This window comes from Rattus norvegicus, chromosome 18 (genome assembly GCF_036323735.1).
Source record: "Rattus norvegicus strain BN/NHsdMcwi chromosome 18, GRCr8, whole genome shotgun sequence".
Taxonomy (NCBI): Eukaryota; Metazoa; Chordata; class Mammalia; order Rodentia; family Muridae; genus Rattus; species Rattus norvegicus.
This window is the reverse complement of record NC_086036.1, coordinates 63,703-126,685: the sequence shown is the minus strand read 5'-3', so window position 1 is coordinate 126,685 and position 62,983 is coordinate 63,703. Positions and strand designations below refer to the sequence as shown.

At 37.2% G+C, this 62,983-nt stretch overlaps 1 protein-coding gene across 2 annotated transcripts; it reads left to right on the top strand.

The window, feature by feature from the left end:
* The first annotated feature begins 12,489 nt into the window (after window positions 1-12,489).
* Window positions 12,490-42,133, top strand: Vom2r75 (vomeronasal 2 receptor, 75). Of its 2 annotated transcripts, none has more exons than NM_001419486.1 (6): window positions 12,490-15,930; window positions 18,710-19,001; window positions 20,780-21,592; window positions 31,329-31,556; window positions 34,005-34,128; window positions 40,322-42,133. In NM_001419486.1, exons 1-6 carry the CDS (start codon window positions 15,734-15,736, stop codon window positions 41,224-41,226), a joined length of 2,559 nt encoding a protein of 852 aa, NP_001406415.1. In that variant the 5' UTR covers window positions 12,490-15,733; the 3' UTR covers window positions 41,227-42,133. The 2 variants fall into 2 exon arrangements, with proteins under 2 accessions (NP_001406415.1, NP_775442.2); NM_173320.2 differs by having other exon boundaries at window positions 15,697-15,930; window positions 40,472-42,128.
* Window positions 42,134-62,983: the final 20,850 nt, after the last annotated feature.

The following is a 62,983-nucleotide window of genomic DNA, read 5'->3' as shown; positions in this document are numbered from 1 at the left end:
ATGTGAGATTATGTTTGTGTGTTTTTCTTCTCTTTGTTTCGTTGCCAAGATGATTAGTTTCTTGCTTTTTCTAGGGTGTAGCTTGCCTCCTTGTCTTGGGCTTTACCGTTTATTATCCTTTGTAGGGCTGGATTTGTAGAAAGATATTGTGTAAATTTGGTGTTGTCATGGAATATCTTGGTTTCTCCATCTATGTTAATTGAGAGTTTTGCAGGATACAATAACCTGGGCTGGCATTTGTGTACTCTTAGGGTCTGTATGACATCTGTCCAGGATATTCTGGCTTTCATAGTCTCTGGTGAGAAGTCTGGTGTGATTCTGATAAGTCTGCCTTTATATGTTACTTGACCTTTTTCCCTTACTGCTTTTAATATTCTTTATTTTGTGCATTTGGTGTTTCGACTATTATGTGATGGGAGGCGTTTCTTTTCTGGTCCAATCTATTTGGAGTTCTGTAGGCTTCTTGTATGCTTATGGGCATCTCTTTCTTTAGGTTAGGGAAGTTTTCTTCTATGATTTTGTTGAAGATACTTACTGGTCCTTTGAGCTGGGAGTCTTCACTCTCTTCTATACTTACTATCCTGAGGTTTGATCTTCTCATTGAGTTCTGGATTTCCTGTATGTTTTGGGCCAGTAGCTTTTTCTGTTTTACATTATCTTTGACTCTTGTGTCGATGATTTCTATGGAATCTTCTGCTCCTGAGATTCTCTCTTCTATCTCTTGTATTCTGTTGGTGATGCTTGTATCTACGGCTCCTTGTCTCTTCTTTTGGTTTTCTATATCCAGGGTTGTCTCCCTTTGTGCTTTCTTTATTGCTTCTATTTTCATTTTTAATTCCTTCACCTGTTTGATTGTGTTTTCCTGGAATTCTTTCAGGAATTTTTGTGATTCCTCTCTATGGGCTTCTACTAGTGTATTTATGTTTTCCTGAGTTTCTCTAAGGGAGTTCTTCATGTCTTTCTTGAAGTCCTCCAGCATCATGATCAAATGTGATTTTAAATTTAGATCTTGCTTTTCTGGTGTGTTTGGATATTCAGTGTTTGCTTTGGTGGGAGAATTGGGCTCCGATGATGCCATGTAGTTTTGGTTTCTATTACTTGGGTTCCTGCGCTTGCTTCTCGCCATCAGGTTGTCTCTGGTGTTACCTTGTTCTGCTATTTCTGACAGTGGCTAGACTGTCCTATAGTCCTGTGTGTCAGGAGTGCTGTAGACCTGTTTTCCTGTTTCCTTTCAGCCAGTTATGGAACAGAGTGTTCTGCTTTCGGGTGTGTAGTCTTTCCTGTCTACTGGTCTTCAGCTGTTCCTGTGGGCCTGTGTCCTGAGTCCACCAGGCAGGTCTTTTGGAGCAGAAAAGTTGGTCTTACCTGTGGTCCGGTGACTGAAGTTGCTTGTGGTGGACTGCTTTTAAGCCTCTGTGAGGGCGGCAACCAGGAGGGCCTGCGCCGCCTTTTCCCGGGGTCCCCGTGCACCGGGGTTCCAGATGGCATTAGGTATTTTCCTCTGGAGTCAGAAATGTAGCCAGGGTCAACAGGTCCCATTTTCATTAGTTTGAGTTCACTCCTCTGCAAAATTTCCTTCATTTAAAATAATTTCCTCTAATACCTATAATTTAATTTTGATACTGAGATGTATTACAGACTGATAAACTGCACAGCACACACACACACACACACACACACACACACACACACACACACACACACACACACACTGATCATTTCTAATGACAATGGAGGAACAAAACTGTGCATGTGGGTATACTGTCTGCCCATATCACACCTGGAGTGACTGAATCTCTGGAATACACATTAAGATAAAGAGGATCTGGAGAATACCAACATTTTAAGTTAAGAAAATGTTTTAAGAGTTTTTTGGACCAGTTTAATTTCTTTTACATTTTATATTCTGAATAATATTTATAAGAGAATGATATCTGGGTGTTAATCTCTCTGTAGTAGGCAGAGGTTTGTCAGATTAGTTTTTATCAACAAGATTGCAATTTTCATTTCAGCCCCAATGCAAATGACAGAATTAGCTTCAGGATTCAAGGTTATTTATGAATGTTTTCCAGTTGCTAAATAACAAAAGTTCATAAGACATTCTTGTGAACATTAACAAGCATATAAGGATATTTGAGAAGGCATTAGTTTTCATTATCTCTGAAAGTTGATCAGGTGTCCTGTAGAATATTCTATAAACTTTGAGGAAGATATGTGAGAAAGTGAAAAAAGCCTCAATGTCTCTCTGGTACCAAGTTTTATTGAGCACTTCCATCAAAAACAAACTACCTTGTTAAAAAAAACACTTAGAACACTTAAAAATATTTCTTAAAAGATTTTATTTTTGTGCATGTGTTTCAGTCATTAGCATAAAATTGTTACTTATTCATTCACACTGTTCCAACAGGCATAATATTGCTAAACATCTCAGAGCACACAATTGGGTAATATTTCTGGCTATGTTTAGGACTATAAAAATATCTAGTATAGTTAAAGCTTCCAGCTTGATTTCTTTGACCTACCAATAGGATAGCTTTTATAATGGGTACTTACCTTATGAATACCATTACTGCTAAACATTATAGATCCTAAGCATCATCCTAGGTTGTCCTCAATTTGTTTCTTTACTTTGAAATATCCAACCTGCCCCATTTTTGAATATTCATCAAAGAATTCCTAAAGGATTAAAAGTAAAAGGAAAAACTTAATATCACATGAAGCATTTGAGGACACTAGAACACTTAGTATAATCTAATAAAAATATTTGTATAATAATGACATGAAGATATTCTGGAAAATGTTCTTTTGTAACATGTTAAATGTTTAGATGTATGCTTAATTTTTAAATTTTAAATATAATTCCATCATTGTCCCTTTGCATTCAACTCTTCAATCCTTCACATGTACACTCCTCAAATTCCCTAGTACTCATAGTGTCCATTTTTGAATGTTATAAATATACAAATAAAACTTGCATAGTACACACAGCATAACATATATGTATAATTTCAGGACTGAAATCCTGGTATTGGTTTACTTACTGGAAATCTCTTTGCTAGGGTGGATTATCCATTCCAAATTCAGCATTACTTGGTTGTCTGTAGTTCTCTTCATATGGTTGAGTCCTCCTGAAATTTAACAAATCCAGGTTACTATGTCTATCAATATCACCCCTTTTCCATTTTTGTTTAGTGAGCCAAATTTAGGGGACATCATGGATGCCATTTATCTAGCATTGTAAGAGAGTATTTTCACAGCAAACTTCCTATTACTCTGATTCTTGCAACATTTTGACCCTCTCTTCCATTTTCATCCCTAACCTTTATAGTTGTGTTGTAGATGAATGAGGTAGGGATAAGCACAACATGATATCTTATTCTTTGAATTTTCTTCAGTTTGGCTCTCAGTAATGGTACATATCTGCTTCAATCCATATTTTTAAGAGGAGTAAGAGCAGTAGTTTTCTCTAAGTATAGGATAAATATTTACAATGTAGTTAGTAATCATGTTGGTTCAGTAGAGTGGCAGTAGCAGATTCTCTTCAAAGATCCATGACTTCTGTATTTTTAGACAGATGCATAGATTTTTGAAAAAGAGTTGATTTCCTCCACAATGCATATGATATTCTTAAATAATTTTGTTCAGCCACTTGTAACCTAAAATCAAAACAAGATAAATATCCAACAATATTTGATATATACATGTATTTTAGGATTTGTTCACAAATACTACCTAGGACAAAGTTGCATTCCATGAATGAAAAATGCATACCAAGAAAGAACTGTATTAAGCAATTAAAGCCTGTAAAAAAATTAATTTCCATTCTGAAGTGGTGGATTCATTAGTCCCAGAAATAAGAAGGCAAGGAGGCAAATTATGTGCCCATGGCAAATCTGATTTATAGTGTGTGTTTCAGTACTGACATTTTGAGGAATGTGTAATGATGGCATGTCACATAATGCTAGTGAACACAACTCAGTTCTTCCTAATAATATAGCAAATCTTCATCAACTGAGAGAACATTCAATCCCACAACTACATTTTCAAGGCATCTATAGGACAATTGTTCATAAATTTTGGAAACCCAGACAGTAGGGGGACAGAGTATAGTTGTAAACTCATATTTGTCCCTCAGTCTATGGTTTCTACATTAAAAGATTTGTCTGATCCCCTTCTTGCTCAGCTATTAACACCACTAGAGTGAAGGATCACTACCATCCTTCTAACCTGACCCTCTGAGATGCACATTGCTCAGTTAAAGTATTTGTCTGGCTTATAGATGTGAACAAGTGGTTCTAAGACATGATTCATCTCCATCTGCAGACACCCTGTGATATGGTTCTGTCTTTGCCTAAGGGCATTGGGCCTGACATATTTTAAATGTAAAATTTTGGACTTTCATCCTCTTAGACTTGAGTTCTGCATGGTAGTAAATATGGCCTATTTGCATTCTTCCTCATGCAAACATCCAGTTAGTACAGCACCAGTTAGTGAAGATACAATGCTTTCTTCTTGGAATTATTTTGCCTTCTTTGTAAAAATCAATTGTGTGAAACTGTGCAGTTTTATTTCTGGCACTTTAATTTTAATCCATTGATCAACCTGTCTATTCCTATACCAATACCATACATTTTCATTACTCTAACTCTGTAGAACAGATTGATGTCAGACTGTGAGATTTTAATGATTGTTTCTGTTTCTGTCAAGGTAATAGGTTTATTTGAAATATAAATTTGTACTTAACCAAAATTTTCTAAGTGATATTTCTTGAGAATGTTAACACTTCTCTTGGATTTTCCAATTTAATTGTATATGCAGTTTTAATGAATGCCCTCATAATTCTTGGGGTTATTTCATGTTTTTTTGTGATGTTCCCCTCTTCAATTCTGATTTTATTAATTTGGATTTTCTCTCATGACCTTTTATTTAGATTTGCTAAGTGTTTGACTGTCTTATTAAATTTGTTTAAGGAACAAACTTGTTGATCCTTTGATTTTTTTTCTTTCCTTTATGTCTATCTTATTTATTTTTCCCCTCATGTTGATTCTTTCTTATAATTTACTCCTGTTATGTTTCCTGAGTTCTTTTTGCTCTAAAGCTTTCAAGTGTGCTGTTAAGTTGTTGTAGGCACTTAGTGTAACGAATTTTCCTCTTATCCCAGCTTTCATTTAGTCCCATAGTTTTGGGCATGTTTTACATTATTTTTAATGATTTTAATTATTTTTACATCAAAATTTCAAATTTGGAGGATTGCATGAGTATGACTGATGCATTTAGTATAAAAAATAAAATCATAATTGAGATAGGATGAGAATCTAACCTCACTTTGGGGAAGGGTATGTAACCAGGGACCAAAAAATATATTGAGCATGAAAATATGGCGAAGTCTCACAAAAATTTCCAGTATGAAAGATAGCATATGTAGGAGGATGTTATAGTTTATCCACAGCTCTGATGGATTTCCTGGAAGTAGACATGAGTGATCATACCACATATGTAATTTTCTGTCAATGTTTTTGTTTTGCGATTATAATTTATAAGATGGCATGAATCTTGATGCATTTCAACAAAAAATTAAATAAAGAAAGCATATTATATAAAATTTAGTTATTTAAGTTTCAAATCATTTATATTCATTATCACCATTTAAACTGCATTCTCAGAACTTTAACAGTGTAATTCAATGGATATCCATGCTTTAATATAAATATTTAGAATAATACTCATAAAGCAATCTTATAAATGTTTATATAAATAGACTTTATATAATGCAGAAATGTTTGAAAATGGATGAAATTAAACAATAAAATTTCTGGCTCCACCATTCTCCTAGACATATTATAATTTAGATGGCTGACATAGAATGTTTACATACACATAAGTAACTTTTCCACAACCTTCAAAAATTATATGACCTTTTTTTTTTTTTATTAACTTGAGTATTTCTTATATACATTTCGAGTGTTATTCCCTTTCCCGGTATCCTGGCAAACATCCCCCCCTCCCCTTCCTTATGGGTGTTCCCCTCCCAACCCTCCCCCCATTGCCGCCCTCCCCCCAACAGTCTAGTTCACTGGGGGTTCAGTCTTAGCAGGACCCAGGGCTTCCCCTTCCACTGGTGCTCTACTAGGATATTCATTGCTACCTATGAGGTCAGAGTCCAGGGTCAGTCCATGTATAGTCTTTAGGTAGTGGCTTAGTCCCTGGAAGCTCTGGTTGCTTGGCATTGTTGTACATATGGCGTCTCGAGCCCCTTCAAGCTCTTCCAGTTCTTTCTCTGATTCCTTCAACAGGGGTCCTATTCTCAGTTCAGTGGTTTGCTGCTGGCATTCGCCTCTGTATTTGCTGTATTCTGGCTGTGTCTCTCAGGAGCGATCTACATCCGGCTCCTGTCGGTCTGCACTTCTTTGCTTCATCCATCTTGTCTAATTGGGTGGCTGTATATGTATGGGCCACATGTGGGGCAGGATCTGAATGGGTGTTCCTTCAGTCTCTGTTTTAATCTTTGCCTCTCTCTTCCCTGCCAAGGGTATTCTTGTTCCCCTTTTAAAGAAGGAGTGAAGCATTCACATTTTGATCATCCGTCTTGAGTTTCATTTGTTCTAGGCATCTAGGGTAATTCAAGCATTTGGGCTAATAGCCACTTATCAATGAGTGCATACCATGTATGTCTTTCTGTGATTGGGTTAGCTCACTCAGGATGATATTTTCCAGTTCCAACCATTTGCCTACGAATTTCATAAAGTCGTTGTTTTTGATAGTTGAGTAATATTCCATTGTGTAGATGTACCACATTTTCTGTATCCATTCCTCTGTTGAAGGGCATCTGGGTTCTTTCCAGCTTCTGGCTATTATAAATAAGGCTGCGATGAACATAGTGGAGCACGTGTCTTTTTTATATGTTGGGGCATCTTTTGGGTATATGCCCAAGAGAGGTATAGCTGGGTCCTCAGGTAGTTCACTGTCCAATTTTCTGAGGATCCTCCAGACTGATTTCCAGAATGGTTGTACCAGTCTGCAATCCCACCAACAATGGAGGAGTGTTCATCTTTCTCCACGTCCTCACCAGCATTTGCTATCACCTGAGTTTTTGATCTTAGCCATTCTCACTGGTATGAGGTGAAATCTCTGTGTTGTTTTGATTTGCATTTCCCTTATGACTAAAGATGTTGAACATTTCTTTAGGTGTTTCTCAGCCATTCGGCATTCCTCAGCTGTGAATTCTTTGTTTAGCTCTGAACCCCATCTTTTAATAGGGTTATTTGTCCCCCTGCGGTATAAATTCTTGAGTTCTTTGTATATTTTGGATATAAGTCCTCTATCAGTTGTAGGATTGGTAAAGATCTTCCTAATCTATTGGTTGTCATTTTGTCCTAACAACAGTGTCCTTTGCCTTACAGAAACTTTGCAGTTTTATGAGATTCCATTTGTTGATTCTTGATCTTAGAGCGTAAGCCATTGGTGTTTTGTTCGGGAAATTTTCTCCAGTGCCCATGTGTTCGACATGCTTCCCCACTTTTTCTTCTATTAGTTTGAGTGTATCTGGTTTGATGTGGAGGTCCTTGATCCACTTGGACTTAAGCTTTGTACAGGGTGATAAGCGTGGATCGATATGCATTCTTCTACATGTTGACCTCCAGTTGAACCAACACGATTTGCTGAAAATGCTATCTTTTTTCCATTGGATGGTTTTGGCTCCTTTGTCAAAATTCAAGTGACCATAGGTGTGTGGATTCATTTCTGGGTCTTCAATTCTATTCCACTGGTCTATCTGTCTGTCTCTGTACCAATACCATGCAGTTTTTGTTTTGTTTTGTTTTTTTAATCACTATTGCTCTGTAATACTGCTTGAGTTCAGGGATAGTGATTCCCCCAGAAATCCTTTTCTTGTTGAGGATAGTTTTATCTATCCTGGTTTTTTGTTATTCCAGATGAATTTGCAAATTGTTCTGTCTAACTCTCTGAAGAATTGGATTGGTAGTTTGACGGGGATTGCATTGAATCTGTAGATCGCTTTTGGTAAAATGGCTATTTTTACTATGTTAATCCTGCCATTCCACGAGCATGGGAGATCTTTCCATCTTCTGAGGTCTTCTTCAATTTCTTTCTTCAGAGGCTTGAAGTTCTTATCATTCAGATCTTTTATTTGCTTGGTTAAAGTCACACCGAGGTAGTTTATATTATTTGGGACTATTATGAACAGTGTCATTTCCCTAATTTCTTTCTCGGCTTGTTTCTCTTTTGTGTAGAGGAAGGCTACTGATTTATTTGAGTTAATTTTATACCCTGACACTTTGCTGAAGGTGTTTATCAGGTTTAGTAGTTCTCTGGTGAAACTTTTGGGATTGCTTAAATATACTATCCTATCATCTGCAAATAGTGATATTTTGACTTCTTCTTTTCCAATCTGTATCCCCTTGATCTCCTTTTGTTGTCTGATTGCTCTGGCTAGAACTTCAAGAACTATATTGAATAAGTAGGGAGAGAGTGGGCAGCCTTGTCTAGCCCCTGATTTTAGTGGGATTGCTTCAAGTTTCTCTCCATTTAGTTTAATGTTACCTACTGGTTTGCTGTATATGGCTTTTACTATGTTTAGGTATGGGCCTTGAATTCCTGTTTTTTCCAGGACTTTTATCATGAAGGGGTTTTGAATTTTGTCAAATGCTTTCTCAGCATCTAATGAAATGATCATGTGGTTTTTATCTTTCAGTTTGTTTATAGAACGGATCACGTTGATGGTTTTCCGTATATTCAACCATCCCTGCATGCCTGGGATGAAGCCTTCTTGATCATAGTGGATGATTGTTTCGATGTACTCTTAGATTCGGTGTGCCAGAATTTTGTTGAGTATTTTTGTGGCAATATTCATAAGGGAAATTGGTCTGAAGTTCTCTTTCTTTGTTTTGTCTTTGTGTGGTTTAGGTATAAGAGTAATTGTGGCTTCGTAGAAGGTATTCGGTAGTGATCCATCTGTTTCAATTTTGCGGAATAGTTTGGATAATATTGGTATGAGGTCTTCTATGAAGGTTTGATAGAATTCTGCACTAAACCCGTCTGGACCTGGACTCTTTTTGGTTGGGAGACCTTTAATGACTGCTTCTATTTCCTTAGGAGTTATGGGGTTGTTTAACTGGTTTATCTGTTCCTGATTTAACTTCGATACCTGGTATCTGTCTAGGAAATTGTCCATTTCCTGAAGATTTTCAAGTTTTGTTGAATATAGGTTTTTATAGTAAGATCTGATGATTTTTTGAATTTCCTCTGAATCTGTTGTTATGTCTCCCTTTTCATTTCTGATTTTGTTAATTTGGACGCACTCTCTGTGTCCTCTCGTTAGTCTGGCTAAGGGTTTATCTATCTTGTTGATTTTCTCAAAGAACCAACTTTTGATTCTGTTGATTCTTTGTATGGTCCTTTTTATTTCTACTTGGTTGATTTCAGCTCTGAGTTTGATTATTTCCTGCCTTCTACTCCTCCTGGGTGTATTTGCTTCTTTTTGTTCTAGAGCTTTTAGGTGTGCTGTCAAGCTGCTGACATATGCTCTTTCCTGTTTCTTTCTGCAGGCACTCAGCGCTATGAGTTTTCCTCTTAGCACAGCTTTCATTGTGTCCCATAAGTTTGGGTATGTTGTACCTTCATTTTCATTAAATTCTAAAAAGTTTTTAATTTCTTTCTTTATTTCTTCCTTGACCAGGTTATCATTGAGTAGAGCATTGTTCAATTTCCAAGTATATGTGGGTATTCTTCCTTGATTGTTATTGAAGACCAGTTTTAGGCCGTGGTGGTCCGATAGCACGCATGGGATTATTTCTATCTTTCTGTACCTGTTGAGGCCCATTTTTTGACCAATTATATGGTCAATTTTGGAGAAAGTACCATGAGGAGCTGAGAAGAATGTATATCCTTTTGCTTTAGGATAGAATGTTCTATAAATATCCGTTAAGTCCATTTGGCTCATGACTTCTCTCAGTCTGTCTACATCTCTGTTTAATTTCTGTTTTCATGATCTGTCCATTGATGAGAGTGAGGTGTTGAAATCTCCCACTATTATTGTGTGAGGTGCAATGTGTGTTTTGAGCTTTAGTAAGGTTTCTTTTACATATGTAGGTGCCCTTGTATTTGGGGCATAGATATTTAGGATTGAGGGTTCATCTTGGTGGATTTTTCCTTTGATGAATATGAAGTGTCCTTCCTTATCTTTTTTGATGACTTTTAGTTGAAAATTGATTTTATTTGATATTAGAATGGCTACTCCAGCTTGCTTCTTCTGACCATTTGCTTGGAAAATTGTTTTCCAGCCTTTCACTCTGAGGTAATGTCTGTCTTTGTCTCTGAGGTGTGTTTCCTGTATGCAGCAGAATGCAGGGTCCTCGTTGCGTATCCAGTTTTTTAATCTATGTCTTTTTATTGGGGAGTTGAGGCCATTGATGTTGAGAGATATTAAGGAATAGTGATTATTGCTTCCCGTTATATTCATATTTGGATGTGAGGTTATGTTTGTGTGCTTTCATTCTCTTTTTTTTGTTGCCAAGACGATTAGTTTCTTGCTTCTTCTAGGGTATAGCTTGCCTCCTTATGTTGGGCTTTACCATTTATTATCCTTTGTAGTGCTGGATTTGTAGAAAGATATTGTGTAAATTTGGTTTTGTCATGGAATATCTTGGTTTCTCCATCTATGTTAATTGAGAGTTTTGCAGGATACAGTAACCTGGGCTGGCATTTGTGTTCTCTTAGGGTCTGTATGACATCAGTCCAGGATCTTCTGGCCTTCATAGTTTCTGGCGAGAAGTCTGGTGTGATTCTGATAGGTCTGCCTTTATATGTTACTTGACCTTTTTCCCTTACTGCTTTTAATATTCTTTCTTTATTTTGTGCGTTTGGTGTTTTGACTATTATGTGACGGGAGGTGTTTCTTTTCTGGTCCAATCTATTTGGAGTTCTGTAGGCTTCTTGTATGCCTATGGGTATCTCTTTTTTTTAGGTTAGGGAAGTTTTCTTCTATGATTTTGTTGATTATATTTACTGGTCCTTTGAGCTGGGAGTCTTCACTCTCTTCTTTACCTATTATCCTTAGGTTTGATCTTCTCATTGAGTCCTGGATTTCCTGTATATTTTGGACCAGTCGCTTTTTCTGCTTTACATTATCTTTGACAGTTGAGTCAATGATTTCTATGGAATCTTCTGCTCCTGAGATTCTCTCTTCCATCTCTTGTATTCTGTTGGTGAAGCTTGTATCTACAGCTCCTTGTCTCTTCTTTTGGTTTTCTATATCCAGGTTTGTTTCCATGTGTTCTTTCTTGATTGCTTCTACTTCCATTTTTAATTCCTTTAACTGTTTGATTGTGTTTTCTTTGAATTCTTTCAGGGATTTTTGTGACTCCTCTCTATGGGCTTCTACTTGTTTATTTATGTTTTCCTGGAATTCTTTCAGGCATTTTTGCGATTCCTCTCTGTAGGCTTCTACTTGTTTATTAATGTTTTCCTGTGTTTCTCTAAGGGAGTTCTTCACTTCTTTCTTGAAGTCCTCCAGCATCATGATCAAATATGATTTTGAAACTAGATCTTGCTTTTCTGGCGTGTTTGGACATTCCATGTTTGTTTTGGTGGGAGAATTGGGCTCCAATGATGCCATGTAGTCTTGGTTTCTGTTGCTTGGGTTCCTTCACTTGCCTCTCGCCATCAGATTACCTCTAGTGTTACTTTGTTCTGCTATTATTGACAGTGGCTAGACTGTCCCTATAAGCCTGTGTGTCAGGAGTGCTGTAGACCTGTTTTACTGTTTTCTTTCAGCCAGTTATGGGGACAGAGTGTTCTGCTTTCGTGCGTGTAGTTTTTCCTCTGTACAGGTCTTCAGCTGTTCCTGTGGGCCTGTGTCTTGAGTTCACCAGGCAGGTCACTTGCAGCATACAAGTTGGTCTTACCTGTGCTCCCGAGGCTCAAGTTTGCTCGCGGGGTGCTGCCCACGGGCTCTCTGTGGCGGCAGCAACCAGGAAGACCTGTGCTGCCCCTTCCGGGAGCTTCAGTGCACCAGGGTTCCAGATGGCCTTTGGTGTTTTCCTCTGGCGTCCGAGATGTATGTACAGAGAGCAGTCTCTTCTGGTTTCCCAGGCTTGTCTGCCTCTCTGAAGGTTTAGCTCTCCCTCCCACGGGATTTGGGTGCAGAGAACTGTTTATCCGGTCTGTTTCCTTCAGGTTCCGGCAGTGTCTCAGGCGGAGGGGTCCTGCCACTCCTGGGCCCTCCCCCACGGGAGCCCAGAGGCCTTATACAGTTTCCTCTTGGGCCAGGGATGTGGGCAGGGGTGGGCAGTGTTGGTGGTCTCTTCCGCTCTGCAGCCTCAGGAGTGCCCACCTGACCAGGCGGTGAGGTCTCTTTCCCACGAGGTCTGGGAGCAGAGAGCTGCTGCGGGCCGGGATCCGCAGGTGTGGGACTTCCGGTAAACACAGGACGTGCCCGGTCCTAGAGGAATTCTGCCTCTGTGTGTCCCGATTTCACCAGGCAGCTTTCTTGCAGCATACAAGTTGGTCTTACCTGTGGTCCCGAGGCTCAAGTTTGCTCGCGGGGTGCTGCCCACGGGCTCTCTGCGGCGGCAGCAACCAGGAAGACCTTATATGACCTTTTTAACAAGAATTGAGGATAAAGGGGTTGGGGATTTAGCTCAGTGGTGGAGTGCTTGCCTAGGAAGCGCAAGGCCCTGAGTTCGGTCCCCAGCTCCGAAAAAAAAAACAAAAAAAACCAAACAAACAAAAAAAAAAGAATTGAGGATAAAACAGGAGGTCATCGTTTCAAACTAAAGACTGACTGAGGAAACTGAGTCTGGGTGTAACAGTATGTGTGTCTTTTTATCTGTGTGTGTGTGTGTGTGTGTGTGTGTGTGTGCGCGCGCGCGCGCGCGCACGTGTATGTGTGTCTTTGCACATCATTGCAAAAAGAAAGTAGGAGCGTTATTATTTGAAAACTGGAAAGGCATGAAGCAATTAAGAATTGGCATAGTTTGATGCTGGTAAAAAAATAAAGATGAAAATATCATTCTTAATTTGGAAATTGAGCATGCACACAGAATGTCATGAAAGGAAAAGAAGGTTGATTGAACTGAGAAACGAGTTACTAGCAAATTCAGCAACAGGTAATGGTGATGGAGGTGCTGATACCAGCAAAGTACATGCTACATTTGTGTCAGTGTGCCATAATGAAACCCAAATTAAAAGAAATAATAACTATTAACCACAAAATCATGGATACTAAATCTGGAGTACTGGAAATTTCATTTGCACCTATTTTTTTGGTTATTTAATTTATTTAAATTTCATTGTTATCCCTCTCCCAGGTTTCCCCTCCACAAACCCCTATGCCATTCCCCCTCCCCACTGCTTCAGTGGTGGTGTGCCCCCACCTACCTACTCACTACTGCCTCACAGCCCTAGCATTACCCTATACTGGGGCATTGAGCCTTCACAAGACCAAGGTCCTCCCCTCCCACTGATTTGAGATAAGGTTATCTTCCACTACATACACAGACAAAGCAATTGGTCCCTCCATGCGTACGCTTTGGTTGGCTGTTTAGTTCGTGGGAGCTCTGGTATGTCTGGCTGGTTGATATCGTTGTTATTCCTGTGGAGTTGCAAACACCTTCAGCTCCTTCCTCCTTTCCCTAACTCCTCCATTGGGGTCTCTGTTCTGTCTGATGGATGGCTGCAAACATTCATATATGTGTTGGTTGAGCACTGACACAGCCTCTCAGGGAACAGCTATATTAGGCTCTTGTCAGCAAGTACTTCTAGGCATCAGCAATAGTGGCTGCCTATGAGAAGGATCCCCAGGAGGGGCAGTTTCTGGATGGCCTTTCCTTCCTTCTCTACTCCATTCTTCTTCCTGCATTTCCTTTAGACAGGAGCAATTCTGGGTTAAAATTTTTGACATGAGTGGGTGGTCCCATCCCTCACTCTTGAAAGACAACTTTACTCTCTATTCTTATGAAAGAATTCTTTATTTACATTTCTGTAGATACAAGTCTCAGCACTCTAGGACAGCCTATGACAAACAGAAATCATGTATATGAAAAACATTGACTTTGAAGTGTTCAGCAATATCCAGTGCAAAACACTAAAATTATATGTGTCTTTAAAACACATAATGGGGCATATCATAATCCAAACCAATGAGTTGCCTACATATGCACTGCTTTCTTACAGTCCAAATCCACTGAAAGAGGTTCATGAGTATATAATCCTCAGGAAACTCTCCAATGGTCAATGTTGATTCTAGAATGGTAGCAAAAATAGATGGTTAGAAAGATTTTATAATCAAAGTTTACATATTAGAACACAATACTGCTTTATAGTTACTATTTAATTCTAAGATACTAAGAAGATATTTCTAAACAACACTTCCTCACCACCAGTAATGTAGTGTAAAATGAGAAAAACAAAAATAATATAGAATATTTGGGTCAGCACAAGTTATTAAATTGAAAAAATTTGAGGATCAAGGAGGAAGATGATCATTTGAAATTCAAATATTAAGACACCTTTCACATTATTATTGATTGTTTAAAAGGTAGGGTCCCAGCAACTTAACCACCAACCAGTGAGCACACACAGGGGCCTTGTGGCTCCTGCTGGATATGTAGCAGAGTTCTTTCTTAAATAGCATCACGGAAAGGGGTGCCCATAGGTATTATAGAGGTTGGATGACCCAGGATAGGGGAATGATAGGGTGCTGAGCAGGAATGGGTGGGTGAATGGGGGAGCACCCTCATAGAGGAATAGGGACGGTGGAGAGATAATGATATCAACCAACCAGACCCCCCAGAGTCCCATGGACTAAACAGCCAACCAAAGATTACACCTGGAGGAACCAATTGCTTTGTTCGTAATGGAAGAAACTGGGAAGGAGAATAAAATGTGAAATGTAAATAAATAAAATAACTAATAAAAAGAAAGAAAAATGAAAAAGAAAGAAAGCACACAGCATGGCATTCTCTCTGGATCTTGTTGAACCTTTAAAACTCCATCTTTATCATAGAAATTAATTGTGGATATGTGAAGAACTGTATAATTTTGGATAGAACTGGATTAAATATGTTTCTGATTTGGTCTGTTTCTTGATTCTCAAGACAATGGAAGCATAGACTTTGTTTAGATAATCTGTTCATATCACTGCTGTGACATAGTCCACACTGTGCATGGTCTGTGGATCTCAGTGAGTATATACATGAGACTGCCTTTCTCTGACTTGGACTTTGTAATACAATGTCTTGTGTTTTACTAGTAGCTCTGATTGTTGTATTACTGGATGTCTCACTGTGAAACATCTAATAAAATCCAGTAACATCATTTCAATTTGTGCTCACATAATCACGTTGTTAAAAATGGCTAAGAACCAAATTTGAACACAAGGGCTTTTGTCCAGGTGCTCCTAAACATGAATGAGATCATGGAGTCTGAGAATAAATTATCCTCCTAAGTATTTACTTACCTGTGTTTATTACATGTGCTGTGGACACCTGTGGCAGAGCTCCAGGGGAAAAATGTTTAAGTTTCCTCCAGAGCTCAGGAGCAATCTGAAAAACAAAAAAGCCAAAAAGAAAAGAAAAAGAAAAACAATACAATGAATCATGAATAGGCAACAAACCGCTCCTTTGCTCAGTGAAATAAAAGCTGATACAAATCTGATGTGCTGATATATGCATGGCACTTCACAGTCCACTCTGTCAGGGTTTAAGGCAGGAAAAACATGCTCATTTTGATGGTAATATTCTTCCTTCTCAACATTCCATTTCTCCTGGCAAATTTCATGGATCCCAGATGCTTTTGGAAAATAAATTTGAATGAAATCAAGGATGAAGTCCTTGGGATGACTTGTTCCTTCATCCTTGAAACAGTTCAGAAGACTATGGACAAAGATTATTTCAACCAGACTCTGAATGTCCTGTAAGTGCATTTGTATTTTCCATGTAAATGACAACTTGAATATTTGTGAAGTGCTCTGAGGATGAAGATTAGGCAAATCCTTGAGTCTTCTGTCCTGTTGCTAAGTCTGAACACCAAGAAACATTGATTCTTTTACAAATTCAATCCTATTTTCTCCTTTTAATTAATCCAGTGAAGACTGTTTTTCTTCCAGGTGGCTTCTTACATAAAGCCTGGAAGCTGAGAAATAAAGGACTATTTACATTGATCCTTCACATAAAGCCCTCCTAATAACAGTTTATATTGCACTCTAGACAGAGATGACTTATTGCATTTGATCCCATAATATTTCATTGTGTTTTATCTCAAGTACATGCAAATAAATGGTCATAAACTTTGCTGACAGTCCTATCAGTGTGCTGTTCCAAGATCATATGCTGGTTTCAGTAATATTTCTGGCACACATAGTAGTCAAGAACTTATATACACACAAACTTACTCTCTCAAAATCATTGCATACAGTCACTTATTGCCTTCTAAACTTCAAGTTTGCAATGAGAAGATCTTTACACTGAGAAATTCATACTTCCTATGAATGCTTAAATAGATATTTTTGTATGTATATGAGCAAGGAATATTTAGGCCATTAGAGGTCAAGACATCCAAGTGTTTTAAAAGATAATATCCAAAAGTATGTGGATTCATACTTCACACTGTTCATGTACAATCACTGGCTTTTATGTTTTATAAAGTTCAGTTTGGCACTTTTTAGAGAAAAACATTATTTAAACATATGGAATCAAATGATATGTTTACATTCTTTGATTAGTGAGACTATCAATAACAGTAGTGTATGTACCTTGTCACTGGCATGGATGACAGTTGTGGTGTAGAATAATCAGAATATTGGAGAACAATGGTACAGGAGTTGTCCATTATTTTTGTCAATATTTAAGAAACATGTCTTCCCTTTTCATGTCTAAGTTGGTTAATCTCTGACCATTTTGTGATATTTATATCTTGTGGGCCTTTTTTCCATAATTTTAGCAAATATAGGTGCAAATGTTACCAATATGATATCAATATGAATTTTGGGGTTTGCTGGTAGGTATTTTAAAACAGCCCTTTTGGGGCTGGGGATTTAGCTCAGTGGTAGAGCGTTTGCCTAGGAAGCGCAAGGCCCTGGGTTCGGTCCCCAGCTCCAAAAAAAAAAAAAAAAAAAAAAAGAACCATAAAACAGCCCTTTTGACTTCTAGACTACACAGACAGCGTAACTGATGTTTCTTAAAGTTTATTTGTAGAAAGTAGTTTGAGCATTGCACAATGCTTATTCTCAAATTTCTTTTGTGTATTAGTAAAAGTTTTGAGATTTCTGTGTGTGGTAATAAAGAATAGTGTAATATGGTCTACTTTATAGAGTATAGAATGACAAATCATAGGTACAATGTTTGATGAAAATCTGATTGTATTTACCTCAAATTTAATCATTAACTATAAGAGTATGCTAGTGTTTATTGATCAGATTTTGTGAAATGACAAGAATGAGACAGGAGACAATATTCTTTATAGAAACATAAATACATTATGGTATTATTCTAGCCCTACTGTTCTGTGGCCCACTTTTACTATAAAAATGAGTATATTCTAGACAATTTACACCAAAAATGTCTTTTATAAACATATAATACTGGCACACACAAATATCACTACATTTTCCTTATTTTCCTAGTTCCCAGTAGGATGCTAGTATTTGTGTGTGTGTGTGTGTGTGTGTGTGTGTGTGTGTGTGTGTGTGTGTGTAACTGCAAAGGATCAAAGGTGTTTCCTAGAAACTAATTTATAATGATGAGAAATACCGAAAGTGAATATATCGCATTCCTTTGTAAATAGAAAGTAGGTGAATGATATTTGGGGGGGGGCAAGCCTTTAATCTGTGCACTGAGTACCTAGTACAAGTATATATAGGGTAGTCTACATCAAAGTATCTTATAAAAAATTTGGACTTATTGCCCTCTTATGACCTAAATGATTCTTGCTCAAATAATGCAAATATATGTATAGACATGTATCATTTACCAAATGAATATTGGATATTTAAATTTATTTAAAAAAATAAACCTTTAGAAAAGATTTTCCTCCAGCAAAAGATTGAAAGAAAAAATTAACAAGATGAGAATAGATATGAGGGGAAATGTTAAGAATATTGGCCACGAAATATAAGTGATTGTAAGTACAGGAACCAAATGTTGCTTCAGAAAGTCGATTGTGCACTGATAAATCATGTTTACACTTCCTTAACCAAGTAAGTTAACTTCCCCCCAAAATATCATGAACTCAATGACTCTCGTGTATTTTTTTTCTTTTTTTCAGAGCTGGGGACCGAACCCAGGGCCTTGCGCTTGCTAGGCAAACGCTCTACCACTGAGCTAAATCTCCAACCCCAACTCTCGTGTATTTTTATATTGCTCAATAACTTCAAAATGAAGACATGATCAAAATTACTGTTTTGTCAATATATGTGGTTTTCTCTTTACCTTCTGATCAAGCACTCAAAAACAGACATAGAAATGCTCTCTGTGAATGAGATCAATACCATACCTTATTTATGGGAGTCATAGTCATGAACTTTTAAAGTGTTGGTATTTTCCAGATTCTCATGTCAATCCAATTTCACAAAAAAGTCATTTGTTTCCATCAAATGATGTCAGATGCAGAAATTTCCAGTGTAGAATAGTGCTTCTATTGAGTACTAATGATTATATAGACATCTGTCCATAATAAACACTGTACTTTTTTACAGAAATACAACTACAAACCACAAATATGCCTTGGCATTGGCCTTTACAGTGGATGAAATCAACAGGAATCCTGATCTTTTACCAAATATGTCTCTGATTATAAAATACAATTTGGGTCATTGTGATGGAAAAACTGTAACAACTCTATCCGATTTATTTAATCCAAATAATCATCTCCATTTCCCCAATTATTTATGTAATGAAGGGATTATGTGTTTGGTTCTGCTTACAGGACCACATTGGAGAGCATCTTTATATCTCTGGATATCCGTGTATGTCTACCTATCTCCACATGTGAGTTATCAGAGTCCAGAGATTCTTAACATCATGTTTCTCTGGGGGACTTTGATAGATATAAAGAAAGTTAATGAATGAGATTTGACCTATGTTTATGCCAACCTATGTAGTTCCAGGGCACTTACTAATCATAGATATTATAGGCCTTCTGCTAGGAGCCACCACCAGAAGCTGACAGTTTCTAGAATGGAGAAATAGAGGAAGGAGGTTATGAAGAATTGAGTCTGGCATGGTGGTAGATAAAATCTTGAAGCCTTGATTAACTGAAACTCAGTGTATCTCTTTATAAAAATCTCAGTAAGCATAGACTAATTCATGTTGTTCCACATCATAGAAAATATTATTTTTGTCCTCATATATGTTTTATCTTCATCTTGGTCATAAATTTGGATTATCAAGGGTTGGGGATTTAGCTCAGTGGTAGAGCACTTGCCTAGAAAGCACAAGGCCCTGGGTTCGGTCCCCGGCTCCAAAAAAAAAAAATTGGATTATCATTGGTAAACTGTGAAATAAAAGAGCTATCATTTACAATCATGGAGGTGTTTAGTCATCAGTGATGAACTGTGATGGAACAGAAGAATATTTTACAAACATTTTTATCTATGACCCAATTTTAAATATCTGGAGTATTTTTTGCAAAGGTATGAAGACCATTCTTAGTCTGGCAGCTTGTGATATTTCAGTGGCATTAGACAGAAAGAAAACCTCCAATCCAGTCTGTGGAGTTAGCCATTTTACTACCAGTGAGTGTATGACCAACCATAAAGGTCAGTGTGTCAATTGCTATTAGATCCTGTAGCAAAAATTTTAGCAACATACTGCTATAGTTATTATAAGTCATTTTCTTTAATAATATAATGATTATGTCATATTTTTGTGGAACTTATACATATATCTTGTTTTCCTTTTGATTCCTTGTCTAAAACACAAGAGGGGATCTTCACAAGTGCACTTTTCTAACAAAGAGGGATTACGAGGTTCTGATTACTTGTTCTTTCATATTTTTCAATATGATTATTTTTCTACCAGTATAAGACACTTTGTATGAAGGAGATACTTCCATACAATCTAACTTTGTTTCTGTATATTTTCTTCAAGAGGTACAACTTATGAGTCCTATATATTTTGCACAATAATTGCCTAGGTTTTAGTTTTATGAATTTTTAAACATAATCTGGTGCTAACATTTTTATACTGCCAAATCTTGCTTATATTTTTAAATTTACTTTTTCTGATTAACTGTTTCCTGGGGAAGCACAGAGGTATATATTCCCAGAGTATTTTGGAGCCTTTTCCTAAAAAGTTGATCTCTGGAATCTTTACGTGAGTCATAACCCCTAGTATACAAGGAATAGCTTCAAGTAGTTCAAGATATATATATTTCTGAACGCTAAAGCAATATTAAGTATAGGAATTTCCTGTCAAATCATAGAAGTATTTCTGGACTAGGTCATAAATGCCTTTTCTAAAATTAAAATTACTCAAATATCCACAAGTTGTATGTATATTAAAATCCCTAAAAACATTGAAAACAAAAATATTGAGACTAAAACTGAAAGACAGAATGGAAGTCATTATAACATGCGAATACATTTTATTATATCTTTGTCAAACAGCTATTCCTGCTGTTCCCATTAGATGTGCATGTACCAGGCTTCCACATTTGCTCATTTGAATCAGAGGTGAGAGGAAAAATGATAGGTAATCAACTGTTTGCAGGCAAAGTTGATTACAAGTTTTTTAATGCACTTTTCCTCATGCTCTTTGTGTTGCAGTTCCTTCAGCTTTCCTATGGACCTTTCTACTCCATCTTCAGTGATAATGAACAATATCCTTATCTCTATCAGATGGGCCCAAAGGACTCATCACTAGCATTGGCAATGGTCTCCTTCATAATTTACTTCAAGTGGAACTGGGTTGGGCTATTTATCTCAGATGATGATCAAGGCAATCAATTTCTCTCAGAGTTGAAAAAAGAGAGCCAAACCAAGGATATTTGCTTTGCCTTTGTGAACATGGTATCAGTCAGTGATGTTTCATACTATCATAAAACTGAAATGTACTACAACCAAATTGTGATGTCATCCACAAAGGTTATTATCATTTATGGGGAAACAAACAGTATTATTGAATTGAGCTTCAGAATGTGGTCATCTCCAGTTAAACAGAGAATATGGGTCACCACAAAACAATTTGATTGCCCTACCAGTAAGAGAGACTTAACTCATGGCACATTCTATGGGACCCTTACATTTCTACACCACTATGGTGAGATTTCTGGCTTTAAAAATTTTGTACAGACACGGTACAATCTCAGAAGCACAGATTTATATCTAGTAACGCCAGAGTGGAAATATTTTAACTATGAAGCCTCAGCATCTAACTGTAAAATACTGAGAAACTATTTATCCAATATCTCACTGGAATGGCTAATGGAACAGAAATTTGACATGTCATTTAGTGATTATAGTCACAACATATACAATGCTGTATATGCCATTGCTCATGCACTCCATGAGAAGAATCTGCAAGAAGTTGAAAATCAGGCAATAAACAATGCGAAAGGAGAAAATACTCACTGCTTGAAGGTAGAGTTTCTTCTTTATTTTTATTGGATATTTTACATATTTTCATTTCCCCCCAACTTTGAGCACCCTTCCCTTGCTTTTATGAGGATGCTCTTACTACCACCCACCCACTCTCACATCAACATCCTGGCATTGCCTTACTTGTCTATCTCATTCAGATTTTCTAGTTTTGTTGAGTATAGGCTTCTGCAGTAGGATCTGATAGGTTTTTTTTTTAAATTTCTTCAGTTTCCGTTATGTCTTTCTTTTCATTTCTGATTTTAATTTGGATACTGCCTCTGTGTCCTCTGTCTGGCTACGGGTTTATCTATCTTGCTGATTTTCTCAAAGAACAGACTCCTTGTCTTGTTGACTCTTTGTATAGCTCTCCTTGTTTCTTCCTGGTTGATTTCAGTTGTGTGTTTATTTCCTGCCATCTTCTCCTCTTGGGTGTTTATGCTCCTTTTTATTCTAGATCTTTAATGTGTGCTGTCAATCTGCTAGGATATGCTTTCTCATTTCTTCTTGGAAGTATTCAGAGCTATGAGTATTCCTCCCAGTACTGCTGTTATAGTGTCACATAAGTTTGGGTATGTTGTGCTTCATTTTCATTGAATTCTTAAGAGTCCTTAATTTCTTTCTTTATTTCTTCCTTGACCAAGTTATCATTGAATATGGCATTGTACAACTTGTTCACCTTGGTAGATTTTTCCTTTGATGAGTATGAAATGTTCTTCCTTAACTTTTCTGATAATTTTTGCTTGAAAGTCTATTATATTCAATATTAGAATGGTTACTCCAGCTTGTTTCATGGGAACATTTGCTTGGAGAAAAATTTCCAGCCTAGTATTCTGAGGCAATGTCTGTCTTTGTCACTGAGGTATGGTTCTGGTATGCATCAAAATGCTGGGTCTTTTTCATATATTCATTCTCTTAGTCTAGGTCTTTTTACTGGGGAATTAAGTCCAATGATGTTAAGAGATATTAAGGGATATTGGCTGTTGCTTTGCGTTATTTTTGTTGTTTGTGGTGGAACTATGTTTCTGTGGCTGCTATCTTTTTGGGGGTTTTTGAAAGAAGATTACTTTCCAGCTTTTTCTAGTATGTAGTTCCCTGTCTTTTATTGGAGTTTTTTTTTATCTATTTTCCTTTGTAGGGCCAGATTCGTGGAAAGATCTTGTGTAAATTTGGTTTTGTCATGGAATATCTTGGTTTCTCCATCTATGTTAATTGAAAGTATAGCTGGATATAGTAACCTGGGTTAGCATTTGTATTCTCTTTGGGTCTGTCTGGTATCTGCCCAGGATGTTCTTTTTTTAAATTTTTTATTAGATTTATTTCTTTACTTACATTTCAAATGCTATTCTCCTTCCCGGTTTCCTGTCGTTAAGCCCCCGTTCCCTCCCCCATACGAGTATTCCTCCTATACATCCCCCTTACTGCCCCCCCATATTGCCGTGCACTGGGGGTCCAACCTTGGCAGGACCAAGGGCTTCCTTCCCCTTCCCCTTCCCCTTCCCCTTCCCCTGGTGCCCCAATAAGGTCATTCTCTGCTACCTATGCAGTTGGAGCCCTGGGTCAGTCCATGTATAGCCTTTCAGTAGTAGTTTAGTCCCTGGAAGCTCTGGTTGGTTGACATTGTTGTTTTTATGGGGTTGTCAGCTCCTTCAACTCTTTCAATACTTCCTCTAATTCCCACCAAAGGGGGCCTTATTTTCAGTTCAGTGGTTCATTGCTAGCATTGGCCTCTGGATGTGTCTCTCAGGAGAGATTTATATCCAGTCCTTTCAGCATGCATTTTCTAACTTCATCAATCTTATCTAGTTTTGGTCGCTGTATATATATGGGCCACATGTGGGTCAGGCTCTGAATGACAATTCCTTGAGTAGCTGCTCTAAACTTTGCTTCCAGAACCCCTCCTATGGATATTTTTCCCCTTTTAAGATAGAGGGGAAGCATCCCCATTTTGGTCACACTTCTTGTTGAGCTTCCTGTTGTCTGTGGATTGCATCTTGGGTAATTCGAGGTTTTTTGGCTAATGTTCACTTATCAATGAGTGCATACCAAGTGAGTTTTTCTGTGATTGAATAACCTCACTCAGCATGATATTTTCTAGTTCATTCCATTTGCCTATGAATTTTATGAAGTCATTGTTTTTGATAGCTGAGTAGTATTCCATTGTGTAGATGTACCACATTTTTTGAATCCATTCCTCTGTTGAAGGGCAACTGGGTTCTTTCCAGCTTCTGACTATTATAAATAAGGCTGCTATGAACATGGTGGAGCATGTGTCCATGTTGTATGTTGGAGCATCTTTTGGGTATATGCCCAAGAGAGGTATAGCTGGGTCCTCAGGTAGTGTGATGTCCAATTTTCTGAGGAGCCTCCAGACTGATTTCCAGAGTGGTTGTACCAGTCTGCAATCCCACCAACAATGGAGGAGTGTTCCTCTTTCTCCAAATCTTTGCCAGCATTTGCTGTCACCTGAGTTTTTTTTTTTTTAAATCTTAGCCATTCTGACTGGTGTGAGGTAGACTCTCAGGGTTCTTTTGATTGGCATTTCCCTGATGACTAAGGATGGTGAACATTTCTTTAGGTACTTCTGAGCCATTCAATATTCCTCAGCTGCGAATTCTTTGTTTAGCTCTGTACCCCGTTTTAAATTGGGTTATTTAATTAGCCCTTTATGGGATGTAAGGTTAGTAAAGATCTTTTCCCAATCTGTTGGTTATCATTGTGTACTAATGACAGTGTCTTTTGCTTTACAGAAGCTTTGCAGTTTTATGAGATCCCATTTGTTGATTCTTGATCTTAGAGCATGAGCTATTGGTGTTTTGTTCACGAAATTTTCCCCAGTGCCCATGTGTTCGAGACACTTCCCCACTTTTTCTTCTATTAGTTTGAGTGTATCTGGTTTGATATGGAGGTCCTTGATCCTCTTGGACTTAAGCTTTGTACATGGTGATAAGCATGGATCGATCTGCATTGTTCTACATGCTGACCTCCAGTTGAACCAGCACCATTTGCTGAAAATGCTATCTTTCATCCATTGGATGGTTTTAACTCCTATGTCAAAGTTCAAGTGGCTATAGGTGTGTGGGTTCATTTCTGGGTCTTCAATTCAGTTCCACTGATCTACCTGCCTGACTCTGTACCAATACCATAAAGTTTTTATGATTATTGCTTTGTAATACTGCTTGAAGTCAGGCATGGTGATTCCTCCAGAAGTTCTTTTATTGTTGAGTATAGTTTACTCTAACCTGGGTATTTTGTTATTCCAAATGAAATTACAAATTGTTCTTTCTATATCTATAAAGAATAGAGTAAGAATTTTGATGGGGATTACATTGAATCTGTAGATTGCTTTTGGCAAAATGGCCATCTTTACTATATTAATCCTGCCAATCCATGAGCATGGAAGATTTTCCATCTTCTGAGATCTTCTTCAATTTCTTTCTTCAGAGACTTGAAGCTCTTGTCATACAGATCTTTCACTTGCTTGGTTAAAGTCACACCAAGATATTTTATATTATTTGGGACTATTGTGAAGGGTGTCATTTCCTTAATTTCTTCCTCAGCCTGTTTATCCTTTGAGTAGAGGAAGGCTACTGAATTGTTTGAGTAAATTTTATACCCCGACACTTTGCTGAAGTTGTTTATCAGGATAAGTAGTTCTCTGGTAGGACTTATGGGGTCACTTAAGTACACTAACATATCATCTGCAAATAGTGATATTTTGACTTCTTCCTTTCCAATCTGTATCCCTTTGACCTCCTTTTTGTTGTCTGATTGCTCTGGCTAGGACTTTGAGAATTATATTGAATAAGTAGGGAGAGAGTGGGCAGCCTTGTCTAGTCCCTGATTTTAGTGGGATTGCTTCAAGTTTCTCTCCATTTCATTTGATGTTAGCTACTGGTTTGCTGTATATGGCTTTTACTATGTTTAGGTATGAACCTTGAATTCCTGATCTTTCCAGGACTTTTATCATGAAGGGGTGTTGAATTTTGTAAAATGCTTTCTCAGCTTCTAATGAAATGATCATGTGGTTTTTATCTTTCAATTTGTTTATATAATAGATTATGTTGATGATTTTCTGTATATTAAACCATCCCTGCATCACTGGGATGAAGCCTACTTGATCATGATGGATGATTGTTTTGGTGTGTTCTTGGATTCGGTTTGCAAGAATTTTGAGTATTTTTGCATTGATATTCATAAGGGAAATTGGTCTGGAGTTCTCTTTCTTTGTTGGGTCTTTGTGTGGTTTAGGTATAAGAGTAATTGTGGCTTCATAGAAGGAATTTGGTAGTGCTCCATCTGTTTCTATTTTGTGGAATAGTTTGGATAGTATTGGTATGAGGTCTTCTATGAAGGTCTGATGGAATTCTGCACGGAACCCATCTGGACCTGGGATCCTTTTGGTTGTGAGACTTTTAATGACTGCTTCTATTTCTTTAGGAGTTATGGGTTTGTTTAAATGGTTTATCTGTTCCTGATTTAACTTCGGTACCTGGTATCTGTCTAGAAAATTATCCATTTCCTCCAGATTTTCCAGTTTTGTTGAATATAGGCATCTGTAGTAGGATCTGATGTTTTTTTAATTTCTTCAAATTCTGTTGTTATGTCTCCCTTTCCATTTCTAGATTTTGTTAATTTGGATACACACTCTGTGACCTCTGGTTAGTCTGGCTAAGGGTTTATCTATCTTGTTGATTTTCTCAAAGAACCAGATCCTGGTTTGTTGATTCTTTTTATAGTCCTTTTCATTTATACTTTGTTGATTTCAGTTCTGAGTTTGATTATTTCCTGCCTTCTACTCCTCTTGGGTTTATTTATTTCTTTTTGTTCTAGAGCTTTAAGGTGTGCTGTCAAGCTGCTGATGTATGCTCTCTCCTGTTTCTTTTTTGCAGGCACTCAGAGCTATGAGTTTTCCTCTTAGTACCGCTTTCATTGTGTCCCATAATTTTGGGAATATTGTATCTTCATTTTCATTAAATTCTAAGAAGTCTTTAATTTCTTTCTTTATTTCTTCCTTGACCAGTTATCCTTGAGTAGAGCATTGTTCAACTTCCATGTATATGTGGGCTTTCTGTCATTTATTTTGTTATTGAAGACCAGTCTTAGTGCATGGTGATCTGATAGGATGCATGGGATTATTTCTATCTTCCTGTGTCTGTTGAGGCCTGTTTTGTGACGGATTATATGGTCAATGTGACCGATTGTATGGTCAATTTTGGAGAAGGTTTCATGAGGTTCTGAGAAGAAGGGATATCCTTTTTTTTTAGGATGGAATGTTCTATAAATATCTGTTAAATCCATTCAGTTCATAACTACTGTTAGTTTCTCTACGTCTCTGTTTAATTCTGTTTCCATGATCTGTCCATTGATGAGAGTGAAATGTTGAAATATCCTACTATTATTGTGTGAGGTGCAAAGTGTTCTTTGAGCTTTAGTAAGGTTTCTTTTAAGTATGTAGGTGCCTTGTATTTGGAACATAGATATTTAGGATTGAGAGTTCTTCTTGGTGGATTTTTCCTTTGATGAATATGAAGAGCCATTCCTTATCTTTTTTAATGACTTTTGGTGGAAAGTCAACTTTATTTGATATTAGAATGGCAACTCCAGCTTGATTCTTCAGACCATTTGCTTGGAAAGTTGTTTTCTAGCCATTTACTCTGAGATAGTGTCTGTCTTTGTCTCTGAGGTGTGTTTCCTGCATGCAGCAAAATGCTGGGTCCTCTTTATGTATCCAGTCTATTAGTCTATGTCTTTTTATTGGGGAAGTGATACTGTTGGTGTTGAGAGATATTAAGAAATAATGATGGTCACTTCCTGCTATTTTCGTTGTTGGAGGTAGAATTATGTTTGTCTCTCTTTTGGTTTCATTGCAAGGAAATTATATTCTTGCTTTCTGTACAGTGTAGCTTGTCTCCTTGTGTTGGAGTTTTCTTTCTATTATCCTTTGTAGGGCTGGATTTGTAGAAACATATTGAATAAATTTGGTTTTGTCATGGAATATCTTGGTTTCTCCATCTATGTTAATTGAGAGTTTTGCTGGATACAGTAACCTGGGCTGGCATTTGTGTTCTCTTAGGGTCTGTATGACATCTGTCCAGGATCTTCTGGCTTTCATAGTCTGGTGAGAAGTCTGGTGTGATTCTCATAGGTCTGCCTTTATATGTCACTTGACATTTTTCCCTTACTGCTTTCAATATTCTTTGTTTTGTGCATTTGGTGTTTTGACTATTATGTGATGGGAGGAGTTTCTTTTTGGTCCAATCTATCTAAAGTTCTGTAGGCTTCTTGTATGTTTATGGGCATCTCTTTCTTTAGGTTAGGGAAGTTTTCTTCTATGACTTTGTTGAATATATTTACTGGCCATTTAAGTTGGAAGTCCTCACTTTCTTCTATACCTATTATCCTTAGGTTTGATCTTCTCATTGTGTCCTGGATTTTCTGTAGGTTTTGGGCTAGGACCTTTTCACGTTTTACATTGTCTTTGACAGTTGTGTTGATGATGTTTTTGAGATTCTCTTTTCTATCTCTTGTATTCTGTTGGTGATGCTTGTATCTATGGGTCTTTGTCTCTTCCTTTGCTTTTCTATATCCGCTGTTGTCTTCCTTTGTGATTTCTTTATTGTTTCTATTTCCATTTTCAATTCCTTCACCTGTTTGTTTGTGTTTTCCTGTAATTATTTCAGGATTTTTGTGTTTCCTCTCTAAGTGCTTCTCTTGTTTACTTGTGTTTTCCTGCATTTCTCTTAGGGAGTTCTTTTTGTCTTAAAGTTCTCCATCACTATCAGAAAATGTGAATTCAAATCTAAATCTTGCTTTTCTGGTGTGTTTGGATATCCAGTATTTTCTTTGGCGGGAGAACTGGGCTCTGATGGTATAAGTAGTCTTGGTTTCTGTTGCTTAGGTTCCTGCACTTGCCTCTAGCCATTGGGTTGTCTCTGGTGTTTGCTTGTCTTGCTGTTTCTGGGAGTGACTTGACCCTGCTGTAGACCTCTGTGTCAGCACTCCTGTAGAACTGTTTTCCTGTTTTCTTTCAGCCTTTCCTGAGAAGAGGTGCTCTGATTTCAGGTGTGTCTGTGCTCCTAGAGACTGTCTTCCAGCTGTACACGCAGGTAGGAATCAAAGGGTCCTGCCTCTGATTGCTTATGTAGGTCCTTGCACCCTGTGGGCACAGTTGGCACTATGTGATTCTCTCTTGGGTCTGGACTGTGGGCAGAGAGTAGTCTCCTCTGACTTTTCAGGAGTATCCACATTTCTCCAGGTCCAGCTCTCTCACCCATAGGATTTGTGTGTAGGGAGCTGTTTTGCCAGTTCCGTTTGGATATCAGTGGCTGTCTGTTCCTATATCCCTGTGTCCAAAGGCACTGTGCAGTTTCCCTTTTGGACCAGGGATGTGGGCAGAGGTGTGAAGACATGGCTTTCTGTCCTCCGGCCTCAGAATGTCTGCACTCCTGGGTGGTCTGCTCTCTTCCCCACGGAATTTAGGATCATCTTTCATTCATCTCACTGTTGGTAAGTCTGGTGTAATTCTGACAGGTCTGCTTTTATAAGTTACTTGACCATTTTCTTGTATTCTGTTGGTGATGCTTTCATCTGTTTCCTGATCTCTTTCCTAGGTTTCCTTTCTCCAGGATTGTCTTTCTTTGTGATTTCTTTATTGTTTCTATGTCCATTTTTAGATCCTGTAAAGTTTTGTTTAATTCCTTCACCTGTTGGATGTGTATTTTCTTTAAGGGATTCATTTGTTTGCCTGTGTTCTCCTGTACTTCTTCAAGGGAGTTCTTTATGTCCTTCTTAAAGTCCTCTATCATCATCATAAAATGTGATTTTAAATAAGAATATTGCTTTTCCCTTATGTTGGGGTATCCGGGACTTGCTCTTGTGGGAGAACTGGGTCCAGAAGATGCCAAGTAGCCTTGGTTTCTGTTGCTTCGTTTCTTGCACTAACCTCTTACATTCTAGTAATCTCTGATGTTAGTTGGTCTTGCTGTCTCTGACTGGGGATTTTCCCTGCTGTGGGTCTGTGAGCTTATGTTCTTAGGACAGCACTCCTGGGAGACCAGCTCTCTCTGGGCAGAATTTGGGTTCAGAAGGCAGAGGGATAGCTTTAGCTCTGGGTACAGATGCAGGCCAGCAATGTCCTGCCCCAGATGGCCGGGATGTTCATGTGCCCTATGTGCTCCTGGCAGGTCCCTCTTTGTACAGTTACTGCAGCAAAAGTGGAGACTCACATGTGGGTTTATGAGTGAAAGCACTCCTAGGATACCCGCTTTCTCTGGGCAAGAAGTGTTCTGGAGGCTGTGGGAGAGCCTTAGCTCTGAGGGCAGACGGAGACTGGAAGAATCTGTAGAGTTTCTTCTATTGGATGATGTATGGTGTCTTCAATTGCCTAGACATTTAGAATCTCTCAGATGCCCACACCTAATGAAATAAGAAATATTTTCCAATATAGATTGGTTTCTGGACCTTTTTTCCTAAAGAAAAGGGAAATCTTGTGACTATTTTAATTGTGAATGGAAAAAGAAGGCACAGTTCATCAACTGAAATTTTTTGTTTCATACAGAGTACTCGAATTTCCATCAGCTTACCCCTTCCAATATTTGGTATAAACAGTGCATCCTCATGAATTTTCTCCATGATGAAAAGATGAGTTTTTATTTATAGTCATCAATTATATGGAAATATTTTTAAGGAATTGTTTTCATTAGGGTCCTCCAGGGATTCTGACCCAGTGTTGGTTCTGGGTAACTTACTTTGTATTCTGAAAGTAATTTAATAGAAGTGGTAATATTCAGTTCCATCTATAAAATTTGTTCATATGTGTGAGTGCATCTTTGTTACCGTGTATAGTTATATCTTTTACACTGTGTATCTGTGTTTATATTTGTTTTGCTTTGTACATACATGTTTATCTTTCTGTATGACTATGAAAGTGAGCAACTATTTTTCTATGTGTTAATTCCCTTCTATAAGTGTGTTTTTGTATGTGTGTGTTTCTTTGTGTTTTTGTCAGAGTATGTGTCTTCATATACCATTGAATGTATTTTGTAATTTTTTGTATGTGCTTACACATATTTGTATCTGCTTTACTGTAATGGGTCTGCCCATTTCTTTGTGGTTATCTTGGACTTTGCTTACCTTTTTGTTATTATGTGTGAGTAAAAAATTCTTTGTGTGTCAATACCATTCTGGGCTGGAAAATATATTTATGCCTCTCCTTGTATGTTGCTGTCAAGCTGTCTGTGTGTGTGTGTCAGTGTGTGTAGGTGTGTGCATGTACATGTGTGTGTGAGTATGTATGTGTGTCAGTGTATGTATTTTGTGTGATTTCATATCTATGTTTTTAGTTGAGTGCATATGTATGTCTTTTTTGTACCATAATTTTTACATATGTGTCAACATATATGTATATTTCTGTGGAAATAAGTTTATGGGTGTATTTTGTATATGCTTCAGAAAAGACCTGAGTCTCTCTGTGTGTAAATGTGTGTGTGTGTGTGTGTGTGTGTGTGTGTGTGTGTTACCTATCTTTTTTTCTGGATTTTTGTCTGTTTTTGTTTGGTAGTCTTCTCTGAGAGAACTGATTTTCTTGGAATATTATCATAATTTCATTTATCCAATTGCTTTTGTCGTGATTTTCCTTTTAATTTTTTAAATGACATTGCTTTTGCTATGAAATTAGAATACATTTTATGACTTTAAGGAATGGTATATACATTACAGTGAAATGCTTGTCTTTTAGCTAAACTCATTTCTGAGAAAGACCCACTTCACTAATTCTCTTGGGAACAGAGTAATTATGAAACAGAGAGAAGTAGTGCATGGAGACTATAATATTGTTCACATGTGGAATTTCTCACAACGCCTTGGGATTAAGGTGAAGATAGGACAATTCAGCCCACATTTTCCACAGGGTCAACAGTTACACTTATATGTAGACATGACTGAGTTGGCTACAGGAAGTAGAAAGGTAGGTGTGTACTAGCTTATTGATTTATAATACAGAGTAATAAACACTTTCACGTGGATACACTGCAACATATTGAAATGAAATATTTTGTCACATCAGGAACCAACTTCTAGGTTCCTGTATTTTGTTTCTTTTTTCAGTTTTGACATATATTTACTAATTCTTTGAAGATTTTCTACATGCATAAATATACCTTTTTAATCTCAGAACAATTTTCTGAAATTTAATGAATTTAAAAATTTCTTCACCACAGTTTGATACTCTTTCCTTAAATTTGAATATTTTCTTCATACCATTGTTATTATTACACAGTTATCTCCTCCATTACTTTAAATATCTGGAATGCAAGTTGATAAGAGTGAGACTAATATTACAGTAATGAAACCCTAAGATTCATAATTGTTAACACTTGTCATTATATCCAAAAATGTTTTCCCATACCATAGGAAAACATTTACCAAGTTCACTAATGAACACAGTTACAGAAATTCTATTCAAAGAAACATCATGTTTTGAAAAACTTGAAGAAACCCTTCACACTTTTAAGTAAGATGGACAAAATTTCAAAGGAACATGTAGACAGCACTAGAACAATTGGCAAAGAAATGGCTATTAAAACTCATCAAATACAGCAATAACAGCAACCAGCCAAGTGTAAAAAATTTTCAGTTATAGTTGAATATTTTTGATAATATTTCCTAAATGTAATCAATGACAAGAAGACTTGTTTATTTTTTAAGACATTTCTTGGTTGCCTGCAGAGGCTGTGACGACTCATTCACATACAAGTGGAGAACTTTCCTTTCATTTATAAAAGTAAAGGAAACATTATAATGTGTAATAAGAGAAAAAAAGAAATTAGAGAGCAAAACCTTTGATGGATATGTATGGAATAATTCTTGACTAAAACACCTACCAAAAGAACATAACACACAATGGAAAGATCATTCTCTGAGAACAGGGAGAATTTAATCTAGGGATGCAAGTATGATTCAACATATGCAGATTCATTGAGTGTAATATACAACAAAATATAGAATTACATTACTTTCTGTAAATGTTCAGAAATGGCTGTTAATCCAGTGCAAAATTTATTCAGAGTTAAATAAACAAAACATGTTATAGAACAGACAGAATACATATTGATATGACAACATTTTCTTTCACAAACCTATTGACTGTACTATACTGCATGAAGATAAAATTAATATCCATGAAAGTCAGAAATAATGACAACAAGTTTTGTTGGCTCATGTTCTTATCAAAGCACTTTAGAGACAGATGTATAAGAATCACTGTTTGTTTCTTGATAGTCTGCCTTATATTGTGAGTCCAAACCTGCCATGTGTAATGTGGAGACACTACACTACCTTAAAGTAAATTAAAATGAAGCACACAAAAGTATGCCCATTTTCCTTACTCTAACTCTAACTGTACTAGTTATTAAAATATGACAGAGTGTTAACAACAATTTAAAGAGAATGATGGGGAAAAAACTGAAAATATGCTCTGATCTTCTTTGAGCATATTAATTCATTGATATTCCATTGTAAGAACCTATTTCAACAATATCAAAACATAGGAAGAATTCTTCAAATTTTCAATTAACTTTAAACAATCTAATTTTTATCCAGCCTTTTCCAGTATGTGCAGCCACTGTAGAGCATTTTGACCTCATGAAATATTCTATATTCAAGGTCACTACACATCATGTTATCATTTCCAACCACATTAAACCAATGTCAGCATATTCCACTGTTTTTTATATACAGTTTCTCATGCTTTGCTATGCTAATTTATTTGAGGTGATATTTGTTTCTCTGTGACTTAAGGATATATTGTACCTGTTTCAAATGTTTTCAAATACTAACTTGCTTCTCGGTTGCTTTAATTAAACTTTGACCATAAGGAAAGTGAGAAGGAAGAGATAATTTGATATATAGCTTATAGTCATAGAAAGGTAAGTGTGAATATCTAGAGACTGGAACTTAAGAACATATCTTAAAAGAACACTGCTTACTGGCTCTACTGCCCACAGTAAGATGGACACTCCTTTATTATTTATCAACTGAAAAAGTCTTCAAAGGTCAGAGGACAGGCTAGTGTTGGCTCGGAAAATAACCCCATTAAAGTTCCCTCTGTCTGTTTACAGTACTTAGTGCCAAACTGAAAATAATTACTTGAAAAACATCAGGTTGCAATCTCTGTACGTTTTACACACAGTTAACTATCAGCTCTTTTTTTCTGAATTACTAGCCATTCAGAATTTATCCAACATTTCTTCAATGTATTTTCAATATTCATTGCTGGTCATTAAAAATGGACAGAGTGAAATGTCAATCACTTAATATACATAAACTAAGCTCATTGAAATATTATTGTACTAATATAAAACATAAAATAAATAGCAAAAACCTTTATCAGTATGTTTTTATTTTTTTTTCTCAGATGCCATCCTCAGTGTGCAGTGCAGATTGCCATCCTGGATTCAGAAGAATCTGGAAGGAGGAAATGGCAGTCTGCTGTTTTGTTTGCAACCCCTGCCCTGAAAATGAAATTTCTAATGAGACGAGTGAGTTTTTGCTGCTCTGATAAATCCTGAAAATATATATTCCTCTTGAGCCCCACTGGGATTATGACGTCAATGAAAAGGCAATTGAAAATATAGAATTATTACTTATTAATTTATTACTTGTAGATATAAGAATAATTATCAAGATCCTGCCAAAATCAAACAAACAAACACATATCCCTTGTGCCTTGACTCACATATTGACTCATTGCAAATTCAGGGCACATTATATTTTCACAAGGAAATACTTTAGGAAATAAAACTGCAATATGAGCAAATTCTCCACAAGATTTTTATAATAATCTATTTTAAAACCACATACATTAGCTTTTATTCACAATTTTTAAAAGAATTAAATTAATCCTATTTTATCAATATATCAGTCCTACATATGATTATTCAAACCATGTGCATATAGGAGCCCATGAAGAAAACCACATAACATCAAATCTACTAGACTAGGTCATGAGACTGCTAGATACAAAATTCATGTTCTGTGTAAGATTAATATACAAAACAAAAGTATTTGCAAATTTATGACAAACTGTTAAGTATGTAAAATTCTGAAGGGAATGTTCAAAGACAGATGTGGTGTGAATACAGGATGTAGTGGATGAGTGTTAACCTATAATGTAGAATTTATGACAGTATTCATATTGAGTATATTTCAAACCACACCCATTATTAAGATAACTATTTAGGGCTGGCAAAATGCAAAAAGTTTATGGTTAGCTCTTCAATTATTATGACTCTCATTTTATATAATGAATTAAAGCTCATAAAAGACATATCATGTCTGTGATTTGGTTCAACAGTTAAATCATTTGTTGCTAAGGTTTACAATCTGAGTTTATTCCCATGATGCATGTAGTAGAACCAAGCAACCTATTCAGAAGATCTCTTTGAAGTCATGCATTCCAACAATACACTATGCTTGAAAATAATTATTAAAAGTATACTGAAATTGTTTTAGATGTAAAAACAAAAAAGAATTAATTAATAACTCTATCAATGAATTCCACAAAAATTCAACAAAGCATTTTATTACATTAATTGTTTATGTGTATGGGATGGGTAATACATGTACAGGTACATAAAAGAGCAAATAATACCCCTGTAGTTACATTTATGTGAACTTTTAAGACATCTGACATGGGTGCTGTGATCTGAACTTAGGTTCTCTGGTAGAGCAACATATCGTCTTTATATCTAAATCAACTTCTTAGGCTTTTAGGCAACTTATGAAGTAGTAGCTCTCCAAAAATCATTCTTCTAGATTAGAATACTGTAAACCAAGAAATACATATCAACATTCTTTGAAATGACATAAAAATTAAGTGCAATTAAAATCACAGCTAATATTGTAGACATGATGGGAATTTCAATTTAGGAATGAGATACCATTGCTTAAGATAAACCACATGGGTAACAACTCTTGCTCAAGATTTTCTCTGTTATATTGCTGGTTCTGTTTTTCAATACTTGTTTACTATGTTTGAGTATATTCACAGACACTGAGACACATAGGAATGGAGATGAGGCAAGGATGAAAGTGTTCAGCATTCCAAAAACAAAAAAGAGCCCACATACACATGGAAGCTAAACAGCTCTCTACTTAATGATAAATTGGTCAAGGAAGAAATAAAGAAATTGAAGACTTTTTAGAATTTAATGAAAATAAAAAAAAAACATACCCAAACTTATAGGACACAATGAGAGCAGTGCTAAGAGGAAAACTCATAGCTCTTAGTGCCTCTAAAAAGAAACTGGAGAAAGCATACATTAGCAGCTTGACAACACACCTAAAAGCTCTAGAACTAAAAGAAGCAAATACATATATGAGGAGTGGATGGCAGGAAATAATCAAACTCAGGGCTGAAATCAACCGAGTAGGAACAAAAAGCAGTATACAAAAAAAATCAACAAAACTGGGAGCTGGTTCTTTGAGAAAATAAAAAAGATAGATAAACCCAGACTAACCAAAGAGTGTATCAAAATTAACAACATCAGAAATTAACAGTCAGACATAACAACAGAACCTGAGGAAATTAAAAAAATCAACAGATCTTACTACAAAAGGCTATATCCAACAAAACTGGAAAAACTGGATGAAATGGACAATTTTCTAGACAGATATCAGGTCTCAAATTTAAATCAGAATCAGAGAACCATCTAAACAGTCCCATAACTCCTAAAGAAATAGAAGCAGTCATTAAAAGACTCCCAACAAAAATATGTCCAAGACCAGATGGGTTTAGTGCAGAATTCTATCAGATGTTCATAGAAGGCTTAATACCAATACTGTCCAAACTATTCCACCAAATGGAAACAGAAAGAACACTAGCCAATTCCTTCTACAAAGCCACAATTACACTTATCCCTAAAGCACACAAAGACCCAACAAAGAAAGAGAACTTCAGACCAATTTCCCTTATGAATATCAATGCAAAACTACACAATAAAATTCTTGCAAACCAAAACCAAGAACATATCAAAATGATCATGATCAAGTAGGCCTCATCCCAGGGATGCAAGTGTGTTTCAATATATGGAAATCCACCAATGCAATCCACTATATAAACAAGCTCAAATAAAATAAAATAAAATAAAATAAAATAAAATAAAACACATGATCATCTCATTAGATGCTGAGAAAGCATTTGACAAAATTAAATACCTCTTCATCATAAAAGTCTTGGAAAGGTCAGGAATTCATGGCTCACACCTAAACATATTAAAAGCAATATACACCAAACCACTAACCAACATCAAACTTCATGAAGAGAAATTTGAAGCAATGCCACTAAAATCAGGGACTAGACAAGGATGGCCACTCTCTCCTCACCTATTCAATATAGTGCTCAAAATCCTAGCCACTGAAATCAGAGAAAAAACGAGGTCGAAGGGACACAAATTGGAAAAGAAAAAGTCAAAATATCACTATCTGCAGATCATATGATAGTATAATTAAGTGATCCCAAAAATTCCACCAGAGACCTAGTAAGCACGATAAACAAGTTCAGCAAAGTGGCTGGGCATAAAATTAATTCAAACAAATCAGTAGCCTTGTTCTACTCAAAGGATAAACAGGCTGAGATAGAAATTAGGGAAACAATACCCTTCACAATAGTCCCTAATAATATAAAATACCTCTGTGTGACTCTAACCAAGCAACTGAAAGATCTGTATGATAAGAACATCAAGTCTCTGAAGAATGAAATTGAAGATCTCAGAAAATGGAAAGATCTCCCATGCTCATGGATTGGCAGATTAATATAGTAAAAACGGCCATTTTGCAAAAAGTGCTCTACGAATTTAATGTGACCCCTATCAAAACTCCAACTCGATTCTTCATAGAGTTAGATAAAGTAATTTGCAAATTAATTTGGAGTAACAAAAAAACCCCAAGAACTTGAATACTATCCTCAACAATAAAACCACGTCTGGAGGCATCACCATCTCTGACCTCAAGCTGTATTACAGAGCAATAGTAATAAAAATGGCATGGTATTGGTAAAGAGACAGGCAGGTAGATCAACAGAATATAATTGAAGACCCAGACATGAACCTACACAACTATTGTCACTTGATCTTTGACAAAGGAGCTAAAACAATCAAGTGCAAAAAGGACAGCATTTTCAGCAAATGGTTGAAACTGGTGGTCAGCATGTAGAAGAATGGAAGTGGATCCATTCTTATTGCCCTGTACAAAGCTCAAATCCAAGTGAATTTTGGACCTCCACATAAAACCAGATACACTGAAACTAATAGAAGAAAAGGTGGGGAAGAACCTTGAACACATGGGCACTGGGAAATTTTCCTTAACAGAACACCAATGGCTTATGCTCTAAGATCAAGAATCAGCAAATGGGACTTCATGAAATTGCAAAAAAGGACACTGCCATTAGGACCAAACTGCAATCAACATATTGGGAAAATCTTTGCCAATCCTAAATTCAATAAAAGACGAATATCCAAAATATTCTAAGAACTCATGAAGTTAGACTCCATAGAATCATATAACTCTAATGAAAAATGGGGTACAGAGCTAAACAAAGAATTCTCAGCTGAGGAACATTGAATGGTTGAGAAGCACCTAAAGAACTGTTCAAAATCCTTAGTCATCAGGGAAATGCAAATCAGAGCAACCCTGAGATTCCACCTCATACCAATCAGAATGGCTAAGATAAAAAACTCAGGTAACAGCAGATGCTGGTTAGGATGTGGAAAAAGAGGAACACTCCTCCATTGTTTGTGGGATTGCACACTGGTACCAACACTCTGGAAATCAGTCTAGATGTTCTTCAGAAAACTGGCCATAGTACTATCCCAGCTATACCACTCCTTGGCATATACCCAAAAGATGCTCCAAAATTTAACAAAGATACATGTTCTACTATGTTCATAGAAACCTTATTTATAATAGCCAGAAGCTGGAAGGAACCAAAATGTCCTTCAACAGAGGAATTCATACAGAAATGATGGTACATCTACACAGCAGAGTACTACTCAGCTATCAAAAATGACTTCATGAAATTCATAGGCAAATGAATGAAACTAGAAAATATCATCCTGAATGAGGTAACACAATCACAAAATAAGACACAGGGTATGCACTCACTGATAAGTGGATATTACCCCAAAAACTCGAATTACCCAAGATACAATTCACAGATCACATGAATCTCAAGAAGAAGAATGATTAAAGTGCATATGCTTCAGTCCTTCTTTGAAGGGGGATCAAAAATATTCATAGGAGAAAATATGGAGACAAAGTTTGGAGCAGAAAATGAAGAAAAGCCATCCAGAGACTGCCCCACCTGGTAATTCTAGCTCTTATACATACAGCCCCCAAACCCAGACAATATTGCTGATGCCAAGAAGTTCATGCTGACAGGAGCCTAATATAGTTGTCTCCTGAGAGTCTGTGCCAGAGCATGACCAATACAGAGGTGGACACTCACAGCCAACCATTGAACTGAGAAGTGGCCCCCATTGGAGGAGTTACAGAAAGGATTGAAGGAGCTGAAGGGGTTTGCAACACCACAGGAAGAACAACAATATCAACCAACCAGAGCTCCCAGGAATTAAACCACCATCAAAAGAGTACACATGGACAGAACCATGACTCCAGCTGCATATGTAGCAGAGGATGGCCTTGCTGGGCACCAGTGGGAGGAGAAGTTGTTGGTCTTGCCAAGGGCCGACCTCCCAATGTAGGGAAAGCTGGAAAGGGTGGGTGAATGGGCAAAGGAACAACCTCATAGAAGTGGGAGTGGAATGGGATAGGGGTTTTATGGAAGGGAAATTGAGACAGGATAACATTTAAAATGTAAATTAATTAAACAATATCCAATAAAAATGGGGAAAAGAGAAAGGATCAAGATGAAGTACTTCTTAGTACAAAGTATCTTCACAGTTTTTTTTCAGTGCTAATATTAGTGCACCTCATGAACAATAATCAGAATTTTTGTTTACTTATTGCCAGATGATGATACATCTCAGGGCTTATTTCTTTAATGTTTTCTACTTTTCAAACATTGATATTATACCACCTCTCCTTCTCCACCTTCTTCATATTTATGTCTTATAACAGGAATCACCTAAATCCAACAATGCTATTGTTACAAATACACAAATACATATTTATAAATATGTACACTTACAGACAGCTTACCTGGTCAATTTAGTGTTCTTTGTATGTCAGTGACTTTGAGATAATGAATTCTCGAGTACCTACTACAAGTATTGTCCCAGTAAAGTTAGAATCTCAATGTATTATTGGGAGCAAATTCATAAGAAGAGTCAATGATCTCAGAAAACTATGAGTGTTTGGTTTTGTATTTAAAAAATATACCCAATAACATTGGGGTTTATAAAGGTATCTTTTCTGAATTCAATACTACTTGATATTAACATAGAACCAAAAGATGGCTTTTTAAATCTTTGCTTTCTGATAACATTAAAATGATATAATCAACAAAGTAGATAAAGAAATAATTTCATGACTTTATTTTTCCATATATCTTTATGAACTGTAAGAATTGAGAGTAATGCTGAGCATCAACTTCCTTCAAATTACATTATCTGCATCAAAGGCAGCCTTACAATGCTTCTTTCAACAGCCTTACTTGAATAACTTGTCAACAAAATTTCCAAAGTAACACTAACTAAACTTTTCTTTGGACATCAGATATGGATCAGTGTGCGAATTGTCCAGAATACCAGTATGCCAACACAGAAAAGAACAAATGCATTCAGAAAGGTGTGATTGTTCTAAGCTATGAAGACCCCTTGGGGATGGCTCTTGCCTTAATAGCATTCTGTTTCTCTGCATTCACAGTGGTGGTATTTTGGGTCTTCGTGAAGCACCATGACACTCCTATTGTGAAGGCCAATAACAGAATCCTCAGCTACCTATTAATCGTGTCACTCATGTTCTGTTTTCTGTGCTCCTTTTTCTTCATTGGCTATCCTAACAGAGCAACCTGTATCTTACAGCAAATCACATTTGGAATCTTCTTTACTGTGGCTATTTCCACAGTTCTGGCCAAAACAATCACTGTGGTTCTGGCTTTCAAAGTCACAGACCCAGGAAGACAATTAAGAATCTTTTTGGTATCGGGGACACCCAACTACATTATTCCCATATGTTCCCTATTGCAATGTATTCTGTGTGCAATCTGGCTAGCAGTTTCTCCTCCCTTTGTTGATATTGATGAACACTCTGAGCATGGCCACATCATCATTGTGTGCAACAAGGGCTCCATTACTGCATTCTACTGTGTCCTGGGATACTTGGCCTGCCTGGCCTTTGGAAGCTTCACTATAGCTTTCTTGGCAAAGAACCTGCCTGACACATTCAACGAAGCCAAGTTCTTGACCTTCAGCATGCTAGTGTTCTGCGCTGTCTGGGTCACCTTCCTCCCTGTCTACCATAGCACCAAGGGCAAGGTCATGGTTGCTGTGGAGATCTTCTCCATCTTGGCATCTAGTGCAGGGATGCTGGGATGCATCTTTGCACCCAAAGTTTACATCATTTTAATGAGACCAGACAGAAATTCGATCCACAAAATCAGGGAGAAATCATATTTCTGAAAAGGTATTTCAGGAATTCTGTCAAATGTAAAGTTGATACATACACCCCAAATATTTAGTTACAGAGCATATATCTAGTTTTAGAATCACTCTCACTGGTTCCTCTAGTTATGCATAGAAGTACCATATGTACTGATCTTGCATATGTTGTCTATAAAATCTTACAATCATTCATTTGCTTAGTATCTTCTGGAAGAAGTAAAATTTTCAAATAACTAGTACAATTTTATTCATTATTTTGCTTTCATGAGGATTTCCCCCTGGTAACTTCAAATAAATTTTATAAGTCAGTTGAATATATAACCTTACATAGAAAGTGAGTTCTAGGACAGACAGGGATTATACATAGAAACAAACTAACTAAAAATCAACAAAGATGAAATCAGAACACATTTTCTTATTTCCAGTAGGAACACATACTTGACAGAATACTGTCCTTTTTTCAGCTGCTCTTTAAGATATTGGCCAATAGTCTAAGCTGAAAATGTTCTTTATCTACTCTCAAATACAAAAATATTATATCCAACAATGGACAGAATCTGAGAACTCCTGTGGTTGAGTTAGGGAATAGTTGGAAGATACTGAGAAGGAGGGTGACCCATAGGAATACAAAGCAGTCTCAACTAACCTGGACAACCAAGGTCCCTCAGACACTGAGCCACTAACAAGTCAGCCTACTCCAGCTGTTATGAGGCCCCCAAAACATATGCAACATAGGATTGCCTGGTCCAGCCTCAGCAAGAGAATACACACCTAACCACAGAGAGACTTCCCCAAGGGATTGGGGAGGTCTGGGGTTTGGAGAGTTGCGGATTGTCCCTTGATGATTGGAAGGAGGTATTGGATGAGAATGAATCAGGGGGAAGACTAGGAAGGGGATAATGATGGAACTGTAAAAAAAATTAAAGAATAAAAAAACAAAACAAAATAAAATAGGCCTGTAGATATATCAACATGATATTATATTGTAATTATGAAAAGGATTGGTAAAACTCCTGATATTGGTTTATACCTAATTTTTCTGAGTCTGTTCTTGGTGTGCAGTAATGATTTGGGTCCTGAACTCACAAAATTCTAGAAGGATCAAATGGGGGTCAGATGGTTTCATTGTGCTGCTTCCTAGAAAATGAATTTTCAGAAGAAAATTGAGTGTTTGCAGTTGCACTAAATCCTTCACATTCATCAATTCTCCTGCCACAATGGGAGGTTGAATGGGTATATAATGCATCAGAATTATCAAAAAATATGATCATTAGCAATGTCCCTTTAAAGAACACATTCTGCATTAACAGTCACATTGAAAATTCATGGAAAGTGGCATTTTCACAATGAATTTTGATATTTAAAATGTGGCTTAAGGGAATTCTACACAAATTTATTATAAAAATATATTTATATTATATTCCCATCTTGAATCTTATATTTATTTATTCTTTTTATATCTATATGTATCCCTATATATTTTCTTGTCACCATGTAAGTTCAGGAGCCAGTGGAGAAGAGAAAATATCAAAAAATCAACTGCACTGTAAATCTTGGATGCTGGTAATCAAGATTTAAGAACTCTGTTAGATTAATGAAGAGAATAAATGATTAATTGAAACATTGAAAAAACTGCTAAGGAAGAGACTAGTGACTTTATTCATGAACTAGACACCCCCATTTCAAAAATTCACATAATTTAATACCTACAATTTTGTAGATACTTTTTGATACATGATATACAGAATATGTGGAATCTTATATTTTATATTTCATAAATACCCAGCTTATTGTGCTGCATTATAATGGGTTAAAATGTTATTACACAGTTAATTCATAATTATTATTCAAAATATGTTGTCAACTACAGAACCAATACTATTCAAGAATTATTTGTTTAGTGTTGGCTACATAAAAATTGGAGACTGGTATATTTAGCCTGTAATAATTTAAAAGGAAATCAGTATCTTTAAATGACATTTGTGGGGGTTGGGGATTTAGCTCAGTGGTAGAGTGCTTGCCTAGCAAGCGCAAGGCCCTGGGTTCGGTCCTCAGCTCCGGAAAAAAAAATTAAATGACATTTGTGGCCTGTATGATGGCTAAGCAATTAAATCCCTTAACACTAAATATGATAAACTGAGTCTTCCTCGGAACAATTTAATAGCATGAGAATACCTAACCCTAGGAGGAGTCTTCTGAAATACATACATTCTTAAATAATATATATTCAGAATTATTATACAGTAATATGAAATTATTTCTAATAAAACAAATAATAAACACTAGAGAAATAAATACAACAAAATTTTAACAAAAATCGTTTTTATTATTTTACTTATGTGTATGTGTGTGCGATACGTTCACAAGTGCAGCTGCAAGTACATAGTGATCCTGGATTTAAACAGAGAGATAGATGTGAAACCCTGACATGGGTGTAGGAACATAAATCAGATATTCAGCATGGGCAGAACATTCTCTGCACAGAAGCTCCAAATGCCCAGGCTAATAATTGCTTTCCATAAATGTGTTTTATATATAAAAATAATAAATGAAACCCTGGAAGCACATCATCACTCTCTCCAAATATTCCAAGATTCAGTGCAATTGCAATTAATGTTTCTCTTATTTCCTTTCTTTTTGTAACATTTTTTATTTTGTTTAATATTTTTTAAAAATTCCCGATTTTATCCTCCTCTCAGTCTACCCTCTAACTGTTCCACATCTGATACACGATGACCTTTCTTCACTAGGATGTCCCCACCCCATCCCCTCACTTCACCAGACCTCTCCACTTCCTGGGGGCTCCAGTCTCTTGAGGGTCAGGTGCATCATTTATGACTGAGTCAGACCCAGCAGTCTCTGCTGTATATGTCTTGGGGGCCTCACATCAGATGGCTATGCTGCACGGTTGGTCGTCCAACATCTGAAAGATCTCGGGATCCAGGATAATTGAGATCCCTGGTCCCCATACAGGGTCACCTGCCTCCTCAGCTTCTTTTAAATTTTCACTAATTCAACCAGATGAGTCAGTAGCTTCTATCCATCAGTTGGGTATAAATATCTGAATCTGAATGTTTGTTGTGTCTTTCAGAGGGCAATCATGATAGACCCCTTTTTGTGAAAACGTCATAGCCTCAGTAATAGTTTCAGATCTTGGGGTTTCCCCTTGAGCTGAATCCCACTTTGGGCCTGGGGCTGGACCTTGTTTTCCTCAGGCTCCTCTTCATTTTTGTCACTGCAGTTCTTTCAGACAGGAAAAATTATGGGTCAGTTATTTGTTGCCCTGTCTTTCTGCTTAACCTGGGATCTACAATTCCCTTCTCCCTACTGTCAGGCATTTGATCTTAGGTCACTCCTTTAAGTTCCACTGAGTCTCACCTCCCAGGCCCCTGGACAATCTGGATGGTCCCCCAACCTCCTACCTGCCAATGGTGCCGGTTATCATTCTTTCTGCTGCCCCTCTGGGCTTCATTCCTTTTGCCCCACCCATTACATTATTGAGTCCCCCCCATTCTCTTCCACACCCTGGTCCTTCTCTCCCCCCCCTCCTGTGATAGTTTTATTCTTTCTACTAAGTTGGATTGAGGCATCCTAACTTGGGACCATTAGTTTGTTAATCTTTTTAAGTTATGTGAACTGTATCCTGGTTGTTCCATACTATTTTGGCTAATATACAATTATTAGTAACTACATACCATGCATGCCCTTTTTGGTCTGAGTTACCTCACTCAGGATCATATTTTCGCGTTCCATCCATTTGCTTGAAAACTCAGGATGTTAATAGCTGAGTAGTATTCCATTGTGTAAATGAACCACATTTTCTGTATTCATTCTGTTGTAGGACATGTGGGTTGTTTCCACCTTCTATCACAAAACAAAGCTGCTGTGAACACTGTGGAATAAGTATCCCACCTGTGGTATTGTGGGGCATCTTTCAGTTTTATGCCCCAGAGTCGAATCTCTGGATCATCAGGTATTTCTACTTCCAATTTTCTGAGGAATCTCCAGATTGATTTCTAGTGTGGTTGTACCAGTTTGCACTCCCGTCAGGAATGGAGGAGTGTTCCTCTTTCTCCACATCCTTGACCCCCTCCTTGACACCTGAGGTTTTGATCTTAGCTATTTTGATTGGTGTCAGATGGAATCTCAGGGTCGTTGGATTTGCATTTCTCTGATCACTTAGGACTTTGAACATTTCTTTAAGTGGTTCTCAACCATCCTCCATTTCTCTGTTGTGAATTCTCTATTTTGCTCTATACCCCATTTCTGATTGTGTTGTTTGGTTTCTTCATGGTTAGTTTCATAAATTCTTTATATATTTTGGGTATTAGTTCTCTATACCTATAGATATAGGTATATGGTTCACTAACCCTGTAGATGTGAGTTAGTAAAAATTTTGTTCCCAATCTATAGGTTACAGATTTGTCTTATTGACTATGTCCTTTGTCTTAAAGGAGCTTTCCAGTTTCATGAGGTCCCATTTATCAGCTCTTGATCTTAGAGCAAGAGCCATTGGAGTGCTGTGTATGAAATTATCCCCTGAGCCAATGAGCTCAAGGTATTTCCCCATTTTCTTTTCTATTTAGATTCAGTGTACCTGGTTTATATGGAGATCCTTGATCCACTTGGACTAGAGCTTTGTACAAGGTGACAAATATCGATCTACTTTCATTTTGCTACACAGAGACTTCCAGTTGGCCCAGCACTCTTAATTGAAGATGCTTTCTTTTTTCCATTCTTTATTTTTGGTTTCTTTGACAAAAATCCATTGTTCCTAAGTATGTGTTTTCATTTCTGGGTCTTCAATTTTATTCCGTTGATCAATGTGTCTCTCTCCAGCAATACTATGAAGTTTCTATAACTATTGCTTTTTAGTATAGCTTCAGGTTAGGGGTGGTGATTCCCCCAGAAATTTTTTTATTATAAAGAATTGTTTTCACTATTCTGTTTTTTGTTTTGTTTTGTTTTATTTTTTGTTTTATTTTTATTTTTTGCATTTCCAGATAAATTTGAAAATTGTTCTTTCCATGTCTCCGAAGAATTGTTTTAGGATTTTAATGGGGATTGTGTTGAATCTGCAGACTGCCTTTGATAGGATAGCCATTGTTACTATGCTAATTCTGCTAATCCATGAAAATGGGAGATCTCTCCAATTTCTAAGACCTTCTTTGATTTCTTTCTTGAGAGATTTGAAGTTATTATCATACAGATCTTTCACTTGTTTGTTTGAAGTAACCCAAGATACTTTATATTATTTGTGGCTATTGTAAGGGGAATTGTTTCCCTAATTTCTTTCTCAGCCTATTTTTTGTTGTTGTTGCTTGTTGGTTTTTTTTTTTTTTTTTTTTTTTTTGTAATTGAAAGCTCCTGATTTTTATCTTTGTGTTTGTTCATATAGTAGATTATGGTCATTGATTGTTGTATATGGAATCAACCTTGCATCATTTAAATGAAGCCTACTTGACTGTGGCAAATGATGGTTTTGATGTATTCTTGGTTTTGATTTGCAGGAATGTTACTGAGTATTTTTAAATTGATATTCTTAAGCAAAATTGTTCTGAAGTTCTTTTTCTCTGTTGTGTCCTTGTGTAGTTAGGGATTAGAGTAATTATGACTTCATAGAATGAATTAGATAGTGTTCCTTCTGTTGGTATTTTATGAAATAATTTGAGGAATATTAAAATTAGGTATTCTTTGAAGATCTGGTAGAATTCTGCACTTCAGATTTTTTTGTTGTTGGCTGAGGAAGTCACAGATTTATAAGTATGACACAATAATACACCTCATTTTATTGCTCTATCTTTTTTTATGATAGCAGCATTTACTTTTGCAGGTACAGAAACTATCTAATCTCTTATTCTTGGTATTCCAAATACTGTCTTGGTGTACTCAGCCCCATGTAGTGTTTACTCACACAAATCAGATATCTTTGCTTCCCTGCCCTATACAATTTGTGCCACCAATGCTCTAGCTATCCTGTAAGAAAACATCATTTTTTGTCATATTTTCAAGGAGTACAGTAGCTTCCTGTACTAGAGACACTAGAGTATTGTCAATACTCTGTGATGGCACCAGCTCAAAATCTAACATAGGTTGCCCAGTAACATAGTGCATAGACCACACTGACATCATAACTTCACAGTTCTCAATAACTTTCTTGAGATGCAGTTTTTAAGCAATTCAACTCAATGTGCATCCATTTTCTTCACTGTAATCCTATACAATTATTTATGTCTCAGCAGAACAGTAAATAAAGGGATAAAAATAATAAATGGAAAATCCAAAGTTTCCAATACATATTTCAACTTATGCTTGCATAATTTAAATAAGCGGTCACTTTGCATTTTTTATATTTTTATTAAGTATTTTATGATTTACATTTCAAATGTTATCCTCTTTCCCTCCTCTCCTATCCCCCTTCCACTGCTTCTATGAAGATGCTCCCATTACCACCCACCCACTCCCATCTCAACACATTGGCATTACCCTACACTGGAGAAATGAGTCTTCCCAGTAACAAGGTCTTTTCCTCCTATTGATGCCTGGCACTGCCATCCTCTGATACATATGTGGCTGGAGCTATGGATCCCTCCATACTCTTTGTTTGGTGGTTGAGTCTCAGGGAGATATGGATGGTCTGGTTGGTTGATATTGTTGTTCTTCCTATGGTGTTGCAAACCCCTTCAGCTCCTTCAGTCATTTCTCTAACTCCTCTGCTGGGGTCCCAGGACTCAATTGTATGATTAGCTGCAAGCATCCTCCTTTGTGTCAGTAAGGCTCTGGCAGAGCCTCTCAGGAAACATGCATATCAGCCTCCTGACAGCAAGCATTTCTTGGTGTCAGCAATAGTGACTGGGTCTGGTGGTAGCATGTGCAAACGATCACCAGGTGGGGCAGTCTCTGGAGGGCCCTTCCTTCAGTCTCTGCTCTACTCTTTGTTCCTGTATTTCCCACCATGAGTATTTAATTCCCCTTCTAAGAAGGACTGAAGCATCTATATTTTGGTCTTCCTTCTTCTAGAGCTTCATCTGGTCTGTAGATTGTATCTTGGGTATTCTGAGCTTATGGGCAAATATTCACTTATCAGTGAGTGCATTCCATGTATATTATTTTGTGACTGGGTTACCTCACTAAGGATGATATTTTGTAGATCCATCCATTTGCCTAAGCTTTCATGAAATCATTGTTTTTAATAGCTGAGTAGTACTCCTTTGTTTAAATGTACCACATTTTCTGTATCCATTCCTCTGCTGAAGGACTTCTGGGTTCATTCCAGCTTCTTGCTATTATAAATAAGGCTGCTATAAACACAGCGGAGCATGTGTCCTTGTTACATGATGTTACATGATGGAGCATGTTTTGGGTGTATGCCTAGGAGTACTACATCCAATTTTCTGAGGAACAAAGAGACTGATTTCCAGAGAGGTTGTAGCAGTTTGCAATGCCACCAGCAATGGAGTGGTGTTCCTCATTATCCACATCCTTGTCAACATGTGTTGTCACCTGAGGTTTTGATCTTAGCCATTCTGACTTGTGGAAGGTAGAATCTCAGGGTCGTTTTGATTTGCTTTTCTCTGATCACTAAGGACTTTGAACATTTCTATAGGTGCTTCTCAGCCATTCAAGATTCCTATGTTCTGAATTCTCGGTTTAATTCATTTTTTTATTGGGTTGTTTTTTTTTGGGGGGGTTAGCTTCTTGAGTTCTTTTTATATTTTGGATAGTAGCTCTCTATTGGATGTGGGGTTAGTGAAGATTCTTTCCAATCTGCAGGAACTTTGTCTTATTGGCTTTGTCCTTTGACTTACAGAAGCTTTCTAGTTTCATGAGGTCCCATTTATCAATTCTTGATTGTAAAACATGAACCATTGGAGTTCTGTTTAGGAAAGTTCTACCCGTGTCAATGAGTTCAAGGTTCTTTCCCACTTTCTATTCTATTAGATCCTGTGTATCTGGTTTTATGTGGAGGTCCTTGAACCACTTGAACCTGAGCTTTGTGCATGGTGACAAACATGGGTCTATTTTCATTTTTCTGCATACAGACAGCTAGTTAGACTACCACAATTTACTGAAGATGCTTTATTTTTCCACTGTATATTTTTGGCTTCTGTGTCAGAGATCAAGTGTGTGTAACTGTATGGTTCTAGGTTTTCAAATCTATTCCATGGATCTCTCTCTCTCTCTCTCTCTCTCTCTCTCTCTCTCTCTCTCCCTCCCTCCCTCCCTCCCTCCCTGCCTCCCCCAATACCATGCAGTTTTTAAACACAATTGCTCTGTAGTAGAGCTTGAGGTCAGGAAAGGTGATTTCCCCCTGCTTTTCTTTTACTGTTAAGACTTGTTTTTGCTATTTTTTTTGCCATTCCAGATAAATTTGAGAATTGTTCTTTCCATATCTTTGAAGAATTTTGTTGGGATCTGATAGGGATTGCATTGAAGATTGCCTTTGGTAGGATGGCCAATTTTACTATATTAATTCTGCCAATCTATGAGTATTGGAGATCTCTCCATTTTCTGAGCTCTTCTTTGATTTCTTTCTTGAGAGACTTGAAGTTCTTAACATAAAGCTCGTTCACTTGTTTGGTTAGAGTTATTCCAAGATATTTTATATTATCCGTGGTTTTTGTGAAGGGAGTCATTTCCCTAATTTCTTTCTCAGTCTATTAATCATTTGCATAAAGGAAGGCTACTGATTTATTTGAATTAATTTTATATCTGGCCACTTTGCTGAAGTTATCAGCTGAAAAAATTCTCTGGTATAATTTTGATGTTACTTATGTATACTATCACATCATCTGCAAATAGTGATTCCTCTACTTCTTCTTTGCCAATTTGTATCCCTTTGATATGTTTTGTTGTCTTATTGTTCTAGCTAGCACTTCGAGTACTATACTGAATAGATATGGAAGAGTGGGTATCCTTGTCTTCAGATTGCTTCAAGTATTTCTCCATTTAATTTGATATTGGCTGTTGATTTGCAGTAAATTGCTTTTATTATGTTTAGGTATGCATCTTGAATTCCCAAACTCTCCAATACTTTTAATATGAAGGGGTGTTGTATTTTCATCAAATGCTTTTTCTGCATCTAAGGAGATTATCATGTGATATTTTTCTTTGTGTTTGTTCACATAGAGGATTACATTCTGGATTTTCATATATTGAACCAACCTTCATCCCTGGGATGAAGACTACTTGTTCGTGGTAAATGATGATTTTGGTGTGTTCTTTTATTCAGTTTGCAAGAATTTTTTGAGTGTTTTTTTTATTGATATTCATAAGCAAGTTTGGTCTGGAGTTTTCTTCTTTGGTTGGGTCCTTGCTTGGTTTAGGTAGTGGCTTCACAGAATGAATTAGGTAGTGTTAGGTAGTGTTATTTATTTCTGTTTCTATTTTATGGAATAGTTTGAGGTATATTGGTATCACATCTTCTTTGATGGTCTGGTATAATTCTGAACTAAATTTATCTGGTCCTAAGCTTTTACTTTTTTTCTAGGTTTTTAATGATTTCTAAAACACCTAACCCAAAACATCCAAGAAATTTTGGACACAATGAGCCAAATTTCCAGCTCAAAGGACCTGAAAATGTCTTCAACAAAATAATAGAAGACAACTTCCCCAACCTAAAGAAAGAAATGGCCATAAAGCTTAAAGAAACCTACAGAACACTAAACAAATGGGTCCAGGAAAGAAAATACTCTTGTCACATAATAGTCAAAACACTAACCACACAGAATAAAGAAAGAGTATTAAAAGTTGCAAGGGAAAAGGGCCAAGCAACATAAAAAGGCTGACATACCAGAATTATACCAAAATTTCCAACAGAGATCATGAAAGTCAAGAGAGCCTGGTCAGAGGTCATGCAGAATCTAAAAGAACACAAATGCCAGCCCAGGCTACCATATCCAGCAAAACTCTTTAACAACATAGATGGAGAAACCAAAATATTCCAGGACAAAACCAAATTCAAACAGTACCTATCTACAAATGCAGGCCTACAGAGGATCCTAGAGGGAAAATTCCAATACAAAGAAGATACCTATACCAAAGAAAAGACAAGATATTAAGTGTCTCACAGCAAAGCAAAAAGAACAGAACAACAAGAACATAAAGCTTCCTAAAAAAACAAATATAACAGGAACCAACAGTCATCTGTCTTTAATATCTCTCAATATTAATGGACTCAACTCACCTATAGAGAACATAAGATTGGATATGCAAACAAGATCCAGCATTGTGCTGCATACAAGAAACACACCTCAATAACAAAGACAGACAATATCTCAGAGTAAAATGATGGGAAAAGGTCTTCCAAGTAAATGGTCCCAAGAAAAAATGCTGGAGTTGCCATGGTAATACCCAGTAAAATAAACTTTCAACCACAAGCTATCAAACATGATGAGAAGGACATTTTATATTCATACACACCAAGAGAAAGTCTCAATTCTGAACAGCTGTGCCCCAAATGCAAGGACATTTACATTCATAAAAGAAACTTTACTAAAGCTCAAAAAACATGTTGAACCCCACACAATAATAGTGGAAGACTTCAACACGCCATTCTCACTAATAAACAGGTCACTGAAACAGAAACTTAATAGAGACACAATGAAACTAATACAGGTTATAAACCAAGTGGATTTAACAGCTATCTATAGAACATTTCACCCTAAAACAAAAGAATACACCTTCTTTTCAGCACTTCATGGTACGTTCTCCAAAAGTGACCACATAATTGGTCACAAAACAACCCTTAACTGATAAAAGAATACTGAAATAATCCTATGCATCCTATCAGACCACCATGGCATAAAGTGGGTCCTCAATAATAGCAAGAGCAACAGAAAACCCACATACATTTTGGAGTCTGAATGACTCTCTATTCAATGATAATTTGGTGAGGGAGAAAACAAAGAAAAAAATTAAAGACTCACTGGAACTTAATGAAAATGTTGACACATCATACCCAAACCTATGGGACACAATGAAAGCAGTGCTAAAAGGAAAATTACTAGAACTAGGTGCACTGGTAAAGAATCTGGAGAAATCTTATACTATCAAATTAACAGCACACCTGAGAGATCTAGAAGAAAAAGAAGGAAACTCACCTAAGAGAAGTAAACAGCAGTATATAGTCAAAATTGAGGCTGTAATCAACTAAATAGAAACAAAGAGAACAATACAAAGAATCAGCAAAACCAAAAGCCGGTTCTTTGAAAGAATCAACATGAGAAATAAACCCATACCAAAACTAACCAATGGGCTCAGAGACAGTATCCAAATTAATAAGAATCAGAAATAAGAAGGGAGACATAAGAACAGAAATGGAGGAAATTTAAAAATCATCAGATCTGACTAAAAATGCCTATACTCAACAAGCTGGAAAATCTAGATGAAATAGATGGTTTTCTAGAGAGAAACCACATACCAAAGTAGAATTAGAGCAGGTAAACTTTCTAAACAGCTCCATATCCCATAAAGAAATAGAAGAAATAGAGACATTCCGAGGCTGCAGGACAAACTGCCATCTCTGCACACCTTGGCCCATATCCCTGGTCCAAGGAGAAAGTGCACAGTGTCTCTGGACACAGGGATATAAGAACAGACAGCTGCTGGTACTCACGGTTCTGGTCTGTGCCCAGGACAGAACTGAACTGACCAAACAGTTCCCTGCACCCAAATCCCATGGGGGAGAGAGCTAGGCCCTCAGAAGTGTGGATACTCCTGAGAAGTCAGAGGAGAATATCCTCTACCAAGAGTCCAGACCCAAGAGGGAATTGCACAGTGCCAACTGTGCTCACAGGGTGCAAGGACCTACACAAGCAATCAGAGGCAGGACCCTTTGATTCCTGCCTGTGCCTAGAGCTGGAAGACAGTCTCCAGGAGCGCCAACACACCTGAAATCAGAGCACCAGTTCTCAGGAAAGGCTGAAAGAAAACAGGAGAACAGTTCTACAGGAGTGATGACACAGATGCCTACAGCAGGGTCAAGTCACTCACAGACAGCAAGACAAGCAAACATCAGAGACAACACAATGGCTAGAGGCAAGGGCAGAAATCTAATCAACCAAGACTACTAGAAACCAAGACTACTTGGCATCATCAGAGCCCAGTTCTCCCACCAAAGAAAATACTGGCTATCCAAACACACCAGAAAAGCAAGATTTAGATTTAAAATCACTTTTTTAATAATGATGGAGGACTTTAAGAAAGGCATAAAGAACTCCCTTACAGAAATGCAGGAAAAAACAAGTAAACAAGTAGAAGCACTTAGAGAGGAAACACAAAAATCACTGAAAGAATTCCAGGAAAACACAAGCAAACAGGTGAAGGAATTGAAAATGGAAATAGAAGCAATAAAGAAGGCACAAAGGGAGACAACCCTGGATATAGAAAACTAAAGGAAGAGACAAGGAGCCATAGACACAAGCATCACCAACAGAATACAAGAGATAGAAGAGAGAATCTCAGGAGCAGAAGACTCCATAGAAATTATCGACACAATGGTCAAAGATAATGTAAAACAGAAAAAGCTACTGGCCCAAAACATACAGGAAATCCAGGACACAATGAGAAGATCAAACCTAAGGATAATAGGTATATAAGAGAGTGAAGACTCCCAGCTCAAAGGACCAGTAAATATTTTCAACAAAAGCATAGAAGAAAACTTCCCTAACCTAAAGAAAGAGATGCCCATAAATATACAAGAAGCCTACAGAACTCCAAATAGAGGGAACCAGAAGAGAAACTCCTCCTGTCACATAATAGTTAAAACACCAAATGCACAAAATAAAGAATATTAAAAGCAGTAAGGGAAGAAGGTCAAGTGACATATAAAGGCAGATCTATCAGAATCACACCAGGCTTCTAACCAGAGACTATGAAAGCCAGGAGATCCTGGACAGATGTCATACAGACCCTAAGAGAACACAAATGCCAGCCCAAGTTACTGTATCCAGGAAAACTCTCAATTAACACAGATGGAGAAAGGAAGGTATTCTATGACAAAACCAAATTTACACAATATCTTTCTACAAATCCAGCCCTACAAAGAATAATAGATGGAAAACTCCAACATAAGGAGAGAAATTACATCATACAGAAAGCAAGAATATAATTTCCATGCAATGAAACCAAAAGAGAGACAAACAAGCATAATTCCACCTCTAACAAAGAAAATAATAGGAAGCAACAATCACTATTCTTTAATATCTCTCAACATCAGCGGACTCAATAACCCAATAAAAAGATACAGACTAACAGAATGAATACGTAAAGAGGACCAAGCATTTTCCTTCATACAGGAAACACACCTCAGAGACAAAGACAGGCACTACCTCAGAGTAAATGGTTGGAAAACAACTTTCCAAGCAAATAGTCTGAAGAAGCAAGCTGGAGTTGCCATTCTAATATCAAATAAAACCAAAAGTCATTAAAAAAGATAAGGAAGGACACTTCATATTCATCAAAGGAAAAATCCACCAAGATGAACTCTCAATCCTATCGATGCTCCAAATGTGAGGGCACCTACATTCATAAAAGAAACCTTACTAAAGCTCAAAGCATACATTGCACCTCACACAATAATAGTGGTAGATTTCAACAACCCAATCTCATCAATGGACAGATCATGGAAACAGAAATTAAACAGAGACATAGACAGACTAAGAGAAGTCATGAGCCAAATGGACTTAACGGATATTTATAGAACATTCTATCCTAAAGCAAAAGGATATACCTTCTTCTCAGCTCCTCATGGTACTTTCTCCAAAATTGACCATATAGTTGGTCAAAAAACGGGCCTCAACAGGTACAGAAAGATAGAAATAATCCCATGCGTGCTATCAGACCACCACGGCCTAAAACTGGTCTTCAATAAAAATAAGGGAAGAATGCCCACATATACATGGAAATTGAACAATGCTCTACTCAAGGATAACCTGGTCAAGGAAGAAATAAAGAAAGAAATTAAAAACATCTTAGAATTTAATGAAAATGTAGGTACAACATACCCAAACTTATGGGACACAATGAAAGCTGTGCTAAGAGGAAAACTCATAGCGCTGAGTGCCTGCAGAAAGAAACAGGAGAGAGCATATATCAGCAGCTTGAAAGCACACCTAAAAGCTCTAGAACAAAAAGAAGCAAATACACCCAGGAGGAGTAGAAGGCAGGAAATAATCAAACTCAGAGCTGAAATCAACCAAGTAGAAACAAAAAGGACCATAGAAAGAATCAACAGAACCAAAAGTTGGTTCTTTGAGAAAATCAACAAGATAGATAAACCCTTAGCCAGACTAACGAGAGGACACAGAGAGTGTGTCCAAATTAACAAAATCAGAAATGAAAAGGGAGACATAACTACAGAATCAGAGGAAATTCAGAAAATCATCAGATCCTACTACAAAAGCCTATATTCAACAAAACTTGAAAATCTTCAGGAAATGGACAATTTCCTAGACAGATACCAGGTACCCAAGTTAAATCAGGAACAGATAAACCATTTAAACAAACCCATAACTCCTAAGGAAATAGAAGCAGTCATTAAAGGTCTCCCAACCAAAAAGAGCCCAGGTCCAGACGGGTTCAGTGCAGAATTCTATCAGACCTTCATAGAAGACCTCATACCAATACTATCCAAACTACAACACAAAATTGAAACGGAGCACTACCAAATTCCTTCTATGAAGCCACAATTATTCTTATATATACACAAAGACCCAACCAAAAAAGAGAACTTCAGAACAATTTCCCTTATGAATATTGATGCAAAAATACTCAATAAAATTCTGGCAAACCGAATCCAAGAGCACATCAAAACAATCATCCACCATGATCAATTAGCCTTCATCCCAGGTATGCAGGGATGATTTAATATAGGGAAAACCATCAACGTGATCCATTATATAAACAAACTGAAAGAACAAAACCACATGATCATTACATTAGATGCTGAGAAAGCATTTGACAAAATTCAACTCCCCTTCATGATAAAAGTCCTGGAAAGATCAGGAATTCAAGGCCCATACCTAAACATAGTAAAAGCCATATACAGCAAACCAGTAGCTAACATTAAACTAAATGGAGAGAAAATTGAAGCAATCCCACTAAAATCAGGGACTAGACAAGGCTGCCCACTCTCTCCCTACTTATTCAATATAGTTCTTGAAGTTCTAGCCAGAGCAATCAGACAACAAAAGGAGGTCAAGGTGATACAGATTGGAAAAGAAGAAGTCAAAATATCACTATTTGCAGAAGATATGGTAGTATATTTAAGTGATCCCAAAAGTTCCACCAGAGAACTACTAAATCTGATAAACACCTTCAGCAAAGTGTCAGGGTATAAAATTAACTCAAATAAATCAGTAGCCTTCCTGTACACAAAAGAGAAACAAGCAGAGAAAGAAATTAGGGAAACGACACCCTTCATAATAGACCCAAATAATATAAAATACCTCGGTGTGACTTTAACCAAGCAAGTAAAAGATGTGTATGATAAGAACTTCAAGCCTCTGAAGAAAGAAATTGAAGACGATCTCAGAAGATGGAAAGGTCTCCCATGCTCGTGGATTGGCAGGATTAATATAGTAAAAATGGCCACTTTACCAAAAGCGATCTACAGATTCAATGCAATCCCCATCAAAATACCAATCCAGTTCATCACAGAGTTAGAACAATTCTATCTGGAATAACAAAAAACCCAGGATAGCTAATACTATACTCAACAATAAAAGGACTTCCAGGGGAATCACTATCCCTGCACTCAAGCAGTATTACAGAGCAATAGTGATAAAAAACTGTATGGTATTGGTACAGGGACAGACAGACAGACCAATGGAACAGAATTGAAGACCCAGAAATGAACCCACACACCAATGGTCACTTGATTTTTGACAAAGGAGCCAAAAGCATCCAATGGAAAAAAGATAGCATTTTCAGCAAATGGTGCTGGTTCAACTGGAGGTCAACATGTAGAAGAATGCAGATCGATCCATTCTTATCACCCTGTACAAAGCTTAAGTCCAAGTGGATCAAGGACCTCCACATCAAACCAGACACACTCAAACTAATAGAAGAAAAAGTGGGGAAGAATCTCAAACACATGGGCACTGGAAAAAATTTCCTGAACAAAACACCAATGGCTTATGCTCTAAGATCAAGAATCGACAAATGGGATCTCATAAATCTGCAAAGTTTCTGTAAGGCAAAGGACACTGTTGTTAGGACAAAATGGCAACCAACAGATTGGGAAAAGATCTTTACCAATCCTACAACAGATAGAGGCCTTATACCCAAAATATACAAAAAAACTCAAGAAGTTAGACCGCAGGGAGACAAATAACCCTATTAAAAATGGGGTTCAGAGCTAAACAAAGAATTCACAGCTGAGGAATGTCGAATGGCTGAGAAACACCTAAAGAAATGTTCAACAACTTTAGTCATAAGGGAAATGCAAATCAAAACAACCCTGAGATTTCACCTCACACCAGTGAGAATGGCTAAGATCAAAAACTCAGGAAGAGACTGCTCTCTGCACACACATCTCGGACGCCAGAGGAAAAAGCCAAAGACCATCTGGAACCCTGGTGCACTGAAGCTCCCGGAAACGGCGGCACAGGTCTTCCTGGTTGCTGCCGCTGCAGAGAGCCCGTGGGCAGCACCCCACGAGCGAACTTGAGCCTCGGGACCACAGGTAAGACCAACTTTTCTGCTGCAAGAAAGCTGTCTGGTGAACTCAAGACACAGGCCCACAGGAACAGCTGAAGACCTGTAGAGAGGAAAAACTACACGCCCGAAAGCAGAACACTCTGTCCCCATAACTGGCTGAAAGAAAACAGGAAAACAGGTCAACAGCACTCCTGACACACAGGCTTATAGGACAGTCTAGCCACTGTCAGAAATAGCAGAACAAAGTAACACTAGAGATAATCTGATGGCGAGAGGCAAGCGCAGGAACCCAAGCAACAGAAACCAAGACTACATTACAACATCGGAGCCCAATTCTCCCATCAAAACAAACATGGAATATCCAAACACACCAGAAAAGCAAGATCTAGTTTCAAAATCATTTTTGATCATGATGCTGGAGGACTTCAAGAAAGACGTGAAGAACTCCCTTAGAGAACAAGTAGAAGCCTACAGAGAGGAATCGCAAAAATGCCTGAAAGAATCGCAAACATCCCTGAAAGAATTCCAGGAAAACATAACTAAACAAGTAGAAGCCCATAGAGAGGAGACACAAAAATCCCTGAAAGAATTCCAGGAAAACACAATCAAACAGTTGAAGGAATTAAAAATGGAAATAGAAGCAATCAAGAAAGAACACATGGAAACAACCCTGGATATAGAAAACCAAAAGAAGAGACAAGGAGCTGTAGATACAAGCTTCACCAACAGAATACAAGAGATGGAAGAGAGAATCTCAGGAGCAGAAGATTCCATAGAAATCATTGACTCAACTGTCAAAGATAATGTAAAGCGGAAAAAGCTACTGGTCCAAAACATACAGGAAATCCAGGACTCAATGAGAAGATCAAACCTAAGGATAATAGGTATAGAAGAGAGTGAAGACTCCCAGCTCAAAGGACCAGTAAATATCTTCAACAAAATCATAGAAGAAAACTTCTCTAACCTAAAAAAAGAGATACCCATAGACATACAAGAAGCCTACAGAACTCCAAATAGATTGGACCAGAAAAGAAACACCTCCCGTCACATAATTGTCAAAACACCAAACGCACAAAATAAAGAAAGAATATTAAAAGCAGTAAGGGAAAAAGGTCAAGTAACATATAAAGGCAGACCTATCAGAATCACACCAGACTTCGCGCCAGAAACTATGAAGGCCAGAAGATCCTGGACTGATGTCATACAGACCCTAAGAGAACACAAATGCCAGCCCAGGTTACTGTATCCAGCAAAACTCTCAATTAACATTGATGGAGAAACCAAGATATTCCATGACAAAACCAAATTTACACAATATCTTTCTACAAATCCAGCACTACAAAGGATAATAAATGGCAAAGCCCAACATAAGGAGGCAAGCTATACCCTAGAAGAAGCAAGAAACTAATCGTCTTGGCAACAAAACAAAGGGAATGAAAGCACACAAACATAACCTCACATCCAAATATGAATATAACGGGAAGCAATAATCACTATTCCTTAATATCTCTCAATATCAATGGCCTCAACTCCCCAATAAAAAGACATAGATTAACAAACTGGATACGCAACGAGGACCCTGCATTCTGCTGCCTACAGGAAACACACCTCAGACACAAAGACAGAAACTACCTCAGAGTGAAAGGCTGGAAAACAACTTTCCAAGCAAATGGTCAGAAGAAGCAAGCTGGAGTAGCCATTCTAATATCAAATAAAATCAATTTCCAACTAAAAGTCATCAAAAAAGATAAGGAAGGACACTTCATATTCATCAAAGGAAAAATCCACCAAGATGAACTCTCAATCCTAAATATCTATGCCCCAAATACAAGGGCACCTACATACGTAAAAGAAACCTTACTAAAGCTCAAAACACACATTGCACCTCACACAATAATAGTGGGAGATTTCAACACCCCACTCTCATCAATGGACAGATCATGGAAACAGAAATTAAACAGTGATGTTGACAGACTAAGAGAAGTCATGAGACAAATGGACTTAATGGATATTTATAGAACATTCTATCCTAAAGCAAAAGGATATACCTTCTTCTCAGCTCCTCATGGTACTTTCTCCAAAATTGACCATATAATTGGTCAAAAAATGGGCCTCAACAGGTACAGAAAGATAGAAATAATCCCATGCGTGCTATCGGACCACCACGGCCTAAAATTGGTCTTCAATAACAATAAGGGAAGAATGCCCACATATACGTGGAAATTGAACAATGCTCTACTCAAGGATAACCTGGTCAAGGAAGAAATAAAGAAAGAAATTAAAAACTTTTTAGAATTTAATGAAAATGAAGATACAACATACCCAAACTTATGGGACACAATGAAAGCTGTGCTAAGAGGAAAACTCATAGCGCTGAGTGCCTGCAGAAAGAAACAGGAAAGAGCATATGTCAGGAGCTTGACAGCACACCTAAAAGCTCTAGAACAAAAAGAAGCAAATACACCCAGGAGGAGTAGAAGGCAGGAAATAATCAAACTCAGAGCTGAAATCAACCAAGTAGAAACAAAAAGAACCATAGAAAGAATCAACAGAACCAAAAGATGGTTCTTTGAGAAAATCAACAAGATAGATAAACCCTTAGCCAGACTAACGAGAGGACACAGAGAGTGCGCCAAATTAACAAAATCAGAAATGAAAAGGGAGACATAACTACAGATTCAGAGGAAATTCAAAAAATCATCAAATCTTACTATAAAAGCCTATATTCAACAAAACTTGAAAATCTGCAGGAAATGGACAATTTCCTAGACAGATACCAGGTACCGAAGTTAAATCAGGAACAGATAAACCAGTTAAACAACCCCATAACTCCTAAGGAAATAGAAGCAGTCATTAAAGGTCTCCCAATCAAAAAGAGCCCAGGTCCAGACAGGTTTAGTGCAGAATTCTATCGGACCTTCATAGAAGACCTCATAACAATATTATCCAAACTATTCGACAAAATTGAAACAGATGAAGCACTACCGAATTCCTTCTATGAAACCACAATTACTCTTATACCTAAACCACACAAAGACACAACAAAGAAAGAGAATTCAGACCAATTTCCCTTATGAATATCGACGCAAAAATACTCAATAAAATTCTGGCAAACCGAATCCAAGAGCACATCAAAACAATCATCCACCATGATCAAGTAGGCTTCATCCCAGGCATGCAGGGATGGTTTAATATATGGAAAACCATCAACGTGATCCATTATATAAACAAACTGAAAGAACAGAACCACATGATTATTTCATTAGATGCTGAGAAAGCATTTGACAAAATTCAACACCCCTTCATGATAAAAGACCTGGAAAGAATAGGAATTCAAGGCCCATACCTAAACATAGTAAAAGCCATATACAGCAAACCAGTTGCTAACATTAAACTAAATGGAGAGAAACTTGAAGCAATCCCACTAAAATCAGGGACTAGACAAGGCTGCCCACTCTCTCCCTACTTATTCAATATAGTTCTTGAAGTTCTAGCCAGAGCAATCAGACAACAAAAGGACGTCAAGGGGATACAGATCGGAAAAGAAGAGGTCAAAATATCACTATTTGCAGATGACATGATAGTATATTTAAGTGATCCCAAAAGTTCCACCAGAGAACTACTAAAGCTGATAAACAACTTCAGCAAAGTGGCTGGGTATAAAAATAACTCAAATAAATCAGTTGCCTTCCTCTATACAAAAGAGAAACAAGCCGAGAGAGAAATTAGGGAAACGACACCCTTCATAATAGACGCAAATAATATAAAGTACCTCGGTGTGACTTTAACCAAGCAAGTAAAAGATCTGTACAATAAGAACTTCAAGACACTGAGGAAAGAAATTGAAGAAGACCTCAGAAGATGGAAAGATCTCCCATGCTCATGGATTGGCAGGATTAATATAGTAAAAATGGCCATTTTACCAAAAGCAATCTACAGATTCAATGCAATCCCCATCAAAATTCCAATCCATTTCTTCAAAGAGTTAGACAGAACAATTTGCAAATTCATCTGGAATAACAAAAAACCCAGGATAGCTAAAACTATCATCAACAATAAAAGGACTTCAGGGGGAATCACTATCCCTGAACTCAAGCAGTATTACAGAGCAATAGTGATAAAAACTGCATGGTATTGTTACAGAGACAGACAGATAGACCAATGGAATAGAATTGAAGACCCAGAAATGAACCCACACACTTATGGTCACTTGATTTTTGACAAAGGAGCCAAAACCATCCAATGGAAAAAAGATAGCATTTTCAGCAAATGGTGCTGGCTCAACTGGAGGGCAACATGTAGAAGAATGCAGATCGATCCATGCTTATCACCCTGTACAAAGCTTAAGTCCAAGTGGATCAAGGACCTCCACATCAAACCAGATACACTCAAACTAATAGAAGAAAAAGTGGGGAAGAATCTTGATCACATGTGAACTGGAGAATATTTCCTGAACAAAACACCAATGGCTTATGCTCTAAGATCAAGAATCGACAAATGGGACCTCATAAAACTGCAAAGCTTCTGTAAGGCAAAGGACACTGTGGTTAGGACAAAACGGCAACCAACAGATTGGGAAAAGATCTTTACCAATCCTACAACAGATAGAGGCCTTATATCCAAAATATACAAAGAACTCAAGAAGTTAGACCGCAGGGAAACAAATAACCCTATTAAAAAATGGGGTTCAGAGCTAAACAAAGAATTCACAGCTGAGGAATGCCGAATGGCTGAGAAACACCTAAAGAAATGTTCAACATCTTTAGTCATAAGGGAAATGCAAATCAAAACAACCCTGAGATTTCACCTCACACCAGTGAGAATGGCTAAGATCAAAAACTCAGGTGACAGCAGATGCTGGCGAGGATGCGGAGAAAGAGGAACACTCCTCCATTGTTGGTGGGATTGCAGACTGGTAAAACCATTCTGGAAATCAGTCTGGAGGTTCCTCAGAAAATTGGACATTGAACTGCCTGAGGATCCAGCTGTACATCTCTTGGGCATATACCCAAAAGATGCCCCAACATATACAAAAGGCACGTGCTCCACTATGTTCATCGCAGCCTTATTTATAATAGCCAGAAGCTGGAAAGAACCCAGATGCCCTTCAACA

Excerpts from the sequence above, each read along its gene's own strand:
- Vom2r75 (NM_001419486.1), top strand. The coding sequence starts at position 15,734 with ATGCTCATTTTGATGGTAATATTCTTCCTTCTCAACATTCCATTTCTC. Across the intron at positions 21,593-31,328 it reads AAAATACTCACTGCTTGAAG|CTAAACTCATTTCTGAGAAA; the intron begins GTAGAGTTTCTT and ends CTTGTCTTTTAG. Across the intron at positions 31,557-34,004 it reads TGGCTACAGGAAGTAGAAAG|ATGCCATCCTCAGTGTGCAG; the intron begins GTAGGTGTGTAC and ends TTTTTTTCTCAG.